General features: G+C 31.3%; 4 protein-coding genes across 7 annotated transcripts; 3 read left to right on the top strand and 1 right to left on the bottom strand.

Moving 5' to 3' along the window:
• The first annotated feature begins 16,138 nt into the window (after positions 1-16,138).
• On the top strand, positions 16,139-17,120 carry LOC144574429 (uncharacterized). 2 transcript variants are annotated; one of them, XR_013518210.1, is made up of 3 exons: positions 16,139-16,517; positions 16,613-16,937; positions 16,992-17,120. XR_013518210.1 is itself a non-coding variant. In XM_078324397.1 (2 exons), the coding sequence occupies exons 1-2, from the start codon at positions 16,238-16,240 to the stop codon at positions 16,846-16,848; spliced, it is 516 nt and encodes a 171-aa protein (XP_078180523.1). In that variant the 5' UTR covers positions 16,139-16,237; the 3' UTR covers positions 16,849-17,120. The 2 variants fall into 2 exon arrangements, 1 of the variants encoding a protein (XP_078180523.1); XM_078324397.1 differs by having other exon boundaries at positions 16,613-17,120.
• Positions 17,121-19,781: 2,661 nt separating this feature from the next.
• LOC144574218 (annexin D2-like) lies at positions 19,782-21,778 on the top strand. Its single transcript, XM_078324121.1, has 4 exons — positions 19,782-19,904; positions 20,311-20,459; positions 20,696-20,914; positions 21,221-21,778. Exons 1-4 carry the CDS (start codon positions 19,835-19,837, stop codon positions 21,749-21,751), a joined length of 969 nt encoding a protein of 322 aa, XP_078180247.1. The 5' UTR covers positions 19,782-19,834; the 3' UTR covers positions 21,752-21,778.
• A 2,395-nt stretch (positions 21,779-24,173) lies between these two features.
• On the top strand, positions 24,174-30,077 carry LOC144574271 (protein ALTERED PHOSPHATE STARVATION RESPONSE 1-like). 2 transcript variants are annotated; one of them, XM_078324195.1, is made up of 6 exons: positions 24,174-24,389; positions 24,657-25,539; positions 26,635-26,706; positions 27,587-27,801; positions 28,738-28,961; positions 29,035-30,077. In XM_078324195.1, exons 2-6 carry the CDS (start codon positions 24,804-24,806, stop codon positions 29,639-29,641), a joined length of 1,854 nt encoding a protein of 617 aa, XP_078180321.1. In that variant the 5' UTR covers positions 24,174-24,389; positions 24,657-24,803; the 3' UTR covers positions 29,642-30,077. The 2 variants fall into 2 exon arrangements, with proteins under 2 accessions (XP_078180321.1, XP_078180320.1); XM_078324194.1 differs by having other exon boundaries at positions 24,174-24,571.
• A 683-nt stretch (positions 30,078-30,760) lies between these two features.
• LOC144573844 (UMP-CMP kinase 4-like) lies at positions 30,761-37,256 on the bottom strand. Of its 2 annotated transcripts, XM_078323607.1 has the most exons (10): positions 36,985-37,256; positions 36,256-36,300; positions 35,914-35,968; positions 33,581-33,698; positions 33,118-33,274; positions 32,455-32,535; positions 32,161-32,268; positions 31,634-31,705; positions 31,441-31,481; positions 30,761-31,106 (listed from the first exon to the last, which is right to left on the bottom strand). In XM_078323607.1, the coding sequence occupies exons 2-9, from the start codon at positions 36,280-36,282 to the stop codon at positions 31,470-31,472; spliced, it is 630 nt and encodes a 209-aa protein (XP_078179733.1). In that variant the 5' UTR covers positions 36,283-36,300; positions 36,985-37,256; the 3' UTR covers positions 30,761-31,106; positions 31,441-31,469. The 2 variants fall into 2 exon arrangements, with proteins under 2 accessions (XP_078179733.1, XP_078179734.1); XM_078323608.1 differs by lacking the exon at positions 31,634-31,705 and having other exon boundaries at positions 36,985-37,123.
• Between the last annotated feature and the right edge of the window lie 34,833 nt (positions 37,257-72,089).

The raw sequence follows: 72,089 nt of genomic DNA, 5'->3' as shown, positions 1-72,089 counted from the left end.
TTGTTTTTTTGTTTTTTTTTTCTGTTTTGGTTTTAGAGTGATGGAATTTCGACGGTTTCTGTATTGAGTCCGAATCTGATGTTTTTTTTTTTGAAAAAGAACTTGGATTTTTTTTATCTAATTGTCAAATTTTTTTCATGTGGAAATCTTAACTAATATCAATAGTTCAATGAGGAACAAATTAAATATTGCCGGAACTATTTTAGCTTCACACAACAGATTTCATTCCTTCCATAGAACACAAGTTTTTTTATTTACTTGGAGCATTATAGTGTACTTTCCATGTTTAAAAAATTATATAATATTTCGTAGGTAAAAGTCGGGTAAAGATATTGATAGAACTATTTTAGCTTCTCACATCGCCTTGGTCATATATATTTTCATTTTCTCTATTGAATGTACGTTGTATGAAGCCAAAATTGTTCTGTCGATATCTTCACTAGTAAAGGACCAATGATTTATTTAATAGAGTGAACAACTCTTTAAATTTTTGGCATCAATGTTGACAGAGCAGTATTTATTTCATGCAGCATATAGACAAATAACGTTGTATTTGGCCGTGCACTGCATGAATAAAAAACTACTCTGTCAAATGTTTACCCCGAAATTTTTACATTTGAAATAAAATTATACTCGAATTTTAAGAAGGAAATCAAAAGATAACGATGTAATTCTTAACAATATTCCAACGAGAAAACTAAAGATCTAATTTGGCTTTATGACAAACATGGATATATTCGTTGTCATTATACATTGACATATAATTCCAATTTGAAATTTAGGCATCGATCATTGACACTCATTAAGTCAACTTACTTTATATTGAAATATGTATTATAAACAGGAAAGTTCTGTTTTTGGTTAAATTAAGCTCCTCAAATTAATCTCATAAATTATTATATATAATATTATATCTCTACAAGTGGGGATTGATTTGATCTCACAAATTAAAGGCCTATGAAATGATGCCTCTCATTGAAGTCAAATCTAGATAATTTAGATTATAGCAAGGAGTATCTGTCGTTTAACTTATATCTTTTAATGACTGAAGTTTAATGAAATTTTTTTTATTTGCTAATAAAATTCCCAGTATGTAAAATGCCTGATCTTCAAAAAAAAAAAAAAATGAATGAAATTTAAGCGAATGATCCTAAATTATTTCTGAACTTCTTCAAGTTTGTAGCATAGAATGTTAATTTTAATGGTACCAAATGATTAAAAATTAAATGCACTTAATTTATCAACAATTGTAAGTATTGAAGAGCATCTGGAATTACTAAATACAAAAGTTTAGTATAATTCTTTACACTCCCATATTCAATTGGATCATTAAGAAATTTGTGCAAAAATAATGGTATTCAGAGTAATATACGAGAATAATTAGAAAATACTCTTTATCTAAATAAGTGTTGTAAATAATGGTATGCGGTTGTTGTTGGGGTTTCGGGGTGCTAACCAAAACTCGTTTAGGCTTAAGTTGCGGAATGACCGTAGAACAAAAATTTCTACGGCCAACTTAAGCTCAGGATTAAACGGGGTATGTCAGGAAACTTTCCAAGGCGGTCCACCTTCAGTATTCCTTTGGTATCAAAACCCAATTTAATCATTTTTACAGATCTACTCCATGATTGATTTCTAAAACTTTAATCTACTTACCAATTAAATAGATTAATATAGCATATTTATACTTTGTTTCCAAATCACAGTTAGAATGCAGACCGAGCGAGTAGAGCCTCACCAGGGAAGGAATCGACTCGGAGTATCACACGTGTGATACCTCTATCGGTTATCCACCAGGACTAACCAGAGAGCGGTTTGTTTCTTCTGCCAGAAATACCGTAAACCGCGGAATTATGCAAAAACACTATTCACGGGAAAAAGACGAAAACCCGTAAACACGAATTTTCGATTATTCAGTTTCATCAATATGCAAAACTGACATACCGCTAAATTCGGTAAAACACTATTCATCGATCCCGTAAATATACTCCACAACAACCCGCAAGATTATACGTCAACTACGTATAACTTTCTTTTCTCAACCGAAACACTATTTGGGAGAGAAACCGAGAAAGAGAGAAAATACCGATCTGTTTCGACACGAAACCGGTACGAATGAATTAGTTATTTAATCCTTTCATGCACCCCTCTATTTATAGCCTCTAAAATGGTGTGAAAAGACCAAAATACCCCTATGACAAGGCATGCCACCTAGGGGGTGAGGTGTCATGTGGATAAGATCGATGACGTGTCATCTGGATAGGATTGATGACATGTCATGCGGATAAGCACGAATCTGAAAAGACCCGAATGCCCTCGGCCCGAATACAAATAATATTCGTATAATTATTCTGAACAATTATATATATATTTTTCTTGCGGTTTGTTGTTTCGGTAATTTATACAACGTGTCCTGCACATTTATAAATTAACCGGTTAACTTTTATACAACGTGTCACACACGTTTATAAATTAACCAATGTTTTTGCTTGTTATTTTTACATAACATTTATAATTTAATTATAACACGTATAATTAATTATAACCATCTTACTATTGATCATAACCAATTTATAATCAATTACAATAAGATTCTCCGATTAACTCCTATATGGTGTGACCCAATAGGATCTGTGTTATGTTGGTAAATAGAGTTAAAACTGTTTTAACTTCTATAATCATGGGTGGCATCTGGCAACACATCATGACCATCCAATTACACAGATGATGCTGTACTGTACAATATCACGATCCAGTAAACAATTTACTTGTGTCTGTTCTTTTGTCTCATAGCTATCAGATCAGTTTCAAGGTAGATGTGTGTCATCCTTGCTAACTGAATCTTTTCTTGATCTTGAGCAGATTATCAAATATAATTACTCTTGTAATTATACCGCTAGCAGATAATCTAACTCTACCAAGGGGCCCAGTGATGCTATAGCTCGTATAGAGATACGAGAGACAAATAGTATTCTTGGTAAACTATCACTTCCTCAGCTAAGCTATACATATGGAAAAGCTACCGTTATGACTGCTTTTTACGGACAGCGGTGGATAACAATCACACATACATATTTCTCAGTGGGAACGATAAATACCTCATACTGTAGAACGTGACACTGAATGAAAACATAAATGACACGAACACAATTCTATTTAATGTTTCATTCGGGGTCTGTCAAATACCATGTTTCTAGAACATGTATCTATGTGATTAAAATGACATCTCGTGTCAGGTGGTTTGTAAAACTTAACCATCTTTTAATCCACATACTAACCTTATCGCGGTAATTAGTGTTCCTGCTAATTACCTTGGTCAGTGACCTTTTAAGAGTATATATTATCTATATTATGGAGTTTCACAATTTCAGTCATGAACTCGAAATGATCCATAAATTCAATAATACTCAAGGCAACAAAATGATATTAATCATCCAATTCATGAACAAAGCTTTATGATAAATTATCGTATTATTGACTTCTAGATTATTACAAACTAACAGTTGTCGGACAGACAGGGTACCGCAAGTAACTATTCGGGAATAATTGGCCATAATCGAGAATAATTGGTCAATTAGTCGGAAAAATCCATGACGGTTTGGTGACCGCCACGACTAATCGACTGATTAATCGGCCTAACAGACGTTTTTTACAACACTGATCTGAATAGTGTATGAGATTGTTAAGTATTTGTTAATTAGAATAATACAAAATTTGTTTGAATCTATAAATTAATTTTAATAATGATAAAAAATGCTAATTCACTATGGATTAGAAAAATTGCCTAACAAATGCTACTCTATAAAAAAAAACATTAAGATTTTATCTAAATAAAAATAACATCATTAATTTTTTTTTTAAAATACTATCCTCAGTAATCCAAAACATTCTAGTTTAATTAACGCAATTAAACAACAACTAGAACAAGAGGAGATATAAGGTAAATTAGAGGTCACTAAACTTAATTTGTCCTTTATCACGAATAGGTCACTGAAGTTTGATTTATTCTTCTGTAATCACTGAACTTTTCATTTGTCATAATCAAGTCACTCTCTAACTTTCCATCAAAAAATTAATAAAATATGACTTTTTTTTGTTAGTATTTTAAACGGAATGAACATATTTCGTTAGTATTTTGGACGGAATGAATATATTCCATTAAATTTTTGGATTAAAAAGTTAGAGAATGACTTAATTGTGACAAATTAAAAATTTAATTGTTATAGAGAGACAAATTAAATTTGAATAAATAATTTGTAACAAAATACAAAATTTAGTGAACTCTAGCAAAATCTATTGGCAAATCTATAAATGAAAAAGAAATAGGAAGTCGGTTTGTTTTATAGTTATAAAATATGGATGGTGCTTGTGGCAGATGGATGAAGTATATAATATTAATGCGCCAAAACGGGGGACCAAATTAATAATATTATACGAGGCCATCTGTTAGGAAACAACTAATGAAGCATTATTTGTATCATTTGTTGCACAATGTGCTTCCAACATGCACAGCACAGTGCTAACAACATTGCAAATTAAATTTTAATTTTGTAGGTAATTTCTAAAAGGCCCTCGTGGTCTTTCCAAATTATGAAGTAATTATATCTCATTAATTAACATGGGTATGCCATGTAGACAGAATTTTTTTTTTTTTTGTGCAATTTGAAAGCTAGTTTATTTTTTTTTATAATAAATAAAATAATTAAAGCTTCAGCTTTATGCGCACATAATCAGAACAAAAAATATTTTAAATTTATATTAAATTTGATATATAACAAATCTAAATTACAAAATATATATGTATAATTTGATTCACAACGATTATTAGCAACTTTTAAGTTTTTTTTTTTTTGATAAATATAGATTCACTATGGATATATAAATACAATAGGGAGCTATGAAAATTATTGGTTTAATTAACTATCTACATTTCTATAAAAAAAACAATTCATTCTTTATCATTGTATTATGCAATTGCTGTATTCCTGAATGATGTATAGTATTAAAGATACAATAATATTGACATTATCTAAATTTATCATGCGCAGAAAACCATGCATGAACTATAAATGACAAATTTACCATACGTAGGAAAAAAACTTGAGCCATCTGATCAAAGAAGGGCAGAATGGAAATAGAAAGATATAGATAAATGTATAATCAGTAAAGTTAAAATGGCTCATTGATTTTGTACTCCATTAATGCCCATCATTCTTATCTTCATTTTCGAAGTCCAAACTGACAATCTGAACCACTCAGTATGGTTTCCATATTAAAATGTGTTTCGATACCAAATTTTATATTTTTTTGAGAAATCATTTAATACTTTTAGATAGGTAAAAAAATATTTTTTTAACCATAAAAAACAATGATTTTTTATCTATTTAAAAAAAATTCAAAAAATATAAAATTTGGCCTCTAATCACTTTTTAATTTGGAGATCACATTTAGCGGTTCAGATCACTTGTTTAAACTTTGAAAACAAAGATAATAATATAGAGTATGAATGAGGCACCAATTAAAACAACGAAACATTTTAATCTTACTCATGTAAGATACTGATTAAAGTATTAAACTCATATAAGGATGTTTCCTATCTTATGTTACTTTTGTTTGCTTTTAAATTTTAAATAATTTCCTCTTTTTTTTAACATCGTTGGTTTCATTTTCATCAAAAAAAAAAAAAAAAAATCTCATTCGCAAGCGGTTTCATATGGAGATACAAAATCAAGTGTATATAGTTCCACCAGAATCCAAAATCGATGGATATCAGATGTAATTCAGTTGTATGTCAATAAAACCGTCCGATTCGTATTAAAATTTATGTAAAAATTTAACTAAAATTTGTACAGATGAAGTACACATAAGCGGATTCTCCCGGAAAATGTGAAATAAAGCATGACTTTCCCATCCGAGCCTTTCGATCGGTATCGGAATTCGTGCAAAAACTTAATTAAGATTAGTACAAATTTGAATACGATTCAGATAACTTCGATCAGACATCGGATATATATTTTATAGTTCAGAGCTGCATATTTCATACAAAATGATTCTAATATTTCTCGCTCCGTTTACCGATAAATATATTTTATTTAAATTTGAACCTGTCTAATCAAATTATTTATGGGTAGTTGAGACACCCGACAAGAGCGAGCATCTCATTCACCGATGTTCTTAATCCAATAAATTAAGCTTTATTAGGTTAGGAGGTAAGTGAGCTCCAGAGAAAATGAAATGGGCTGTGCAAAAATTATGAAGTGGCTTTCACATTTAAAGTATATTTTAAACTAAATAAATATTTTTGTTTTATATGATTAAAATGCAAAGTCTAATGTATGTTCGACAACATACATTTAAATTTGCAACAAATTAAACAAAGAGGTACATCATTATATAGTAAAATATTACAGAATGCATCCTAGTTGTTTTTAGAATATCCAATCATTTAATGCGTGCCTACAACAATGGCTAAATAAGTCAATTAACTATAAAAACGAGGAGAACTAACTTTTGATTTAGTGGCAAAAAAGTCCTCTATGAAAACGAGGAGAGCTAACCTTTAATTTAGTGACAAAAAAGTCCTCTATGAGAGAAGTTGCAAATTTTAAATTTAGATAAAAAGTTATTTATAGTAACATAATCAATTAAAGATTGCATGCGTATAGTGATACAGACATAGAATATTAGAATTGGCTAATTGATCGACCAATTAAAAGGTAAAACCTAGAGATTTATTTAGAGGAATGGAAACAATTAGTGAAAAATTATAAATGCTTTACTCTTAGTAGTTATGAACTGATTGCATGCATTGGAGATAGTTCCGACATTTTTATTTTTATCCCATTAAAAAAATATTTTAATAATAATAACCAAAGTTTAGCAAAAGTTTTAAAAATATCCCACTCGTGGAAATTTTTCAGGGGCTGAAATTTTAATTCCTTTTTTTTTTTTATAAAACAGAAATTTGTTTTTATTTTTTATTTTTTGTATTGAAATATTAGAAATGTTGAATATATTTCTTTGAAAATAGATGGAAAACAATATAATTTGATTTATTAGAAAGACTGTAACAAATAACCCGGATCAATATTTTTCAGGTCGGATTTTTCGCGGCTGTAAGAAAAATTAATATATTTCTGTATGTGTTATTGGAAAAAAATAAAAATGCTTAGATTCTGAGTTATTGATCCCGGTTTAAAAGTCACTTCTATGTAATCTAGAAAATATTGTGATCATTCTAGGACATTTAATTTATAAAAAGTTGTATCTATTTTGAGAATTCTTTTTGAATAATAATTATTAAATAACTTAAAGTTTTTGTTTTTTTTTCAAAAATAGATACAACTTTCCATAAATTAAATGTCCTAAAATGATCACAATATTTTCTAGATTACATAGAAGTGACTTTTGAACCGGGATCAATAACTCAGAATCTAAGCATTTTTATTTTTTTCCAATAACACATACAGAAATATATTAATTTTTCTTACAGCCGCGAAAAATCCGACCTGAAAAATATTGATCCGGGTTATTTGTTATAGTATTTCTAATAAATAAAATTATATTGTATTCTATCTATTTTCAAAGAAATATATCCAACATTTCTAATATTTCAATACAAAAAATAAAAAATAAAAATAAATTTCTGTTTTATAAAAAAAAAATGGAATTAAAATTCCAGCCCGTGGAAAATTTCCACGGGTGGGGTATTTTTAAAACTTTTGCTAAACTTTGGTTATTATTATTAAAATAATTTTTGAATGGAGTAAAAATAAAAATGTCGGGAGATGGTTAATCAAGAGATATATTTACGGTATTCGTTGCACGAGTGGTTGAATTAGGTTGGTATCCCTAATAAAAATTTTCAGTCTTTATGGAAATCAAAACCATTTAATATTTTTTTTATGGCTTGTGAGACATTATAGGATATTAATTAACAAAGGATAATTTGCTTAATTAGGAATGTTAAGGCGACAATACATGCCCTTTTGTAGTCATGAGAAATCCGTAAATCATTTATTTGTAACTTGCAATTTTATTTCTCAAATATTGAATTAAATAGCTCAATTTAATGGATTTCATTTTGATTGTACATCAATTCAACACCTTTGATTGTTAGATGCTTGTAATCCTTTGAAAGATATGTCATTAATAGAATTAATTATGGGTGCAATTGTATGAGTAGTGTGGTTATAAAAAAATAGTTTATGTTTTAATAATGTGACTTGCAAATCAATAACTAGTATAGCTCCCAATATAGTTGCTTTGGTTTCTTATTGATATAAATGTAGGTGATAGTATGTCGGATCAGCGGGGGTGCCCGCATCAGTCTTTTATCTAATAAATGCATCACTTTTTGCACGTATTAGCTCTATAGTTACTATTGTTATCCGAGTAGCACATACCATTAAACAAACTATTACTAATTTAATGAGTCATTCACAGTTTCACAATCTGACTTAATTCATACTTACACATGTATGACTTAATTTTTAAGACAAGCATATGACTACTGGCAAGATCAACCAAGTAGTGATAGTATGTACTTTAAACTTACTTTAATTCTTCCATGTGATTTTAAGGAGATAATTCCAGTTATAGGTACGTTGAACCAGGGGCGGATCCACTGTAGCACAGGGGGGGGTCAGCTGCCCCCCGCTGGATTTTCAAAAATAGTGCTAAAAATATGCTTTTCGGACCTCTGCCCCTCCCTGGAATTCAAATTGCCCCCCCCATAGCCCATTCTGGAATTCTAATAGACGGAACGGAGCTCATATAAACTCTGAGCGAAACAAATTAGCATAGCCCAAATAGGCGCTGATCCCAAATAGCGAAAATTAGTTGAACCAAAATTCCCTATAAATGTTGAATTGTTGATTTTTTTCAAGTAATTTAGGATTTTTATTATATTGATTGGTATTTTTTTTGTTATGTTGAATTGTACCTGATAAGCTATTGGATTTGAACCCGATAAGCTATTTGCATCCGATTATTGCCCCGCCCTGACAAAAATCCTGCTTCCGCCCCTGCGTTGAACAAGGAAGCGGCTACAACTATATATGGCAACAGATAGAGTACAATCGGATGAAAATTTGCAAGACATGTAGCTGCAATCTTCTTGATGTTGTGTGGCTTTTGATCGAGACATTCTTCCTTACAAGAGAGATAGTTTTTTTTTTTTTTTTATCATAATAATCCTATCATTTATTTCTTCCCTTCTTGATACTTCTCAAGTATAATCGTTTGTCTTGTCAAAATATGTAGTCGTATTCTTTAGAGAACTCTGGTGATGATTACATTTATGGCTATGCTACAACTTTGGTCCCATTCTGCATCAAATTTCAATTATGTAATTAATTAATGTCAATCTTCCAATTGCAATTTCATTATTTGCATTTTGCACCAATTGACTTGAGTAGTTCTGTCGTCAGCTGTCAATCACTTTAAAGAATAAAGATACACAAAATAAAAAGAGTGAGTCTATGGTACTATGCATATTACGATTTATTACCGTGCTACGGCTCTATATTTGAGTTTTCAAATTCTAACGGTCGATCCGAACCGTTCATCTTGTTCTCCATATTAATATGTGTTTGGAGACCAAATTTTACATTTTTTGAAATTTTTTTACTATTTTTTGAAATTTATTGAAAATCACTGTTTTTGGATGGTCCAGAATTTTCAGATCAAGTGATTTTCTAAATATCTAAAAAAATAGTAAAAAATTTTCAAAAAATGTAAAATTTGGTCTCCAAACACATATTAATATGGAGAACAAGATGAACGGTTCGGATCGACCGTTAGGATTTGAAAACTCAAATATAGAGCTGTAGCACAGTAACAACTTGTGATATGCATAGTACCATAGACTCACTCAAATAAAAATATGCAAAGTTCATATTAATATATTGTTTCCTGATTTGATATCGACAATTGTATATTAAATATTATATATAGAAACAAATGGGTTTTCCTTTTATTTTTTTTATTTTTTTTGACAAATATGGGTACCCACTAATTTCTTATTGAAATCAAGAGTTATTGAACAAGATATCAAATCTCTGGTATCAAGTTCTCAAAATTACATCAATCACGTACATAATAATACTCATAAGTTCCTTGCTAAAAACAAAAAGAAATTAGTGGGTACCCATATTTGACAAAAAAAATAAATGAATAACCCATTTTTTCTATATTTAAATTTAATATACAACTGTCGATATCAAATCAGGAAACAATATATTAATATGAATTTTGCATATTTTTAAGAGTATGACTAATATAACATCAGTGTCATTTCAGTCTATATAACACCAACTCCAAAACCTATCAAATCGAGTTCAAATGGTGAATCCAAACCGTTCAAACCAATCTACTTCATTAGTTGTGCGTTTACATGTAAAATTTATAAGTTTTTGAGTTTATTTGATATCAAGTCAAGCGATCAAATGTTTGAGTTTTTAAGTAAATTTTAATACATTCATTTTTTAATTTTTTTACTGCTTGATTTGATACTAAAATAACTTGAAAATATAAAAAGTTTGCATGTAAACGCATCACTCATAAAGTAAATTGGTTTGAACGGTTTCGATTCACCATTTGAACTCGATTTGATAGATTTTAGAGTTGGTGTTATATAGACTAAAATGACACTGATGTTATATTAGCCATACTCTTTATTTTGTGTATCTTTAAAGTGATTGACAGCTGACGACAGAACTACTCTAAGTCAATTGGTGCAAAATGCAAATGATGAAATTGCAATTGCAAGATTGACATTAATTAATTACATAATTGAAATATGATGCAGAATGGGACCAAAGTTGTAGCATAGCCATAAATGTAATCATTAGGGCTGCTAATGATTAAGATTCGGCTCAAATTTGACTCGGTTCAATGAGAGAAGCAAAATGATTCGGCTCTAACTCAGCTCACTTTTAAAAGAAAAAAGCTCGGCTCGGCTACTTGACTCGACTCGGCTCGTGAGCTCGCGAGGCAACTTGTATTATATGTTGAAAAAATGATCATTTAACTATTTTAAAGAAATGATCGAAGTGGGATAGAGATAATCTTGTGAATTTAAATTACATGTTGACAAACTTTAATTATTTTTTTAAAAAATGATCTAAAGAAATTTGAAAAAAAGATCAGTTTTTTAAAATAATTTCAAAATGTCGGCTCATATTATATGTTGAAAAACTTTGAAATTTGAAAAAAAATTGAAATCTGGAAAATTTGAAATATAAAAAAAATTGAAATCTGAAAAAATTTGAAAAAAAATTGAAATTTGAAAAAAAATTTGAAATCTGAAAAAATTTGAAATTTAAAAAAAGTTCAAATTCCAAATTTCATTTTTTTTTAAATTTCAAATTTTTTTCAGATTTCAAATTTTTCAGATTTCAAATTTTTCCTTTTTCAAATTTCAAAGTTTTTCAACATGTAATATGAGCCGGCATTTTGAAATTATTTTAAAGAAATGATCTTTTTTTCAAATTTCTTTTGATCATTTCTTTAAAAAATAATCAAATTTTTTCAACATGGAATTTAAAGTCACAAGAATATCTCTATCCCACTTCAATCATTTTTTTAAAATAATTAAATGATCATTTTTTTAACATGTAATATGAGCTGGCTCACAAGCCGACTCGTGAGCTTGCGAGCCGAGCCGACCTTTTTTCTTTCAAAAGTGAGCCGAGTCAAGTTAGGGCATTTTTTAGTTTTGAGTCCAATTCGTGATAAAATATTGAGCTGCTCAACTCATTAATTTGTGAGCCGGTTCGACTCATTAGCAGCCCTAGTAATCATCACCAGAGATCTCTAAAGAATACGACTACATATTTTGACAAGACAAACGATTATACTTGAGAAGTATCAAGAAGGGAAGAAATAAAAAAAAAAAAAGCTTTCTTTTCTTGTAAGGAAGAATGTCTCGATAAAATTCTCAGACGTTTTGTCAAAAATGAGAATGGGTTAGGATCAGTGTTCTAAATAGCGTGCTATAGTAATGTCAATCGCGGCACTATAATATTTTTGTACCTTAAACGCTAACCTATGAGATAAATCTGCGTTATTTCAGCTACGACCGCTATAGCAGTAATAGCGGTCATCTATTTGCACTATATGCTACGCGCTATAGCGCACACTATGCTACATGGGCTTTTATTTAACTGTCCAAACAAAAACAAAAAAAAATTAAGGATGAATTTTTTTCAAGGTCCAAATTGCTTTTGCTTAAAATAGAAAAAATAGATAGTTTATGTCATGATGTTTAGGTTTTTTTTAACATAAAAAAAAAATATAGTATATGTCATGATACTTGTGTTATTTTGAATGGAAGAAGATAAATAACTTATGATATTATTAGGGATATTTTAAATAACAATTTAGATTTTGTATTGGTTCAATATGAATATTCTAATTCCTTAATCAATTTTGTGTTACTTATCGCTCTATGAGATTAGATAATGTTGACAATTAATAGAAATATAAAATATAATTTTTTAAATAAGAAATAAACACTATGTAAGATAGCTTTCGCTATAGCTACGCTATTCACGATAGCTTTTTTTTAGCCTTTCCGCGATGATGCAATAATCGCTATTTAGAACCTTGATTAGAATTATAAACTTATAATCTGATGATCAACTTGTACATAGGGACGTAGCAAGAAAAGATAGGAGAGAGATTTTTTTTCTTCTAATTTTGTTGATTTTTTTAAAATTTAAATTAGCATCTTCATTATAAGCAAGCAAAGTTTTTTTTTTTTTTTTTTTTCTTTTAAGCAAAATTTCAACAAAACTGTTGATGTAATGTGATTCTATATTTTGGGTTGAAAAATCTAATTCTTTAAACCCCACTGGTGCAGCTTTTTACGCAAGTAATTGAGTATATTATAAAAATCTCTAATTATATATTCAAAGAAAACCACCACAAATTAACGCACAAACTACAGCCCTAGTTACCATTATGCATGAAATTGATATATTCTCCCATGCATGCAAAATGCCAACTATAATTATCGAGATTATTTGTTCGCTTCGAGATTTGCGCTGCATTGATCTCAATTTAATTTTTGAAAACTCAGAAACATGAATCTTTGCAGGACGCGTCCAGCAAGCTTAAGGGACTAAAAATTTATATCATGGTATGATTTAAAGTTCAAAGGAAAAGAGTAACAAAAGGAGATCAAATCTATTATGTCCAATATTTTAAAATACAATTTGCAATATATACTGATCACTAATTATATATAGCACGTGCGCCATTATATGATGATTATATACACATTTGTGTTCTGAAAAAAAGAAAAGACTTGTGAACTAAATATGTTTTCTAGAAAACATTAGTTGAAAATAAATATAAAGTTACATTAAAATATTAAAAAAAATTAGTAAGAAAATATTAAATTATTCTTATATCTATTAATTACATAGCTTATATTTTCGTATGCCTATTTTAAATATGTGACTCATACTTTATACACGTAATTTTTCTGCCGCATAATTAAGTTTCCTACAAACATATATTTTGTCCCAGTTCGTTTTTAGATGATTTCAATTTTTCAATAAAAAAACGGTGATCTCTACTACACAACTGCAACATTTCTCAACGAAAATTAAACAACAACAAAGTAGGCACTTTTCGTGAGAGAAAAAACGCATTTATGACAGTACTTGCAAAAAGTACCGTTGCGAATAGAAAAAACACGTTTATGACGATACTCCATCGCAAAAAGTTACTTTTTGTTTGTTTGAATTCTATAGTATTTTTAATTAAGCAATGTATCATTTTCTATCATTCTTAATTAATATTGAATTTTAAGTGTGAAAATGATGAAGTGATGGAGATCGAGGAGGCTATCATTTTCTATCATTTTGTACTGGATCCAGTATTAATGCACTTTTTTGCGTCCTTTAGAAACCTGGTCGTAGCTACTAGCTAGAGTGGAAAACAAATGTATCGTAGCGTGCCGTGTTGTGATTAATACGTCGTGACTTTGGTATCGTGTTGTGATGTAATCAAATTAATTTTTCATGTGCTGTGCCGTGCAGTGATCAAAATATCAAGAAATAATCACGCCACGCGATGAGTCACACCGTGTCTAAACGTGTTGTGACCAAACGTGACTCGTGTGACTATATAATCATAATTTTTGTTAGTTTATTTAATATTCATCATTTAATCAAGATCTAACTATTCTAATTACACGTGATTCGCATGACCACGTGCCGTGGCTGATTTTTCACACACGTGACATAACATGCCAAGTTTTCAAAAGATGATCACAGTACGGAACACACGAATCACTGTACGTAACCGACATAAGTACCATTCCGTACCGTAACTGTGCCATTCCATGACGAAACCGACTCCGCCGTATCATTTTTTCCATTCTAGTTGTTGCCACTGAAGTTTCATGAATAATGGAAAATCCCTTCGTCCTCTAGCCACTGTAATCGGCCTTATAAGTCACACTTTTGTTACGTGACCTTTTCATTATATTTGATTTATTTCAATCCCCATCTAATATTTGGCAGGTGTACGAAAAGTCTCCTCGAACCATTAATACTGTCGCTCTCGGATTTGTACAGGAGCGAGACATACACCAATTCCTCCGTGTAGTCCCTTTCTTTTCCTTAATTTTTTCTTTTTTGTTTCTAGGTAATTTCTCTAGCTCTTCATTCTCCAACCAATAATATACAATTTGCTCATTAGTTATCAAACAGAGACTGATTGAAGACAGGAAGAGGAAAGTAATAATAGTGACAAAATGTCGCTTTGCCCATCTTGCTATCATTGGTGACCGTGAACTATCATCTCGCAAGAATCTTTTACCTTTTGGGTTGTCCAAAAGCTCCACCACTTATGGACTCCGAATTTCTCTGGCACAAGTTTCTGTGCCAAATTATATGTAACATTGCAGAATTCAGATCAACAGGGTACGTACCGGACTTTATATATAGGAGGAGATCTGAGTCGTATGTTTTATTCTGGTATGAATCTCAAAGATGATTTTCTATATATCAAATAGGTTTCGAAATGATATAGGAGGAAATGAATTCTCTGCTTAATTCTTTACTTGGAGACTTATATTAGTTAATATCTATTAGGTATTAATTTAAAACTCATAGCAATACGTTCAGACTTCTAGAAGGCAAATGGAACTTGCGAAAACAAATAACTCATTAATTATTATATTTAGATTACGTATTCATAAATAAGTTTGAATATTGTGATATTTTATTGCCAATGTTATGTAATTCTACATGATTTATTACATACAACTTAATAACACACGCATCATTATAAGATGAGTGCCACAGAAACTTGGTTCTTCCTAAAATAGGTATCCAAGTGGTCCTTCCAATGGAGTTGGCATCAATAGTTCAATACCGTCTCCATAACAAGCAATAAGTTGGTGTTTTGGTTGAAAAGTCAAAAAGGTAATTAGGTTTCTAGTCTTGCGTTTTTAACCCGTTTTATTAGTTATTTTGTGATTTTATTTCTTTTTTCAATCAATCAATACATGTCATAAGATAATAACTTGTTTATCCTATAATATATACATAAATCAATTATACAAACGTACAGCAGTTTTTTTTTTCTAGCAAATTCTGAACTGTTACAACAAAAACAGCATCAGAGACATTTTCTTTAGTAGGAAACATTAAACACAACCTTTTTTTAACAATTATTTTTATAATATGAAAAGATAATATATTATAAATGTCAAGAAAACATAAAATATGTATACATGACCAATCTAATGTAAAATAAAATGCATTTCAAAAATTTCAAAATTCAACTAACAACAACAACAATCAAGTTTTTAGTTCCAACTAAGCTTGGATAGACTAGAAATAAAATCCAATCATATATAGTCATATGGTTAGTTTCATTTCCATAAAAGAGGCTGTAGTTTTTATGTTGGCTCGCCGTGTCTTATCATTATCCTTTTTTTTTTTCTGATTTGGGACAAGTTGAATAAAAAACTACACATACGGAGTTTCAAAATTTCAAAATTCATAATAATATTTTTTGAAGGTTAGTGGCTTTAAATGTCTATTAACGATTTAATTGATAAAAAAGTATTACAACAAGTCAAATAACTCTCAATCTTATATCTAAACTCCTTTATTCTCATGAATTTGTCTAAATTATATAATAATTTAATCCTACTTATCTACACTCTTAAACAACTTATTACCTCATTCTACATCTCTCTCAACAACCAAATATGTTTTTGTCTGATAGCCGTCGCACTCCTACGGCCGGATCTACTCACTGTCGAGATGGAGACTCTATGCTCCGAGCTCCGATGATATCACACTCTCCCCTCTCCGCTCGAGGAGGTAGAGACGAGAGAGGGAAGAGTATCATTGTGTCGGATATACGGCTTAGAAGAGATGAGAAGAACAGAGGGGGAAGAGGTGCGGTGGCTAGGGTTTCTTGGAACTCCTTTTTTTCGCTCTTTACTTTTCACCGAAGCCCAATAACCAGCTGCAGACTCCAGACAGGTATGTACTACGTTAATTAAGTAAACTTGTTTACGAATTCCATAATATATTGAATAAATTCTGTTTATGAATTCCAAGTGACATATGAACCGCAGGCACATGCGCACCACGAACGGGTTATCCCGGTTATGATCAAACGTGGTATGCTAGTTATGAGGTGTCGCAGGAGTATGATCAGATGGGTTATCAGGATTATGATAACTCGTTTACTGATTATATGTATGAGCATGAACAGGAGCAGATTGAGGCGGCACAGCGGGAGTCACTCAAGACGGCCCAAGCCCGGAGGCGTGACCATCATCTTAAGATGTCATATAGGAGGAGACCTTAGGGCATTGTCTTCCTACCATCCACCTCTTGGGACCCAGACACAGCCCAAGATAGAGGACGATACTCCTACTCCTCGTTAGCAACCGCGAGGTGAGTATTATTTAAGCCTACGGGCGTTTTAGAAATAACAAAAAAAAAAAAAAGGTGAGTATTATTTCCCGAGCGGATTCATGTATTCAGACTATCCTTAGGACTCTTTTATTTTTATTTGGCATGTTTTGTTACATGTGACAGACATTACTATCTTTAGGGTTCATTTATTTTATTTTTGTATGTTTTGCTATATATATTTTGTAATGACTTTAAATAATCGAACAATTAATTTCAAACAATTGGGAGGTAAACAATATTAAGTATGAAATGTTAATAATTGATATGAATTAATAATAAACAAAAACAATTAAAAATAGAAATTGCAGGCATTAACCTCAAATCCGGAGAATAATTCTCCGAAAAGAGGCCTCGATCCGGAGAAAGTTTCTCCGGAATAGACATATTTGGAATTTTTTTTCAATTTTAGATGTAGAATGTTAAATTTTATTTAAAATTAATAAAAATTTTTGGAAAATAATATGATTTTACAATGTTGAAACAAATTAATTTAATTTCTTGAGATTGTTTTTTGGTGATACATTGTTAAAACATACTTAACGTATATTATATAATTTGTATTTCCTAGAAAATATTATAAAATCAGAGAAAAAAATCATAAAGCCTGCCAGTGGCGGTGAGAAGAAATAACAGGTCCTAATTGAGACACCAAGGAAAAATAGCTTTTAAGCTTGCCATAATTGTATATATATATATATATAGAGAGAGAGGCAATTAATTCTCCGAAATACTTCCTAATTTATGATGAGGTCTATTAAAACAATAAATGGGTTGTCCGTTGGTCTCAAGTCTCAACTCTATCTCAGAGGAGCATTCTGTGCCGCAAATACGCACATCGTGTTTTCTATCTATAACTGTGGTTGACAGGAGTCCTGGGTATGAATTTGCCCGTTCGATCAGAAGCTGAAGGCTTAGATCTAACCATCATATCTTCCAACGGAACTCATAGGAAACCACGGTAATTGCATATTAACATTAAGGGGCGGACTCAGAAATTTGTTTCAGGAGGCGGCAAAAATTAATGAGAAGAATACAAATTCCATACAATTTTTTAATTTTGCTACTTGTTCATTTTTTTAAACTCCACTCTTCAAAGAGAAAAGAAGCCAAACGTAGTTGACAACAAGAAAGAAAAGAAAAGCAAACCTAGGTTGCGTGGAAAAGAAACAAGTATAGGTCAGTGGTTTGGAATAGGAAGAAAATGAATTGAGCTTGAAAAAAATATCGGGTTTCAACCGAATTGTAGGTAGACTTGTTCACATAGCTCGAAAATTATGGGTTAATTTTGTTATATATTTTTTTTTAAATTCAGGAGTAGGCACTATCCGTTAGGGATATTTAAATGGTCGGTTTGATTGAAAATGAAGTAAAATAGTAAAACCAAACTTTATTTAGTTTTCATAATAGAACCGAATCGAGCCGATTTAAAACCGAACTGAACAAATCAATGTAAATTTCAGTTTGTTTGGTTCATCAAACCGAAGTAAACCTATAATACCATTATTAACTAAAAGTACACATTTTCAAACACAAGTTGTTCGATTCCATACAAAATACGTAGATGTTCTAAAATATTCAAATGAAAATGAAAGAAAGAAAGCGATGACTGAACCAAACAAATATAAAGTACACTTGAACCATTATAATTTATTCAGTTCAGTTTAATCGGTTTAAAAAAAAAAAAACTAACCGATTCATTAAAATCAAAAAATTTCGGTTTAATTAAAAACTAAACAAATCGAACCGTTGGAACACCCCTACTACCTGTGAGCCTATTTGGGGTTGCTCATGACTGAAACTAAATTACTTGAATGGATAAAGAAATTGCTCAAAGGTATACAATGGTGAAACTGAAAAATTTAAATAGAGGGTTGAAACATAAATTGTAAATAATGTATAATGTGGTAGATGAGATTCAAATCCGTCTTCCAAAACTATAATAAGGAACTTTAATCTCAATATTAAAAGTAAATACTTGACATTTTATAAGAAGTAAACTATATAGAAATTTAAAAAATAAAAAAAATTAAATTAAATTTCAATATACATAATTAAAAAAATCAAAACTATAAAAATGAATTAGTATTATTTGAACTACACTAAGATCTGCCACTAAGGCATGATTTTTTTTTTTTTTATTAAATCTAAGGCATGAATTATCCATACAACAGACCTACTAAAATTTATGAATAGATCATGTACATGAGGTCAATGTAGTTGAGCTCTGTGTGAATGACAATTCTAATATTTATTATCTTTCAGAAAGGGGTTGAAAAATTACAATAAAATATCATACCATTGATACTAGAAGCAGTAATCAATTCAATGAAAACAGGTGTGAACAAGGCAGTGGCCAGATGATATAATCCTACCACTACCACAACTTCAATCAGTGAATTTAGACACCCAAGTTTCAGTTTGTATTCCTCTTTGTTACTTGTCACAAATCACCTTTTCCTATTTAAGAGTTTGATTCCATTTTGCATACATATATAATGCTTCTTCAAATGAGAACCGTCAGGTTTTATTAGTTTATAATTTGTTGTGGACTCCGAGCATTAATTGTATCACCTTTCAAACATAAATATATAGCATTAATTGTATCACCTTTCAAACATAAATATATGGTAACATGCTTGAAACAAAAATAAAGTGAATGTCTGATGAAAAGACTGTGGACGATTTTGGAAGAAGGGACAAATTCTTAGCATTTATAGCCAAGCACATATTCTCTCCAGCCTTTTATCTTATTTATGCCTTTTTAACAAAGTAATATTCTAAAACATGATGATATGAGATGTATAAATTCAAAGGCCTCAAGCGAAAATTAGAGTCAATACCACTTGTTTTTAAATAAATTTCACCATTTTAAAACTATGTCTTCAAGTAACAATATTACTAAGAAGTATGGAGCCGATTGTCAGTGCCTTCACCGTTTCTTTATCGGTACAATATAGGACTCAGTTTTCTTTATCAGATGTGTAATTAATCATTTAACATTTTCAATTCTACAAAAGGCCTTACAGTTAACAGGCTTTAGCAAACAAGAAAAGAAGTTGGTTTGATTTAATTTAATGAAATTCTTCTCCAAGGAATAGTTGGGATACTTGGTTTTTTTTTTTTTTTTTAGTAAGACTTTGTACTCTTTTCTTATAACAGTAGAGAGAATATTGTTCATGTCAACTCATGTGTTTTTGTTGGCATTTGGCAAAGATACTTTTGGCACTGAACATGTTACAAGAGTTGTTTGGCCATTTTCAATATACCAAATACTAATTCTGGATCACTGAAATGCAATAAAAAAATAAATTATATTGGATTCCTATCTCCTGATACTTTGAATTAAAAACAGGAAATTCTACATCAAGGGATGCGAGTACAATTATAGAGATGTTTGCAAAGAGGAATTTACAAGAACTAAACCTCATTTGTAGAACCTATTATGGCATCTACAATCAAGATCTCCTTGGCTTTCTCTTGCAACAGAACACAACATTTTCCGTAAGTAAAACCGAAGACGTTAATATACCTGTTTTGGCTACTGATTTCATTATCATTCCATTCCTGTTATTTTCCCTTCCAAAGTCTAACTATGTAGTTTTTAGGATTAAATGATATTTAAACTTAATACTTGCCCCTTGGATTACATATGGTATATCCTAGATTTCAATACCTCCAATTTTCTCTTTTAGAAATCTTCTTCTTCTTCTATATATCTAATTACAAAATCAATGCAGAGGTTAGCTTATCTTAGAGCGATTGAACCATGCAATCGAGATGCTGATCTTATAAAAGAAGCTTTGTTTGCTCACACTCCGAACATCAACAAGATTACTGAAATTATATGCACTCGGACTTCGTCACAGATTGTTTCACTGAAACGAGCATATCAAGCGCAGTATAACACAAGCATTGACCATGATGTCTCCAATAAAACAAATGGCACTGTGAAAGAGGTAACATCGCACTATGAGATATTTTCAGTTAATTGGAACTCAATATAGTTGAAATTTGAGAACCGGCTTTTGGTCTAGTGGCAAAGGCATGCCCTCCATGTGGGAGGTTGCGGGTTCGAAACCTGGATGGGGGAACTCTTTTGAATATTAAATAGTTGGGTGGCTTGATCTTCAACCTTTATTAAAAAAAACTTTTGAAATCTTTTTTGAAGAATTTCATGATTTCTCATTTTCTAGTAGTGAATGGAAGTTTAAAGATTTTTTTATGAACAAATTTTGAGCCCTTTTTCCCACTCAATTATTTAGGTTCTACTAGCAATTCTGAGCTCAATCAACAATAATGGAGGTAGAATCAATTCAACTATGGGTATTTGTGATGCAAAAACGCTATATGAGGCGGTTGAAAGCGGCCAGCATATCGATCAGAGATGCATACTAAATCTAATTAAACAAAGAAGCATAGAACAATTCAAAGTTATCATGGGCTCTTACAAGCAACTATACGGCTACGAATTCATGAAATTTCTGAAAAAGGAGAAATGTGGTGCATTCGGGAAATCTCTTCATGCTGTTATCAAGTGCATTCAGTTCCCGGAAAAACACTTCTCGAAGCAAATTAGAATATCACTGAAAAATGGTAACGCTCAGGAAGTACTCATCCGAACAGTCGTTACAAGAACAGGAGTTGATATAAAAAATATAAATCAGGTTTTTTCAAAAAAGACCGGGTGGAGCCTTGAAAGCCTCATAAGGAACGAATTCAGTGGCAGCTATCATACTGACAAACATTTTGAACTTGTTGGTGATTTTCTTGTAGCACTCATTAAATTTTGGTAGCTGGAGGAACTTTTGATTTACACATTGTAGCAAATGAATATAACTTACGAAATAAGCTGATGGAGAGAAAGAACTGAAACTGAAATTCGCATTATTATTTCTTGTTTTTCTTTTTTTTTCAGAAAAAAAAAAAACATTTCATATAATGTGAAGTGTGAACAGAATTAACTGCACCAGCTTCTTAATATTGATGTGGCTATTTTTGACTTTATCGCAGTGCACAATCAATAAAGACAGTAAACAATATTATATGACTTGTTCATTGACCAAAGACAAAATATCTCTGCCTTTACATCTAACCATTCAACTGACAAGAAATTAACCCTTAAAAAACGTTCACATTGAAGACGAATCCAAAAAAAAAAAAAAAAAAGTTAGAAAAAAATAGCTATATGGGCCAGGGCCTGATAAGTGTCATCAGCGACAGTTGTCAAATCCAAAAATCACTAGAATCTAACTTAGCCCATCCAGAAATTGATATCAGGCCCAATCCTATATGATTTGATTGGACCTTAATAACTGTTCATTGTTTGTCAACAAAAAATAATATATATGCAACCCGTAGCCTTACCCAAATAAATAACTGTCGATTAGATTACAACTTTACAAGTGGCCCTGTGACTGTGTCCAATCGACCCCTTCGTTTGAAACTTAGATTCAGTTGCAGCTTTATTAGTACATTTAGCATACTATATCAATCATGGGTATGATTTGCTAACTTCACATGCTATCGCACTTTAAAAATAAATTAAAGTGAACCGATAGAGTGATCGCATAACTTTATTGGCATTGGAAAGAAATTAAATATATAGAATCATTTTTTTGTGTGCAAAATATTCAGAATTAACAAGGCCGCAGTGATTTGTTGCAGCTCATGAACCACAAGGATTCTCTGCAGCTCAAGAACTAGTACAATTGCTTGTGAGCATAGTAACAAGACTCGCGAATTATTCGTGTTTAATTCATTTTTTTTTACGTTTCCAAACTGAACTCCGAATAAAATGCAAAAAAAAAACATATAATACGTTTTATTCGCAAATAAACGCGAGAAAAATGCGAAAAAAGCACCAAATTTTTTTTTTAATATTTTTTTTGCTGGCGTTTCATTGGGGATTTTTTTTTACTTATTGTACCGAATCATTTTTTAATTATACTCAAATCACTAATTTTTGAACTCACTGAACTGAACCCGAACTTTTCGTTTGTCACTATGCTTGTGAGCGAAATGTCTAATTGATTCATTATGTGCGAGCCATTAGAATTAATTATGGAGTTTGATTAGTATGATATCAGTGTTGTTTTAACTTGTATAATACTAATTTTAAAGTCTATCGAATCAACTTCAAATGGTGAATTTAATTTTTTTAAACTGATCTATTTCATTAGTTTTGCGTTTACATGCAAAATTTATTATTTTTAAATTTATTTAGTATCAAGTCAAGCTGTCAAAATTGGTTTAATTGTTTAGCTCGGTTCGGTTTAGAAAATAATTGAAATTTTTAAACCCATCTCCCATTTGAACCACACTAGTAAAATAAATTCAAAAATTATGACGTAATATATATTATTATTTTTATGTTTAAAACCGGTCAGATCAAACCAAACAAAATTTTAAAATCTATCTTTAAAAAAATTAACAAAAAATATATTTATCTTTATGTTTAATTTTCTTATTTCGGTTCAAATCAAACAAATTGAAATTAGTTTAGTTTTTTTCGATCGGTTTTAATTTGGTTGATAAATTTATTCGATTGATTTGACTGTATTTTTTAAAACAAATAAAATTTCAATTCATCGATTTTAACGATCAACACCCTAGGTGTGAATCGTTTTCTCATTTCAAAAGCCGATAAACTAAAATTGCGTAGTCCAACGTGGAACGAACATCCTGTCCAGCTGGCTCACAATAACAATTACGTAAATGTACCAAATCACCCTCACCTTTTTCATCGAGTTCACCTTCCGAGGGAAAGGTATAAAAAAGTAATAATAACTTAGCCAGCCGTTGGAAAACCTAGGGGCAGTTCTGTCACGGGATATTCCATTAACAACAAATAAATGAACAGATTATTATAATCTCTATCCGTTAATCAGAATTAAGTCAGGTGTTTTAACAGGGCCCCACTCTAATACAGCGCCATTCTCGTTTCCCTATGTGATTTTTTGTTTGCTCCAAGCACACAAAACTCGCCTATTCAGTGCGGCGTGTCAGACCCAGTTCCATGATAATTCGACTTTTCAAGAGTAATGCACCGGGAGCAGCTCAAGCTTTCTCTATATCTGTCTTTAAATGCTCTCTTGTACAGTTGTACTAGAGGGAACAGAGCAGAGGAGAGAAGAATTTGACCACTAAACCCTTTTTTTCCTTTTCTTTTCTCTCTTCTTTAATTGTCATTTTCCTCTTTCCTTTTCTTCATCTAGAGAGACTCTCAGGTTTGTTCCTCTTTCCTTTACTGTTTACTCTCTCTGTGGCTTTGTTACAGTGGTTTCCATTTTTCTTTAATAGGTTTTGTCTTTTATACCAGTAGGTTTTCTCTTTTCTCACTGCTCTGACGGTTTCGCTGAGGGTTTAAGCTGGAAAAATAAGGCTGTTTGGTGGTGTATTCAATGCGATTTAATCTCTTCCGTATTTGGTTTGGTCGGTATTAAAAGCCAAAGTTAGAGAATTTATGTTTGAGCAACTGTTTCTAGAATTTTTTTTATTTTTTTACTGGGTTTTTACTTTATGAAATTTTGGTGTTGAATTTGGGTTCTGGGTGGAGTTGCCCTTTCTTCTCTAGAATAAAGCATTCGGACATTGATGAAACACCATGGGTCAAGGTTTGGTTAGAAAAAAATTTAGCTGATATTGTGTGGCTTTTGTATATGCACTCATTTTAATAAAGTTTCCGTTCTTTTGTTCTAGGTAGCTAATTCTCTTATAAAGCTTGAGACTTTCGAGGCTTTATGAAGATTCCCAAGGAGGCAACTTGTTCAATTTAAATGAAATTTAGCAAATTCGGAATTTTGATCATGGTCTGAAGTCACAAGCTGATGCAACAAAAGACTTCCAATGGGGATTTCAAACTCGAAACAAGATCACAACACAGCCCTTCTATTATGCAAAGATCGAGTTCGCTTTGTCAAGCGTGCAATTGACTCGAGGTACGCCTTGTCAGCAGCCCAACTGTCCTATTTACAGTCTCTCCGCAATTTAGGCCAGGCTCTTAGACAATTTGTCGAGGTTGAAACCTCAACTGAGCCGCCTCTGTCGCCGTCTCACTCTTCTAATGCATCCCCTTCCCCTTCATCTATTCCTGACCCTAGCTCACTGTTAGATGGTACACCAAGTCCATTCGAGAAAAATGGCAGTGTTAATTACATGAGAGCAGGCGGGGTTGTTTCTATGCAGGTTTCTATAAACCTAAATGAAAAACATTTTATGGAAGGAGAGAATTCGTCGTGGGATTTCTTTGATCCGACTGGTACTGACCCAAAACCGGACAGGTCGAATAAAAATAAAAGGGATTTTATCTCTCCAACAGATGAAGAAATAGAACTTGAATTTTCAACCCCGATTAGAAAGGCTGACACTTTTAACAATGGTAAACCTGACATTGAAAATGTGAATGATGAAATTGGAAAGGAGGAGGATGCATGTCAGTTTATAACACAGAGAGCTAAAGATATGGTGTCTAGTATGAGAGAAATTGAGCATCAATTTATTAAGGCAGCCGAGTCAGGTCACGAGGTATCCCGTATGCTTGAGACAAAAAAGATTCGACTTACTGTATCTTCTCAGACTACAGGTTTGGCATTTTACATAATTTTTTTTTTGGTTTTTCTTTTTTCCTGGGTTTCTTGTAAATAATACCTAGGCTGTGTATATGCAAAAAGAACACCCACATTTTCCATATTTTCATCCAGTCTATATGCTGTAATTGCAAATATAACCATAATATTTGGTCTTTTTCTATAAGACATGGGATTTTATAATAGTAGTTCTCTGACCAGCACTAATATCAACTTGGTATTACTGAAATAACACGATCCATTTTCAAGCAAAAAACTAGACCGATATCCCATTGTACTCGAAGTATTACATAAAACAAGAATAGGAACAACCCATTTTAGGTACTTCACAAAAATTTTGTTCCCCATCTTTATTCTCTAGTTTTAGTTCTTTCACATCTCCAAGAATTAACATTTATATGTCAAAATTCCCATGTCTGAGTTAGCACCAGAGGGTTAGTACGCCTATGTTTCGACGAGAATCACCACCCTTCAAAAGCTTATCTATTTTTTTCTCTCCACATGGCCCACAGGACAACACAAAACAGAAATTCTCTCTACATTTTTTTTTCTTTTGTCCTCTTTCTTGTCCATATAAAACTGCTCCCGTAAACTTCTCAGACCATATAGCTAAATAAAATAGAAATGAGGTTGTGGAAATGAAAGAAGGATGTTGAACTGTACATTACGTCTAAAATATATTAACAGTAAATACATGCCTAATCCAATTTAGGAAACCATGAATATATAGTCGTGCATTGAATTTTTTCATTGAATATTCACTAGATTAGTAGCACAGATAATATTTCCAATACAAGAGATTCTGCATTGCCTACCTCTATCAGAAAGCTAGTATTTTTCTCAAAAACAAATGTCAAATAATTAATTTAAATGTTTGTATGATGTTTTATTGCTTTAACTATAACAAGTGAAATCTTCGACAGTATTTTTGTCCTTTTAATTGATGAAACCCATTTCTTACGCAACGAGACAGTGTTTCCAAATAACTGTACAAAATATAAAGACTATGATGCAAAATACTGGAAATGTTAGGTGCTATATGCAAATACTTCGTTTTATTACTTCTCATGTACAATGTTATCTGTTTACAGGAAAAACACCACCATTTGTTGTGCTATTGCCTTGTCTAATCTGCTGCAAGGCAAATGGTAATTCAGGAAATGGTATGTTTTTTTATCATTTCTGTTCTTTATTTAGTTTAGAATTTTCATGGTACCCCACAAAATCTTACATTTTTAAATTTATCCCACAAAACAAAGTTTCTCATGCACCCCTCAAAGTTATAGGAATTCCATGAAACCACCCTATACATTGATGTAGAAAACAAGAAATAGTGAACCCTCTAGGAGACTGATTTTGGGCCCTAAAATGAATGAGTGGTACAGAGGAAATTATACATATTTTTTTGTTGTTTATTAGAGGCTAAATGCCTGTTATTAGATGCCTTACGATATTAGCAATAATATCATTCCTTGCTCCCTTACAATACATGAATGTAAGCACATACCCTTCATAAAAATGGTCAATAACCCCCTTCAAGTTTCTTCTTGAACACTTATAATTATCCTTATTATCAATTTAGAAAGGGAAAAAAAAAACATAACTACCTGAATTGTCTTCTTCAATTATTTAGAGATAGTTTACTAAAAAATAAATATATGTCTAGAGAAAGGGAGCGATCAGTGAGAGATTCCTCCCCTTTGTTCAAACTACGAAAACAGTCTGTACAAATTGTCCAAATTATGCTTTCTCATACCCGAATGGTTGATTCAAGCCGTCTAATGTCTTTTTACACATGCACATTGAAATCTTGTAGGATACTAAATTTTACTACTTCAGAATTTTTTTTGCTATTTTTCGGATTTAAAAAAGGACCTAATTTGATATGCATTATCTAGAGAGAAGAACAATGATGGTGTAATTTGTCAATATTGAGAAAAGATAAACTAGTTCTTAAGACTTAAGATGACATTTATGTGTTGGTTTCTCTTCTTAGTAGCATTTGCATGTTTTAAATTTCTTATGGTTAATATTTTTTTATAGAATCTGAAGAACACCTGGCTAAGGTTATAACTTGGAACCGCTCAGTTTCATCACAATCTTCGTCTTCTAGAAACCCTTTGATTTCGCAGTCTAAAGACGAAACAGCTGAAAGTGGCAGTGATTTCATCGAGGAGTTTTCTATGATATCAGGAAGCCATACGTCGACTCTAGACCGACTCTATGCTTGGGAGAGAAAGCTTTATGATGAGTTGAAGGTCAGTTCTCTGTTGTATTAATATTTTTTTTCATTTGGCTTTTAAAGAAGACAAGTACCCTGCAAGTATGCAATACTGAAGAAACTACATTTTTTTTTTATTGAACTGTAACTATCCTTTGCTTTTTAAATGAGCAGAGATTTCACTTTGGTGAAATTTGCATCTTACATAAACTTGCAGAAAGATAGTGATATTTTTTATGTAATTTTTTTAGGATATAGGGTTTTTATAAAATAGGACTGATAATCAAGGAAGAGAAACTATAAGGAGAGGAATTCAATTTGGGGAAAACACATCCCCAACATTATGTTAAATGAGCTAAAATGATGCAGGACGTGGGTATTTGTTAACTAAAGGCAAAGTAGTCATCTTTCCTTTATCTCCTTGAACTAGAAAGGAACACTTCCAGTTACCCTTGCAAAATGAGTGAAAAGGGATGGGAAATTTCACCTATGCTCCTCTCATGAAGCATTTTTCTATTGAAAAATGATAGTTCTTCTGATGTCACCTTTGATGTGAAGGCATCAAAGACGAGTTGTTTGCATATATTTGAAATAACTGTATTTATTTGCTATAGAAGAGGTGCAGAGAATGATTGTTTATTCTATTTTATAGTATATGTTAATTTTTCCATGTTGTGCATTAATGATTTTTTCCATCATTACAAGGGGTAGCTGGTAGGCATAACATAGAGACGTTGGTATGACACGGTGCAAATTACCATTATAGTCATGTTCAAAACCTAATGAATCAAGTGTGACCGCACCAGCTTTATAAATCATGTTGTTGTTTAATATATATAAGACTTGAGCAATGTCTGAAAGGAATGATCTATGTGCCACATAAAGACTTAAACATTTTGTTCCCTATCATCTCTGTGCTATTCCATTGAAGTCTGGTAACACTTGTAGTCATATTATTTTTTGTAATTTGTAGGCTAGTGAATCACTCAGGAAGGCATATGATCAAAAGCGAACACAACTGAGACACCAATTTGCACAGGATTTTGACAAGCGGACCATTGACAAAACTCGAGCTATGGTAAAAGATTTGCATTCACGGCTGATGGTGGCAATCCAGGCAGTCGATTCCATCTCTAGAAGGATTGAGAAGTTGCGGGATGAAGAATTACATCCTCAACTAGTGGAATTGATCCAAGGGTATTGCAATTTTTTTTCTCGATATCTTGTCTTAATTTTTATAGGAAGTATCTAATCTCTGGCATTTATGCAGCTTGACCAGAATGTGGAGAGCCATGCTAGAAACGTACCATGCACAACAGATCACCATCTCGCTTGCATACCACACAACAAAAGATAGCAGATCTCCTACAACAAAAGAACCACAAAATGAATTGCAAAAGCAAGCACTGATACATCTCCGTACAGAAATAGATTATCTCCAAACAACTTTGTTGAATTGGGTCAAACACCATCGATTATATGTTGGCTCTCTCAACTCGTGGCTTCAGAATTGCATTTTGCAACCCCAAGAGAGGTCTAGAGGGAGAAAATTGACCTTTTCGCCCCGACGGGCCCTCGCACCCCCAATTTTTGTCTTATTACGTGATTGGTCGAATGGTTCTGTGACAACCCTGTCAGAAGAGGCTGTTGATTCTATGAAGGTGCTCTCCTCTGAGCTAAATGTTGCTAGTAAGCATATTCCACAGAAGGAGGTTGAGAAAGGAGAGATTGAGTCAAAATTGGGGGTGGTGCAAATCTGCCTTGTCAGGATATTTGAACAAATGAGAAAATTTTCAGAAACTTTGATCAAGATGTATGAAAATGCTAAAGAGGAAAGTGACAGAGCGAAGAATGCTTATATTGATAGCAGTAGATGAATGCTTCCATGTTTTAGTTTAACTTGGTATTTTTTAATTTTAGATTTATAGGAAGAAGATTTTGTTAGCAAGGTGATCTTAGTTGATAACAGAAAGATGTACATCCTCTTTTGTATTAAAGAAGCTTAAGTTACATCCGAGCATGTTTGGTTAAATCAAATCCTTTGGCTTTTGTACAATCTTTGCCTCGTACTACTGGAGAAGTGGATATCAAGTCACTTAGGTTATTTTCTTTGATGGGTGAAACAAATAAGATTTCATTTTTCATTTGCATAATTGCATAAATACATTTCGTGGTTTAATTGCATTCGGACACAGGATTTCGTGTCCGATGCTATTTGCACTCGGATAATAGATCATTTGTATTTCTCTAATAGTTGTCAGATCATTTATGTTTTACTAATAGGAATTAATAGTGCATTCCAAGGAGAATATAATCTGGACTATTCTTGGGAAAGATAAAGGTATTATTCTTAAAAAATAAGGCCATCCTCAGAAAAATAAGATCATTCTGAGAATAAACATGCAATGCCATCTAAGCACGCAAATCATCTGAACAAAAAAAAAAGAGGTTCAAATGCCTCCATGTTTTTGTGTCTCCATCATGCCTCCATCTTTCTCCATCATTTTCAAAGTTCAAATAGTCGATCCGAACCGCTCAACCTAACCTCCATACTAAAATATGTTTAGAGACCAAATTTTATATTTTTAGAAATTTTTTTACTATTTTTTTAGATAGATACAAAATCAGTAAATCTGAACCTATCTAAAAACAGTATTTTTGTACCTATCTAAAAAAATAGTAAAATTTTTTTTCTAAAAATATAAAATTTGGTCTCCAAACATATTTTAGTATGGAGGTTTCGAATCGACTGTTTGAACTTTGAAAATGATGGAGAGAGATGGAGGCACAAAAACACGGAGGCATTTGAACCCTCAAAAAAAAAAAAAATCCTTGGTAGTCTCTATCAAGTTTTCAAAAAAAAAAAAAAAATCAAGTGGCGTGGTATTATTCTGTTCATACTAAAAACAGTTAGACAAGGATTTTATTCCCGTGTCATTTTACTCTCCACGGTGAAGAGAATTATATTTTTCTTCAAAAAACGGTATGTACGGTTATTGAAACTTGAATATGTCCATGAACTAAATAATATATAATTCGAACCATCAGCAGTAACTTGTACAGGTACCATAGAAAAGCCCAGTTGCTTAAATGTACCAAAATAGTTTAAGACGAGACAAAATAATCAAATGTTTTGAAAAATTGGCACAAAATATCACTTCTATGTTTATGTTTAGTAAATGCAAAACAATAAATTGACTTCGCATATGTAAAAGACAGCTCAATGGAGCTAACGTTCATCTACAATAATCTGTATACCGCAACACAGACTTCAACAGAAGCATGTATTCTGGAAAAATAAATTCTGCCACATAATACTACGCAATATTATCGAGCTTTAACCTGCAAAAACAATTATGAACGCTTGTTTAGGATCAATAGTGATTTCACTTCTCATTAAGTGCTTGTGCGGAATTTCCGCATGGGTACAACAAATAAGAGCTAACTTTTGTTAAGTTAAATGTTTTATCAACAATAAGATAATTTCACATATGACATCAAATCGATTTATCTTCACGTAAGTACAAGCTCCCAGAATTAGTTCATCTATGATATATGCAAAATTTTCACATATTTGAAATACTGTGTAGATACAAACTACTTCAGACTTGACAGCATTTTAATTCCTGATCAACCAAAAGCTTATTATAGGAAAAATGACATGTATTAGACTTACTTTAATTTTATATCGGTTGGTCCTCAAGTCTAAGCAGTCTCCTATAAAAAAAATTACAAAAGAAGGTTAATAACAATGATAGAGAATGATACATATGTAATACAATAATTTTCCATGAATCAATTAAGACAGTCTACTAGATTCAGTTTATACTTCTACTGATGGATTATGAAGAGAAAACCAGTTTCATTACCTCTGAAGCAAAGGAGGAGAAAATGACCTTTACATCCTCAAAAACTTCTGATATCGGTTTTGCCGCATCAATCTGATGTAAGTTAATAAATCAAATTTCAAATAATAAATTGTCCAAAAGTTCAGATATTTGATCCCATGGAACAATGGATATCAGTATTATACTGTTCATGACCATACAAACCGCATGTATTATGTGCGAGTAAAATAGTGCATGTCTTTATTTGATGACCAGATTAATTTTGCATTTGAGGATTTAGTCAAGATTGTGTAACAAACTAACAATGCCTATTATGGTCAAACTGGGTTAAATTCTTTTGACAGCATGTAGATGCTTAATTGAGAAAGAACTGGACTAAATTGAAACTTGATTGTCAATTTGGGGAAAATAATGCACAACAGTATATTAATAGTTTCTGTGCACTCTTGGACAGCAATATTGTACATTATCAAGCATTTCATTTCCTGTTTGATCCATGTAAAAGAAAAAGAACATTCTCTTACTTCAGAAAGTAGGCAAGTTTATACCTTCTTAACCTTCTCACGAGAGTCATAGTACTCGATAACAGGCAAGCTCGAGTCAACAAATACCTTGAAACGCTTCCTTATAGTTTCTATATTGTCATCAACACGTCCCTTTTCAATGCAAATTTAAAAAAAAAAAAAAAAAAATCTATCAGCTCTGTTATACAAAACAAGACTGGGAAAATGCTTTATACTTTTTTAATACATGTCCTGCACTGTCAAGAACGACCATAAGCACAACCACATTTTTGCATAAATGGATACAGGTACACTGTTTACAAAAGTTATGACGCAGACCTGATTACGTCCCAAGAGGCGTCTTTCCATTTCCTCCTCAGAGCAATCAAAGAATAACACAAATTCAGGTACTATCCCAGTCTGTAAAGAGGGCCAAAAAAACAAAATATAGTCATCACACATTATTCAAAGATAATATATATTAGAATAATGTAAAACAAGCTTAACACCCTTTTATGATGTAATTTTACACATTACGCCCAATAATCACCAAAACTATATTGGGAAATTGTTAATAAACAGCATACATGCTGCCAAAACTAAGTTAAACAAATGAATACTCAATTACCCTTATTTTATTAACCTGAACCTGACCCATTTAATTTTATATATTAAGGAAAAACAAAACCCCAGCCTTTAAATTCTGCTCAGGTCATAAACATGAGAAATACTGAGTGTATTATGCAAATAAGGTTTTCTATTGTAATATTTGATGAGCAGATCTCAAATCTGGGGTCTAGTAGATTGTCAAATACAAATACAAGAGCAGGTGCAGCATGGTTTTATTCATCCAACTGCTTGATCAAAGTCAATCAGCACAAGCTTTAAAATCAGGTATATTTTTGCACCCTTTCAATACTTTCTCTCATTTTGTTCTTGTAGTCTGTCAATGCCTTTATTTATTGAATTCCACATTAGTCTAATTTAAACTAGTAAACTTACAACTCTCTCAAAAGCAGCACGGTTTTCTTCATTCCTTGGAAAGCCATCAATCAAGAATTTGTCATTTCCACTTTCCAGCATTGCAGTTTGCAAGAGCTTTATTGTCACTTCAGATGGGACAATTTTTCCCTCCTTTATCATGTTCTGGATCATTGTCCTGAAGATAACCAACATAATTAGCAAATGAGAGGAAAATAATATTTTCCAAAAGGTGCAGAGGAGACTAAAAAACAGTTGAATAGATTATTCAGAAGGATGCATCAAAATCAAGGCTTTCTTTCATATATGTTAATCTATTCAGACCATCTAATCTAATTCAAAAACTTGCCCTCTACCCAAAGTTAAATTTGAACTCTAGGCATACATATTTTACAAGCTGAATATTCAACCAATTTACCAGGTAGCTGAATTTATTGGCCTCGATTCTAATTTATCATTCAAAGATCAGAGGAGAGATAGGTACCCGTTCTCAGAGCCAGACTTGATTTCTGCACGAAGGAGGTCACCAGCACTGAGATGAGAAAATCCATAATGCTCCACAATATTTGCACACTGGGTACCCTTCCCACTTCCAGGGCCACCTGTCAGAAATAACATTTATCACTTGGTAATATTTTACTCAGAATCAACCTCACTTTGCTCTTTTTTATGCAAAAAAGGACCAAACAAGCCAAGGAAAATCAAATTTGCAATATGTTCATTTTTGCTACGAACCTCTGGCCAAACAGCATCCACTGGCCTATGCAATAACTACTGGTACACACAGTACAATTCACTTAAACGACAGTTAAATCACTCAAACTACACAACTCGTTTCACTTCTGACAATCTCTAACACTCACATGGAGAGGGCTTATCAAAATTAACAATTACTCCACACTTGTGATGGTAAGCACCTATGGCTATCAAAACCAGTTACACAGGCCCCTTCTCCAACCTGCTCTTAAAGTATTCTAGATAACAATGAAAGTTGGTCCTTTCCTATGTCCACTGACATACATATGTACTTATAATAATGGCTATCCAAATGTTCACTATGACAAATTTTGTTGGCAAGGCAAAGGCCCGCCGGCTGACTTCTCCTCATAAAAGAGAACCTACGGGTGTCTAGGTACCATAATAAAAGGCATGTACTGATTAATACAGAACCAAACTTGAGTTAATGATGGCAACCAGGATGGATAAGTTGGATTATATTAAGCAATTCTCAGGTTCTGCTTGAGTTTAAGTCTCCAGTCACTCGGGGTCAAATTGCCTCGGTCATCTAAATTTGGGTCATTTCAGATCTGATCTTATTCGGGTCAGAATAATTTCACTTATGGAGCATTCCTGGATTGTGAATCAGGTGTATCAGCCAGATTTAGAAATCAGGTCATTTCAATTTATCACCCAAACAAAATTGGTTCTGATTGTTGATTGAGACTTTTTTAAGATCAAACAGGGTCATTCTCAGGTTCACAAGATTGAAGGATTGGGTTCTGGTTCAGATCTAACCAGATATGGGTCTAGTTAGGTTTGGGTCAGCTAGGGGGGTTCAAGTAAGCTCAGGTGGCACGCTGATCAAGTTTTGGTTGTGGACCGCACATTAGATTATCTTTATTTTATTTTATTTTTTTGACAAAGAAATATCAGATTGGATCAGGTCCAGGTTTCGTCAGGTTCTTTTTTATCAGGTCAGATTTTTCCAGCTTTATCCTGAGTCAACAAACTGAATTGAGAATTGCTTTCTGCAATTAAGCAATCAACAAGTTTGACAGTGGATCAATTTCCGTTTGAAATAAGGAAAGGATAGGTATATTGCACCCTTCAAATTTTGGTTACCCAAAACATTGATTGTCCTTAGTGGGCCAATACTTCCAACAGCAAGACCCACTTTGAAAACCCTTAGTGTTTGATTATTTTAGCTATGCCAACATAATAAAAATTCAAAAGATATTAATCCCACAAATGGACAACTACACCTATAAAAACATAACTTGATAATTATTAGGGAGTGAGGCTATGGTACTTTGCAATGCGCGGATCGCTTCGTGCATTGGATTCATATCTCCGTCTTCGAAGTCCAAATAGTTGATCCGAACCGCTCAACATTATTATCATATGAAAATATACTTGGAGAGACCAAATTTTATATTTTTTGGAACTTTTTTACTATGTAGAAAATCAGTACTTTCAGAACTATTTGGACTTGATCTAAAAGTTCAGGATCATCCGAAAGTACTGATTTTCTACCTACAAAAAAAAATAGTAAAAAAATTCCAAAAAATATAAAATTTGGTCTCCAAGTATATTTTCATATAATAATAATGTTGGGCTGTTCGGATCAACTATTTGGACTTTGCAGATGGAGATATGAACCCAATGCATGGAACGATCCACGCATTGCAAAGTACCATAGGCTCACTCATTATTAGGAATAAAGACTTGACTCTGACAAGATTTTATAAGATAGTAAGCATTGAGTACATGAGCTTTTCCCGGCAGAGCATAAAACACACTCTGGGTAGAAGTCCCATTCCTTTGTTCCTTTTGCCTTATGTCTGTCAATTCATTATATATTTTTTTTTCTGGTAAACTTACAGAGGATTTACTTATATATTTCGGAACTTGCTTGAGTGACAAAATATATATAGAACTTCTGAAATATACATTTTTTATGTATCTTATCCATACAACCACCCTGAGAGCCATTTCTAGCTCCCCAACCAAGTAAATCTAGCACACAACATCTTTACAATTCAAAATAATATACATCATAAGGTAGGAATGAAGGAAATAAAAACAATATTAACTAACCTAGGACGAACACAACAGCAACCTTCTTGCCACCCAAGAGGTTCTCTGATACATCCTGCGCATTACATAGCAGTACCTTAAGATTTATGCCACAAATTGTCTTTTACAGTAACTAAAGTTGGTAGCATATATACTTTTCTTCATAAGCTTATACTATTGTGTAAATCATACGGGATGATAAATTACAGGATTCCTGCTAATAAAAATCTATAACTAACTTTATTGTGTGCTGATGTTAATAATTTAAATTTACAAGTGGCTATAAATAAATATAAATGAACATGCTGAACAAGTTTGTCATTTAACTTAGTGTTGCTAATTGCAATGAGAAGAAAGATCTACCTTGATAGCTTCTGTTGCTGAGCCCATAGCTTACAGGTTCTATACCTGACACATGAAGACGATGTTTTCAGGAAAAAAAATAATGGTAGAGAAAGCTAATATATTATAACAAACACTGGACAGACATTGATCTTATACAGAAAATTGGGTGGGAGGGGGAAACCAAGAGAAACTCTGATCTTATATCTTCTATAAGAGGCAATGGATCTAAATGTTTGCCATTATGATAATTTAAGGTCAACAGCAAACATTCTCAGATTTAGATCTGTATTATTTGAAGTACAGATGGAGCCCTTTTTGCTGATAATATTGTAGGACAACTGATGGGATGTGCTATAGGCATCAGAAGTATTAGGATGATCATCACCTAATCTAAACATAACTTCAGAAATAAGACAGATTGACCAAAGTCAACTGTAAACCAATTACCAAAATAAGGATGTGTTAAATCAATTGCAACTGATACAAGTAAATGTAAATGAATTCCAGTCTTTGATTATAGCCAACATACAAAAAAAAAAAAACGAAAAATATGTTGAATAGAATAAGATCTACAGCAATTATGCAACAGGAGAGAATCGAAAGTGCTAATTTCCCCAGATTTAGCAAGACTAAAGCCACTAGAGTATAACAGATAACTGCGAGCAAGCTAGCGCATTTAATGGATGACCTTATAAACAACAAAAGCGAAATGCCTAGGATCTAGATCCAGAGAGGAGAGCTATGTACCTCAAGAAGAGCGAATGAGAGGATCTGGAGAATAGAGGAAGCGTTAGGTTTACGAGAGAGAGAGGTGGGGGGCACAATAAAAAGAGCGGGTGTCGAGATCCGAAGCAACTATTCAATTGGAAGGAACCGGGTGCGTGGCAGATCGGAGAATAAAAAACCGAAAGATTTTGAACAACCGAAAATGAAGGTGGGGCGTTCTTACGCGGGAGAGAGAATGCGGAATCGGTGGCGAAGTGTTGTGCGGTCTCACTGACAAGAGACCCCACATCGGGAAAGAAAGACGCGTCGAGATCTATTGTAATACCAAATTAACAAATGAGAAGTACGATATGATACGGTTAAAAAAGGATCAGGGAATGAGACCATACCCGAAAAAAAAAAAATCAAAGAATAGATCGAGAGGTGTTGCGGGCTTGCGGGCTTGCGGCTACCTTAGCTTCTCGGGTTTTAAACCCATGATTAATGGAGCCTCCAGTTTTATCCGATTTCATCCCATTTGTACACTTAGGGCGTGTTTGGTTGCTAAGCAGGAACGGGAATGGGTTTGGATTTGGATCCAATTTGAATGGCCAAAACACTATTTGCGTGGAAAAAAAAAAATTCACTCTGAGTGAATTTTATTTTCCCGTGGGCACAGTGGCACATCGAACACGCCCTAGATTTAGATTATCCTTAGCTAAGGTGTCAGGACCGTATTAATTCTCAACTTAAGAACTTAGAAGGGTAAATTTAGAAGGTATTGATTGTAGTCCTCATGGTATATATAAGGGGAATATTATGCATTTGCAAATGACTGAGCGGTGATTTTAGACAATAGTTTATTACGGAGTTTAGCTAGTATAACATCAGTGTCATTTCAGTCTATATAACACTAACTCCAAAATATATCGAATCGACTTTAAATGGTGAATCCAAACCATTCAAACCGATCTACTTCATTAGTTGTGTGTTTACATCAAAATTTATAATTTTTCGAATTTATTTAGTATCAAGTCAAGCGGTCAAATGTGTGAGTTTTTAACTTAATTTTAATACATTCATTTTTCAACATTTTTACCGCTTAATTTGGTACTAAAATAACTCAAAAATATAAAAAAAAAATTGCATTTAAACACATCACTCATAAAGTACATTGGTTTGAACAGTTTGAATTAGTCGTTTAAAGTCTATTCAATCAATTTTAAAGTTAGTGTCATATTAGCCGAACTCTTTAATAAGAGCACATGCGGGTGGTTCCAAGCAAGGGTTTATGCTTTATTTACCGTTTTAGCGTGAATTTTTTTTATCTATAGAAATTTTTTAATTCAGACTTACATAATAAAAATAGAAATAGTGTCTCATTTCCATCAAATATATGGACCGAACTCAAGGATTCAGATCCAAGTTTTTCATTTTATGTTTGAGTTTGGTTCCGGATCGTTCGATTATAGAAGAATCAAGTTCTAGTCCACACATAATTTCAAAAAAATATTTATTTAGATATGAATCATTTTAGTACGATCCATAATATTTATATTGGACTCAATAAATCCGATCTTTTTATATTTATTGAAAACGAAATATTCTTTCTATTTTCATACGTCTCAATTAAATGATTTCCATAGATAAAAAATTTCCACTACCAATTTATACAGTACAGTGGGACTGATATTTTATGGGCTGAGCGCAATGGTTCGTGTTGTGTTTGTCTGGATTTCTTAATTTGTAGGTATTATGGGTTTATTTGGTCTCTATCATCACTTTGGTCGTTGAATTGGGCTTTATTGAGGCCTGTATTAAACAGAACCTCGGGATAGTTATCCATAATATATGTTTTAATTGAAATAGACAAGTGTGCATCGTTTTATAAATACGTGTTAATCAGCGCAATAGACACGTATTTATCGACACATTAGATAATATGCATTTTTATGGTACGTGAAAGGTCACGAGAGATGTTACTGAGTGAGCATATGGAAAGTGATTCTTAAGTCTAAACAAAAAATAATTATTATGTTTAGAAACTGGAAATTTGTCAGTTCATTTTAATTACTATTTTAATTTTTCTTGTGAAACGCAAGATGTAGTTGTAGAAAAAAAAAAATCAAGAAGACATATGTATTAGCTTTGATGTCAGAGTCAGATCGACCACTTGAATTAGTTATTACTACAACTAATAAGATTTTTCAAAATTTTAAGATACTGTCTTATAAACTGGGCTACTGTGTGTATGCCGAGAAGGTGGGGCCGCGGTATGGGAGTGGCTGCTCTAGAGAAGAGAAACCAATCTCTTCTCTTACGCTGGTGGTGGTCCGGTGGAAGCCTTATAAGGAAGAGGATGCATTGTGGACGCTGGTTTCAATACGAATTAGAGGGAACCGAAGGCAAGCGCTTGGTCCAGTTTGTTGGACATCAGGGGACCATTTTTCTAGAAACATCTCATTAAAATAAGACCAATGTTTCACTGGTGCACAAGGTGGCGGATAGGAGATGGTACAAAAATCTCGTTCTGGTACGATAATTGGACTCGAACATCATTGAGAGCTCTGAGAGATAGACAACTGCGCCCCTTACATCAATTCTCATCACTCAGAGATGAACTGCCTTTATTGCCGCAACTTGCCCCTCAAGTTACACAACAAGTACAGCTGACAAATGTAGAAGATGGACTCCAAGTGGAATTTAATCTGCTGGTTCGGCTTACAAAATTCTGATGGCAGGTATGGAATTGTCGGGTTCCTTTGAAGGTAAGAATCTTTGTTTATCTGTCGTTGAGGCAAATGATTCTTACTCATGATCAGATGGTTAGCAGGGGTTTTAACTGTGACTTGAGATGTGCCATGTGCAATACATGTGCGTGTGAAACTGCTACACACTTGCTCTTTGAATGCTCTTATGTAAGGTCAGTCTGGTACCAATTAGCTGCCCGATTTGGGTACCAACTGATGGTGCTGGGAGACTCGGTGGAATGCACATGGGAGAAATCCATTCAAGCAGCTAGAGGGACGGGTAAGCACAGTTAGAGTAAGTGGATGGTTTGGTTTTGTGTCACTGTTTGGTTCTTACGGAAGCAAAGAAATGAGAAGATATTCAGAGACAAAGTCATGCCGCCTACAATTCTGATGGAGAAAATACAGGAGGAAGGTTTGCTTTGGATGAAATATTGCAAAGGGAGGTTGAAGTAGGGCTCAACGGCTTCAATAGAGGCTGTGATGTTTTTTTGGAGCTGCATACATTTAGTGTGTAGTTTTTTATATTTTCCATCTTCTGGTAGCTTCTACCAACATTTTAAAAAAAAAAAAATTTAAGATACTGTCTAATATTAAATATTGTCGCTGTATTTATTCGAATTATAAAAAAAAAAGTACAAGGCACTCAGATCATCACTTTCATCTCTAACGAAAAAAAAATATATTCCTAGATCTTAGGCACTAGGATTAATAAGAAAAAAAAAGAAATTAACACAGTATAGGATAAGAAAAAGAATGATAGTAACATAGATCTGACAGTACAAGACCGTATTAGTTCAGTGCTGACAATTAGCTTGATGACATAATTAGTCGATACTAAATATCAAGCAGTCGTGATCAAGGGCGGAGCTACAGTGCTTCAGGGATAGGCGGTCTACACCTGGATTTTGTTTTTTAGACTAGGTTCTTCAATAGACCTTGCCTACTTTTAGATTCAATTCGGAGTAGCGATTGTCAGTTTAGACTTCAGAAATGGAGTGAATGGGTCCTCTAATCTAATTAGGAAAGAAAGGTATTTTTAAATCTTTGTTCAATTCGGAATAGTGATTCCCCTCCGTCCAATTAATACCAATTGTTTTAGAAATTACTAGTTGTTTTAGTAATTTTGGTACCAATTAGTAATTTAAAAATGAGTGAGTCTATGGTACTATGCATATCACGGGTTGGACCGTAATACGGCTCAATATTTGACTTTTCAAAATCCTAACGGTCAATCCAAACCGTTCATCTTGTTCTCCATATTAATATGTGTTTAAAGACCAAATTTTACATTTTTTGAAATTTTTTTACTATTTTTTTTAGATATTTAGAAAATCACTTGATCTGAAAATTCTGGACCATCCAAAAACAGTGATTTTCAATAAATCTAAAAAAAATAGTAAAAAAATTTCAAAAAATGTAAAATTTGGTCTCCAAACACATATTAATATGGAGAACAAGATGAACGGTTCAGATCGACCTTTAGGATTTTGAAAAGTCGAATATTAAGCCGTATTACGGGCGAAATCGTAATATGCATAGTACCATAGACTCATTCTTTAAAAATTACAATTGATTTGATAGGCAGAGATGCAATTTGGTACACAGGCGGAGGCAGGTAGAGAATAATGGAGGCAATTCAAACCCAAATTTGATTTTTACCTACCTCTGACTCAAATTCTGACTACGCCACTGATCGTGATAACACCTTATAAATCTTTATATATTCATATGATGAATATTATAGTACACATTTTAATGTCATCAAGTTTATAGCTAGTTCACACCAGTGTTGTAAATAACGGTATGCGGTTGTCAGATGGACGGGGTACCGCCAAACGATTAATCGGTATACGGCCGATTAATCGGAATTATGCGGACAATTTAACATTTTTATTAAATTTATGTATATATATCATAATTTATTAAAAATAATTTATTTAACTCATTAAACTCATCAAATAAACTTAATTTAACTTAATTTCATTATTATAACATGACACTACACTTATTTTTTTTAACGTACAAGTATTTTACATGTGTCAATAACATATTTATTTAATGAAAAAATAAATTCAAGAGTTAAACTTTTTTCAAATGCTAATAACATATCATGTGAAAGAAATAAAACATTTCAACATAAAATCACTAAATTTAACAACTTAGTTTCATAAATGAATATGTCGTACTAATTGAAAAAATTACATCAGTAATTAGTAAGAAAAAAAATGATAAATAAATAGAAGATGAATTAATCAATTTTAAAGTAAGTAAGAAAAAACATATATAAAAAATATTGAATGTATGTCCAAATACAAATAAAACTACAATACATTATTTATAAAATTATTTCACACACTATCACATAAAAAAACATCAATGTGAAAAAAAAAGTCTGAAAAAAATTGGAAAAAACGGAAATAAACGGGAATAAACGGGAATAAACGGGAATAAATGGCCGATTAAATGGTAAAATGGCCGATTAATCGGAAAAATCTCAAAAAGTGCTCCGTTAAGTATATTTGTGACGGTTTTGCTGCCGTTTCTAATTAAATGGCTAATTAATCGGCCATTAAGGCTGTTTTTTACAACACTGGTTCACACACATGGGGTGGGGCGGGAGACAAACCGTATATTTGATCTGCAAGAAATTAATTCTGACGTAATATTAGATAGAATTTGATCCAAAGCCCATTGAACCGTCGCCTCTGATTCCATTTTAGAAACAATGTATCATAATTGGTTTAATGGAGATTGGGTGCGACGGATGGGATTTTGGATGAACCTCAAACAGTCAACTCCGCTCGGCTTCGGCCCAATTAGAATTGAAATTGAAATTTCGAGTTTAAATCGAGGTTTCGGTTTTATCCGGATTAGAATGTCCAGGCCTTTGGTCCAATGGTAGACCTTGCCCATTAGCATGCCTATTGCCTATATATGAAATTTATATGAGAGAGTTTCCACGGGGCGTGCATGGAAGAGAATGAGCCGAAAGTTATTTGTCTGTTGTGTAACTTGTGTTGAATTCAGATTCAGAGCAATACCTCATCGTGTAGAATGAAATCTGATGTCCATCGAACCACCTACCCACTTCGTTCTGTAAACTTTGTCTGATGTCCAACCAGAGCCGTTCGATTAACGTTATGGTGTCCGAGACCGCCCATGATTCATTACGGAACAGGGAAGATCCGCCGTCCGTCAACCATCATCACTTGAAAAAGGGTCTGAAGCTGATGAAAGAGATTTGTTCCTGTTTTCTTTTATTTAACAGGCTAATGGGACACAATCAGAACCTAGCAGCGTAAAAAGTATCAGCATGTTCTGATTGGGCTGATTTAGGCCTTGGCGCTGATAATAACATCTTTCTTAATATATTGCTCTTTCGGTATTGAGATTTTATAAAATATCTTGGGCTTACCAGCCTATATATTGGTAGTGACTAGCCAGATCTGGGCTTATCCCTAGGAAGGTATTGCATTTTTTTTTCATCGGATGTCCTATACAAAAAAATATCATTATTTTTTTAGAATGTTTTTTGTTGCTGGAAGCATCTCAGCTTTCGACTAGGACCCCAATCATAGCACATTATGTGTTAACTCTACTTTTTGTTAAAAAAAAAAAACAAATCAAGTGTCTACTTTTTGTTCAAAAAAAAATCAAGTGTCGACTTAACAATTTTTTATTATATGTGCATTATATTTTAATTCAAATTTGTACATAATTGATGTTTATGAATATCGTCTACTATAGACAGCATAATACGTACGTTTTGATTAGCGGATGACCTAGAAATAGTTCGAAATGATTGTTGTGAAATCATGTTGAAAAAATTGTAATTTTCTGTACCATTTGAAAACAGTGATTTTCTATCTATCTTACAAAATAATAATAAAATTCATTATACAAGTACATATTTATATGAAAATCATGTTGAACGATTTGGATCAACCATTAAAATTTAAAAAACAAAAATATTAATACATATTACATACCAATATGTGCTTTGCATAGTAGCATAGACTCACTCAACTTTGTTTTGGTTGTCATCTTGAGCTTGTAAAAATGTATATTAATGTGGATAATTTCTAGACGTTGATTTTTTAACTTGTTGATTTACATAAAAGCAAAATCAAAATGTGATATTTTTTATGGGCACATAGAGAAAATAATATATATCACATCTAACGGTTTAATTTTGACGTTTAAGTTTTAAACATTGAGTTATTTAAGTTTCTAAAAATGGAGGCATGATAGAGGCACAAAAAATGGAGGAACGCGCTTCCACTAGTATATCAACAATATGCTTCCGGCCTCTAAAATCTATCGAATCGGCTGCAAATAAAAAATTCGAACCATTCAAACTAATCTCCTCAATGAGAGCTTCGTTTCCATATAAAAAAAATTTAAGTTTCAAATTTATTTACTATCAAGTCAAGTAGTCAAAATATGAAGGATTTTGTGCCCATTTTAATGCACTATTTTGCTCATTTTTTTGACCACTTGACTTGATATTAAATAAATTCAAAACTTAAATTTTTTATATGGAAATGAAGCTCTCGTTAAGGAGAGTGGTTTCAACGGTTTGTCATTTGAAGTCGATTCGATATATTTTAGAGACCGGAAGTATATTATTGATATACTAGTGGAAGCGTGTTAGCCGTACTATATATATATATATATATATATATATATATGAGCTATTGTGAGTTGCAAAGTACAACGCGTTTCTACTTCACGCTGTGTTTTCATTTGAAAGTCCAAACGACCGATCCGAACCGTTAGATGTGATCTCCATATTGAAATCTGCTTGGAAACTAAATTTTACATTTTTTTGAATTTTTTTACTATTTGTTTAGCAATTTTGAAAACTATTGTTTTGCTGTGAACGGTAAAAAAACAGTAAAAATTTCTAGACCATCGGACAAGAATTTTCAAAATTGCTTAATAAATAGTAAAAAAATTCCAAAAAATGTAAAATTTAGTCTCCAAGCACATTTCAATATGGAGATCATGTTGAGCGGTTCGGATCGGTCGTTTGGATTTTCAAAATGAAAACACAGCGTGAAGTAGAAACGCGTTGTACTTCGCAACTCACAGTAGCTCATCTATATATATATATATAGTACGGCTAACACGCTTTCACTAGTATATCAATAATATACTTCCGGTGGTAGACCAGCATGTAAAGCATTCAAAAATACACATAATTGACATAGATTTCAATTTATTTGGATTTTTCTACAGTTAGTTATGAATTTTCAAAGTTTAGCTTTCGAAAAAACTTTAAACAACCATAACTTTGGCTAGGAAAGTTGAATTTGCACGTATGATCACTTTTCGAAAAGGGGGAGACAAGACGAATTCAAATATCGTCCGGGGGTTTCCCCTAAGCATCCAAAGCATCATAATTTTAAAAAATGTCATTTAGTGCCTCAAAAATTCAGTTTAAGTTTTCGTTCAACAGTAAACATACAACGATCGGTATTTTGTTTATAAACGTTGTTTGGGTTCTTTTATTATTTTTTTTATAAACTCATATTTTTATAATATATAATATATATAATATAGTATATGTATATATAATATTATATATGTATATACATATACATATATTATATTATATTATATATACATATACATATACATATATTATATTATATAGACATGTACATATATTATATGAGGAGGGATCAAGTTACAATAATTTTTGAGTTACAACAAGTTATCACAACCATTTTCTACATTTTCAAAGTCCAAATCGTCGATCCAAACCGTTCAACATGATCACCATAATAAAATGTGCTTCCAGTTCAAATTTCACATTTTTTGGAATTGTTTTACTATTTATTTAGATGGGTACAAAATTCAATGGTCTGAATTTGACTAGTTTTTGTACCCATCTTAATAAATATTAAAAAAATTCCAAAAAATATAAAATTTGGACTCTAAGCACATTTTATTGTAGAGATCACATCTTGCAGTTTGGATCGACGATTTGGACTTTGAAAATGTAAAAAATGGTTGTGGTAATTTGTTGTAACTCAAAAATTATTGTAATTTGATCCCTCCTCGTATTATCTCCATTCTTATATTATGCACGTAGTTGTCATGATCAGTCCACGGCTGAGATTGGAAGATGAATTTTTGAATTGAATATCAGCTCTCCGATTACATAATTTATCTTCTTTTGATCAAATACATCTATTCTATGTGTAAAAGTCTAAATTTAGTTAAAAACATACTCGCCACACAGACTGTTACATATTTTGTCACAATTAAAATTGAATGAATATCTAGCGATTTGTTTCCTTATTTATTTTTATAACTATCTCTGATTCCTGCAATTAAATTATTTTCTTATTTCTCTGTTTTCTTCGTTTCATTCTTCTCTTCCTTTATAGTTTCGACAATAAAAATAGAAACAATTATATATTTCTGATTTTAGGGCTTTTGTATCTTTGTGAAGGATGCTGATATTGACACTAAAATAATTGTTATCAGCATAGCACAATTCAAAGAATCTAATTAATAGACAACTTGACTCTCATCAATTTTCCTTATTTCAATTTATTCTACTTCTTTAATTAGCAAATTTTTCATAATCATTTGCAAAAAGGAAAAAGAAACAACTCAATGTATGTATAGTAAGAAAATTTAAACTTTGTCCCCATTTGTTTTTAGCATATAAGAGAAAAATTCATACTTATTTGTATTTCATTTTAGAATATTCTCTCATAAATTTAGTAATTATAAACTCAAAGTATCAGCTATAATAGAAATTAAAGATTATTTTTGTTGTTTTCTTTAATTTTCTTGAAATTAAATGAAAAGAAATTATAAACAAAATATTTTGTTATTTGATTAAGAAAAACTTCTGTTTTTCCGGATGGCTTAATTTGTTTCTTTTATCTATGTCAATTGTCTTGTTGTTGATTTTTTTAAATATATGCTTAATGCATTATTTTGATGTTTGTAATGACCATATATAATGAACTTGTAAATAAAAAAAAAATGTTTGTCATGATATATATATATATATATATATATATATATATATATATAGAGAGAGAGAGAGAGAGAGAGAGAGAGAGAGAGAGAGAGAGAGAGAGAGCGGGAGGGGGGGGCTATCATGCTTTGGAAAATAAAGATGATGTTTTACTTTCCATTCATATCTTTATATTTAAAGTTCAAATAGTCGATTCAAATTTCTCAGCATGATCATCATATTGATATGTGCTTGAAGACCAAATTCTATATTTTTTGGAAATATTTTATTATTTTAATTTTTTTTTAAATCACAGTTTTTCATTAAATAAAAAATAAAAATAAAAGCACTGATGGCTAATTACTTTAAATATTTCATTAATATGGATATAAAGCTTGATAACTTCAAATTTCCATTAAAATATCGAAAAAGAAAAAAAAATTACTATTGTTTCTCATTTGAACTTAGATAGATACTAGAATATATATTTATGTCTTCTTTATAAATAATTAACTGATCTACTAGGGACATTAATTGTACAAAATATTTGTTTCCTGCATGGGATTACCTATTAAGGAAATTAATATTGCAAAATCATTAAGGAAAGATGATCAAATGTTGAGGAGGCGGCAATTGAAGGGCAAATTTGTCTATCAAATTAAAAATTTAAATAATATTGTGTCATTAACAATTTATGTTGTGCTAAGAGCATCTCCAACAGTGATCGCTTATGAATTGCTTATGCTGATGTGTCAATTATTTTTGTAATTGCTGGGTTGTATGGCTATTGCTTATTTAGCAATTATTGGAAATAATTGCTTAATAAGAAATCATTTTCTAAAGATGAGTTGGCCAAATGTTTAATTCTTATTAGCCAAGTGTTTAATTATCAATTGTTTGGTTGATTGTACCAATGTAGGAGTGAATTGCTTAATTTCTAAAATTTTCATAATTGTTATTTAACAATTAATTTCAATTGCTGGATTGGAGATGCTCTAATGGCATTACCCCTTTGCGAATAGATGAATAGTTGATCTTGTGCTGATAAAAAATAATCATATATTTCCAATCTGGAGAGAAAATGAAAAATATTTAGAACTTTTATGTAAAGAAATGATATGTAGAGAAATTTTCATCAATAATATATTTGTAGAGAAAATCCTGATTTGAATTATTTCATCATATTTTTCCGAATTTTATTTCTTTACACATCATTTCTCCTCTAAATCGTTTAATGACATGTCTTGCTTGTTGAGAAAATTAGATATTAAATCGCAATGATAATTCAAGAATTTTTTTCATGTTATATTTGATCCAATTTTTTTCCATTTGTTATTTTTTCTTTTATTGTTATTTATTATTTGAATTTCTCTTTTTTCATTTGTGTTTTTTATATTTCTTTAAATATTTTTTTTCTTAATTTTGTGTAAATGTCAAACAAAAAAGTATTTTCATATGCTATTCAATTTTATAATATGTCTCCGTTGCAACGCACAGGCACGATACTAGTATATACATATACATACACATATATTATGGAATATGCTAGCATGCTATGCATAGCATAGAGCCCCTCCATGCAACGCCTTGGATTTCGACTTTTCAAAATCCTAACGGTCAATCCGAACCGATCATCTTGTTCTCCATATTAATATATGTTTGGGGACCAAATTTTATATTTTTTGAAATTTTTTTACTATTTCTTTAGATTTATTGAAAATCGCTGTTTTCAGCAAATCTGGACCATAAAAAAACAGCGATTTTCAATAAATCTAAAGAAATAGTAAAAAAATTCCAAAAAATGTAAAATTTGGTCTCCAAATACATTTTAATATGGAGAACAAGATGAACGGTTCGGATCGACCGTTAGTATTTTGAAAAGTCAAAATCCAAGACGTTGCATGGAGGGGCTCTATGCTATGCATAGCATGCTAGCATATTCCCATATATTATATATACATACATATACATATACATATACATATACATATACATATACATATACATAGAGTTAGGCTGGGGTGCTATGGATAGCATAGAGGCCTCTATGCTACGGCTCAATATTCGAGTTTTCAAAATTCAAACGGTCGATCCGAACCGTTCATCTTATTCTCCATATTAATATCTGCTTGGAGACCAAATTTTACATTTTTATGAATTTGTTTACTATTTATTAAGTATTTTACAAAATTGTTGATCCAACGGTGGCTGCACAAAACAGTAAAACCGTTGGATTAGCGATTTTCAAAGTGGCTTAATAAATAGTAAAAAAATTCAGAAAATTATAAAATTTGGTCTCCAAGCAGATATTAATATGGAGAATAAGATGAACGGTTCGGATCGACCGTTTGGATTTTGAAAACTTGAATATTGAGCCGTAGCACGGGAGGCCACTATGCTATCCATAGCACCCCAGCCTAACTCCATATACATATACATATACATAAACATATATTATATATTATATATACATATACATATATTATACATATATTATAAAAAAAAAACCCCACCCGTGAAATTTTTTCACGGTCCAGATTAAAAATTCCGGCCAAAGCGTATTTATTTTTAATAAAATATTTATAAATTTAGTTATTTTTACAAAACTCGGAACTTTTAGTATGGAAAAGTTTCCTTCTCCTTACTCAAAAATTGCACTGCAACTCCAAAGAATCTCCAGAGAGATGGGGTGGCACGGTTAAGTCCTGTAAGCAAACCGTTTGCTATTGGCTCTTTTTTATGGTTGTTTTATTTTTGACGAGACAGAAAGTTCAGGTACCAGATACTAATGGTACCCAATAAGTGGCTACTCAATTTTTGGAAAATTTGAGCACCAAACAACAAAAACAAATTATTGGTCTTCAATGAGCATAATGCTTACGGGTCCAAGATATGTATTATTTAATTTATTTCATACAATATAAAAAGACCACAAGAATGGATTTATTAAATATCTTGATATACTGTATATCTAATTTCCAAATTTGTAAATTCCCAACAACAAATCACTACTTTTAGCAGAAGAAGATCAAAACTTCAGATTTGTAATTAAAATAACGTAGAAGAAAATTTATGACAACTAGCATCACAAAGGAATAAAACCTATAAATTAAAAACTAAAAACAATAATAATGTTATCTGAAACCATCTCTACAATAAATAAAGAGCGAGACTATGGTACTTCGCAATGTGTGGATCTTTCTGTGCATTGGATTCATACCTCCATTTTAAAGTCTAAATAGTCGATCCAAACCGCTCAACATTATTGTTATATGAAAATATACTTGGAGGCTAAATTTTATATTTTTTTATATTTTTTTTTTACTATTTTTAAGACAATTAGAAAATCACTTGATCTAAAAGTTATGGACCATCCGAAAGTAGTGATTTTCGTGATTTTCTACCTATAAAAGAAAATAGTAAAAATATTTCAAAAAATAAAATTTAGTCTCAAAGTATATTTTCATATGATAGTAATATTGAGCGGTTTGAATCGACTATTTGAACTTTAAAGACGAAAATATAAATTCAATGCACAAAACGATCCCGATCCATGCATTGCCTCACTCATAAATAAAAATTGACAGTTGAACAAACAGAGAACATATGACGTGTACATATCCAGAGAGAACTAGGTTCTTACAATAACCAATAATAATAATCCGAAAAGGACAACAACTCTCTTTCATTCTTTCTGATCAATTATACTGGTACACGAACATGAACACACGCTGGCATGTGACCAGTTTCTCAACGAACGGTTCACAGTTCATATGCAAGCAATGGCGGACCCAAGAAGAAATTCGGTAGGCACTTGTCTATCTTTGAATTAAAATTTTTATTTTCGATCAAATACTAATTGTTCAGTGTGTCTATCTCCGATATGATGTACTCAATATTTCCATATTGTGTTAATCGATTTTAAACTTTTATTAAAATTTGCTAATTTGCTAAGAACAATCCCATTTTAAACTATGCCAAATGAATTTTTAATTAGTTTAGGAAAAATATTTCCATACTGTGTCAATCGATTTTATGATTATAACAATTCTTTTAATAAAATAACTGAGTTGTAATTGTGTACTCAATAAGTTAAGGGATTTTAATCCGATTAACTATTTAAACCTAATTAGTGTTCTATCCTGACAGAAATCTTGAATCCGCCCCTGTACGCAAGAATATCTGCTGACAAGAGGTACCAATTATTAATTCCTCCCCAGGCCAGTCAAAGAAACCAATGTGCTGTGCTGAATCATTAATTATTGATTTAAGTACCAAACCCAAGATGGTTCCTTTCGCATATCTATGTCAATGCTGAGTAATATAATAAGCGCATTTTTCATATTCTAGCAAAGGCTTGTTTACTAAGCAACCGAAAGTTTCAGCATCAGTTGCATGTTCTGGACTGGACCTCTGGTATCGCATTCTTTCAAAAGTATATATTACTGTTGATGTTATTCTACCAGATTCAAGGGAAGGGAATCAAAGGACCGGTTAGATTCCAAACTAACCATGAATTAAAGAATAGAATCTCCATTGTGTTTTCTTTTTACCCATATTTGCTACAGCACTATCAGCTCTGGCGCATGCTCTGAAACAACACGTGCACCGTCAAAACAGGGGCTCTACAGTCTTCTTTTCCCACTCAAAACGAGAGCAGGTTTTGAGCTTGAGCTACAAGAATGAGACACTTTTCGCGAGAATAAAAAAATAACTTTTTGCGACAGACTACTTTCATTGTTCAGCTTTTATTTTTTTGCGACGATATTTTTGGCGACGGACGACCGTCATAAAAGCGCTTTTTACCTCGCAAAAAGTGTCTACTTTGTTGTAGTATTAATTGATTTCTTGCTACTTGTCCTGATCCAATTTTCAAGCTCTATTCTTATTCCATTTTTTCTTTTTAAAGACATGTTTGGTTGTCAAGAAATTGTGGAATCCGAATTCTAGACTTCTAGTACAATATGCAAGTTTATACGAAGTTTATTTTGAGATTCGTGTCAAGTTAAAATTCATGATTCAGATATTGTTCTACTCAGTTAGGTATTGCACTGGATTAAAATTCGAAATTGTGCTAGATAAGATTTTTTGGATTCGAAAAATTATTATTTAATTTACGAAAATCCATATTATAGACAAATGAAATGAATGTTCGGTTATATCATGAAATCAGTTGTGGATATCCTTATTTATTTAAATATATTTATACTTATTCAATTTTTCTTATCTGTTAAAAAGAGCAACTTGCTGACTCTTCCTAAAATGTTTAACCAGTTACTTTCTAACTCTTAATCTTAAATAACATTATTAAGATTAAATCTAACAAAATAAAATAAAATGTAGCATTTAATGATATTCAAAAGTAATTCATTCCTAACATATTTTGTTCTTGTATAAATAGAGTAATATTATTATAAATTGGTAGGCAAATTTCCCGCTGAAATTTAAGCAAATTTTGTCCAGGGGAAGCATTATGTTAAAAATACCAGTTATTAACTAAATCAAAACAATGCATGTGCCTTCCATAAAAATGGTTAATCTATTCTACTTGGAAATCAAGTTAGTTAAATTCAAATTTTGTCAGTATTTTCATTTTATCCATGAATAATAAGCAGGGTCGCTGACTCGCTGTAGCGTTTGATTTTCAAAATTTTAGCGAGGTCCATACCCTAGAGAAATATATAAATGTTGCTCTGATATGTTGACGAGGGCCTTTGTATTAGGTTAATATATATATGGGGCAAAGGCTTCTATGGACATAAGAGCATCTACATCCCTAAAACTCAAAAGGATTTCTAAATAACTGTTAACTACTTTTTAGAAATTATGGTCTTTAAAGTTTCTAACTCTCACATCCCTGAAACTCATTTTAGAGTTTCTATTAAGTCACGTCAGCAACAAATTAAAAATGAGAAACAATTTGAGTCAATCATTTGGCCAACATAGAGTTTATAAACAGTTTCTTATTTAGAAACTTTCCTGCATAGTTTTTAAATAAGAAACTCTCCCACATCCCTGAAACTAGATTAGAAACTGCCACATCAGATTAGAAACTCTAATAGTTTCAGGGATATAGATGCTCTAAGGACCTATGTATGGTTGGCGTGATAAAAATTGGAATTTTTATGAACCCAGATCCTAGCTAGGTAGGTCCTCAAAGAAAAAACAAATACATGTTATAAATAAAAACACAAAAACAGTCTAAAGAAATTTGTGTGCGGCCGATGGTATTGCCTCAATTGGCTAGTGCAGCTATATGTGGCCATTTTCACTCTAGCTGACCGTCGCTACCCGCACGGGCGGTATGTTTTTTTAGAGAGATCTTAGAATTTTGATTTAAATAATTTTGTGAAGAAAATTTTTTCTTGTTTAGAGTGTATGTCAAAAAATAAGACATTTAATATATTTATAAAGTGATGTCATAACTCTTTATAATTTTGATTTTATTTGTCAGTTAGATATCACAAGTCTAAATGTAACACTAATTAAGGACTTGACCTTTATTCAAAAAATTTCAAGCTCTGACAGCTTGTTAATCTTCTTCTCTTTATTTATGGTACTAAAACAGTAGTTTAGAGCTACTAAAATATATTCAAACATCAAATTAGATCTCTGTCCATGCACAAAGCACCCTAGACTGACCTCTGGTATGGTACCAAGTCCAAACTCAGCAGCCAAGCAATAAGCAAAGGCCACTGGTATAGTGCAATGCACTAAAAATATTAAATTTGACCTCTGTTAGTAAATTAGCAAATCTGGACTGATACAGGGAGCAAACTGAAAAAGTGATTATACTAGCATGTAGAGCATTCAAAAATACACAGAATTGACACAAATTTCAATTTATTTGGATTTTTCTACAGTTAGTTATGAATTTCCAAAGTTCAACTTTTGAAAAAACTTTAAACATCCATAACTTTGGTACGGAAAGTCGGATTTGCGCGTATGACCACTTTTCGGAAAGGGAGAGACGAGACGAATCCGATTTTGCCTGAGAGGGACCCCCAAGCATCGTCATATTTGAAGCATCAGAATTTCAAAAAAACGTCGTTTAGTGCCTCAAAAATGCAGTTTAAGTTTTCGTTCAACAGTAGGCATTAAAAAACAGCGATTTTCAAACCATCTTAATAAATAGTAAAAAAATTCAAAAAAATATAAAATTTGGTCTCCAAGCACATTTTAATATAGATTAAACAGTATGGATTGGCTATTTGGACTTCGAAACTAGAGATATGAGTGCGAATTAAAACACCCCGTTTAATTCGCGAAGTAGCGTAGCCTTACTCTACATGTATATATATGTATATATAATATAATACATGTATATATAATATAATACATGTATATTATATATATAATATATAATATATGTATATATGTATATGTATATCTATATCTATATATGTAGAGGAGGGTTCAAATGACTCCATTTTTTGTGCCTCCACCATGTCTCTATTTTTTAAAACTTTAATAACTCAAAATTTAAAACTTAAAAGTCAAAATAAAATTGTTAGATGTGATCTATGTTATTTTCTCTATGTGCTCATAAAAAATTATCACATTTTAATTTTGTTTTTATGTGAATCAATAAGTTCAAAAATCAACGTCTAGAAATCATCCATATTAATGCATTTTTTACAAGCTCTTGATGACAATCAAAATAAAATTGAAATGTCATAATTTTTTACACGTGCATAAATAAAATGACGTAGATCATATCCAACGGTTTTATTTTGACTTTTAAGTTTTAAATTTTGAGTTATTAAAGTTTTAAAAAATGGAGGCATGGTGGAGGCACAAAAAATGAAGGCATTTGAACCCTTCTCATATATGTATATATGTATATATGTGTTATATTTAGACTTGTCATATCCAACTGACAAATAAAATCAAAATTCACCAAAAAAATAAAAATAAAATAAAATCAAAGTTATAAAGAGTTATGACATCACTTCATAAATATATCAAATGCCTTATTTTTTGGCATACACTCTAAACAAGAAAACTTTTTCTTCACAAAATTATTTAAATCAAAATACTAAGATTTCTCTAAAAAAAAAAAAAGCGGACCACCTGGGGGGGGGTTTGCTAGAGAAGTAACCTGCCCCTGCAGGGGGCGGTCTGCTTGGGGAGTGACCCGCCCCTGCAGGGGGCGGTCGGGTAGGGATGTGGCCTGCCTCTGTACCCAGTGGTCCGCTTGGTTTTTGGGCCGCCCGTAGGCCCAGCGGTCGGGACATTTTAAAAAAAAAATCAAATCGGAAGGTATTTTTAAAATTTTCTTTTTTTTAAGGGTATTAGAAAAAATGGCTGAGGTATATGAGGCGTAAGTTTTTTTTTTTTTTTTGTAAGGTAAGGGGTAAGGTATTTTGTTCAATATGCTCATTAGATTGGGTGCCCATATATATATTGGACAAAGATTTGTTTCAAATTCAAATTTCTAGTAGTTTTACTGAAATAATTATTTTCCCATATTTTTTTATAATTTTCAGTAATAATATTTCTAGTTTAAAAACTTAAGTCTATTCTTTGAACGTATGCGTTCCCAAAGAAAACGAAAAAAAAAAAAACATGTGGTCGGACAACTGAACAATATTGATTGTTTTGTGTTGGTCCTAAATAGTTCTATAATTTTTCTATATTATTTTGTTTTATTTTGAAAACTATATCAAAATATTATTAATATTGTCGAGTAAGGCTGGGGTGCTATGGATAGCATAGTGGCCTCTATGCTACGGCTCAATATTCGAGTTTTTAAAATCCAAACCGTCGATCCGAACCGTTCATCTTATTCTCCATATTAATATCTGCTTGGAGACCAAATTTTATATTTTTCTGAATTTTTTTACTATTTATTAAGTATTTTACAAAATTGTTGATCCAACGGTGGCTGCACAAAACAGTAAAACCGTTGGATTAGCGATTTTCAAAGTGGCTTAATAAATAGTAAAAAAATTCAGAAAAATGTAAAATTTGGTCTCCAAGCAGATATTAATATGGAGAATAAGATGAACGGTTCGGATCGACCGTTTGGATTTTGAAAACTCGAATATTGAGCCGTAGCATAGAGGCCACTATGCTATCCATAGCACCCCAGCCTAACTCAATATTGTCATCCAAAAAATATATCAAAATTTGAAACTAGACTTGTTTCGCTAGTAAAGATGGGATAAATATATTAAAAATAGATGAAAATTGATTTAGAATTTGAATCTACGTAAATATTCATCCAAAAAATTATGTTATACCGAGAATTTGTTGATTATTAGGTAAATTTTTTTACAAATGCTACGTACGTAGATCATATATAAATATATAATTAATTTGAAGATCTTTGTCTCTTTTTTTTATAACGAAATATACCATCTTGAGATTAATAGACACTAATCAGCTGTTAGCATAAGTATTGCATGATAATTAAAAATGAATTCCAAAGTTCATACTTTTTGAGGTCCAACTTGTGTACCCATATGCACCTCCACTAGCTGATTATGATATGACAATAACTAGTTAAATTGACCAACGAATTTTTAATAATATGACAATATAAAATTCATAAGTTTAAACTCAAAGTAAGAAAATTTTATTGTTAACAGCAAATTGCTATTTGCTTGTAGAAAATGCATATTTGTTAATTAAATATAACTATATATTAGTTCGAATGTTGCATTCATTACTACCATGAAAAATAGAATTTGATGCGTTTGATAGTGCAACACAATGTAATTGTCTTTTCGTCACTATTTCGTAGGATCCATGACATCAATCACTTTCTCAAATCTCAACAACTTCACCTCTAATAATTAGCTAGATGTTAATGGATCTTCATGAATGATTAGAGAGACTATCAAATTGTCAAAGAAATTGACATATTTGTCAAGAACATGCATGGGTGCAAACAAACTTTCAAACTATAGGAGCCAAATAAATTTGAAGGTCAATCATATAATTTTTTTTATAGAGAATAGGAGTCACTTTTATAATATCACAATATTTTAATCTAAATTATATATAAAATCATACAAAAATATATATAAAAAAAAGATGGGGTTAATTGACCCGATAAGTTCGATATACATCCGTCCCTGATAAGTGTATGTATTTTAAAAAAAAAAACTAAAATTTTCTTAATGGTAATGTTTTTGAAGTATTATTGAAAAATATATTCGCTCATTTAATAAGTATTTACCCATTCTTAATATTTAAATAAGAGTAATGTAAAATGATCTATTGTTTTTGTGCTTCAATCATACTTGACATACTTGACATTCTTCATTATTTCTGTTTTCAATGTCCAACTAATCGATTCAAATCGTCTAGCATAATTTTCATATTAAAATATGCTTGGAGATCAGATTTTATATTTGTTTATAAAAAAAAATTACTAACTTTTTAGATAGGTACGAGATCATTGTTTTTAATACTAAAATCTTTTGAAAAACAATGATGTTTTACCTATCTAAAAAATAGTAATAAAATTAAAAAAAGAGTGAGTCTATGGTACTATGCATATTACGGTTTGGTCCGTAATACGGATCAATATTTTTATTTTCAAAATCCTAACGGTCGATCCGAACCGTTCAACCTCCATATGAATATGTACTTGCAGACTAAATTTTATATTTTTTAGAATTTTTTTACTATTTTTTAAGATACGTAGAAAATCACTGTTTTTGGATGGTCCAGAATTTTCAGATCAAGTGATTTTCTAACTATCTTAAAAAATAGTAAAAAAATTCTAAAAAATATAAAATTTGGTCTGCAAGTACATATTCATATGGGGAATATGTTGAATGGTTCGGATCGACTGTTAGGATTTTGAAAATTAAAATATTGATCTGTATTACAGACCAACCCGTGATATGCATAGTACCATAGACTCACTCTTAAAAAAAAATATATAAAATTTGGTCTTCAATCATATGCATTTAATCGTTTAGATAGATTATTTGGACTTTAAAAATAAAAATAAAAATGCGAGTTATAATTGGAGTAAAAAACAATAAAACATTTTAAACCTATTTTTATTAAAATATTATGAAAATTTAACTAGCTATAATAGGAAATTAAACGTGTCCATGAGTGGGTATTAATGAGCGGGCTATTGACCTTTTTTCTCAAAATGAATGCAAATTATCTCGGTGTTAGCAAATGTGGTTCAAATTATTGGCTTCCTCGATATATTTCATTTTGTAAACTAGATTTACAAGTGAACTAGATACTAGCTAGATAGGCACTAAAGGTAACTGAAAAACAAAAGATAAGAATAAATATCCAGATCACTTACCCCACTTTGTCCCAACCAATTAATGCATGCAATCCACGAAGAGCTAGAATGCATGCTTTATGTCGAGGTTTCTATTATCTGATGCCCTTTTTTACTCGTTATCTGATTTTATCTTCTTTGTGATAAAAAGAGGCAATGCAGGTGTTATCTGATCACGTGGCGTGGAGACTATTGACTATACAAATATAGCTTTTCTTTTAATTTTATTTGAGACCCGTAGCCGTAGCCCGTAGGTATATAGCAGCTGCCAAAGCCTATGCATTCAACTACCACATTTACACGTGGAATCCCACTATGCTCTCTCACAAGTCGGCTCGCTCGGCTGTTCATCAACACTCAACACTTCAGAATTAATTTTTATTTAGATATTATTTTCAAATAACACAAAGGATTGGATTTGGATGAAATGCTGCTGAATTTTGATTCATAGAAGTTCTTTCTAAAGGCCATGCATGTTCGGCTGCTATATTTCCGCTGGGAATTTGTTCGCTTTGAATTGGATACGATTATTCCGTAGAGTTGATAGTCTTTTTTTTTTCAAATATTTTCATGGGAAATTCCCTATCAATTTCCATTTGTAGTGTAATTTGTTGGTTCAAAAATCCGGAGCCTGGAGTGCATTTTGGAATATATATATGAGGCCCGCTAAAATCACTTAAGAACCTATTTGGAATATATGAGGTCCGCTTTGAGATTCGTGTCAGAATAATATACAGCTCATATCTTATTTTACGAGGTCTGGTATCGCGTTGGATATGAATTCTCTTTAGCTACTCGGATATTTATGACAATGATTCATGTATTCATTTTGTACGCTAGTTGCTTTTATCATGCTTTTAAAAAAAAAACAAAAACAAAGACAATGATTAATGTATATATCTGAATGAAATTAATTAAAATGTTTAGGAGCTGAAATTGTTGTGTGATTTTCTTACAGTAGTGCGGCCTGGTGTGACAACTAAAGAAATCTCTAGAATTGAATAAAGAAATTGAATTAATGATTCGGTTCCTTCTACGGATCAAAATCTCCATGCAATCCATCTATTTTTCTACATTATTTTTAAACAATTTCTATATATAAAAATTCTGCAACAGTTTGTAGATAGTCCATACTTTTGGTCATATCTTGATAAACCGTTCAAATCCTCCAGCAAATTAAACGGTGAAGTAGTGCAATTGTTTATTTTTAATCACATATTATAGATGCATTTTGTTCGAATTAAACAAGGGAAAACTGGTAGAAAGCAAAATAAGGAATGCACTTAGGAAAAATGCAAATTTGGTTTAAAAAAAGTTATTAGAAACAATATGTAGTGGCTGTTTAAAAGGAGAAAATAATGTAATTAAAATTGTTGGCATTGAAACCTGTCCTTGTTACATTTATTTTGAAGTATAGCCAAGTAGAAAGTTAACACAATTAATTAAAGAGATTATGCACAAGCAAACCTAGAAAACAAAAGTAGCTTGTAAAGATTAAAGAGTTAGAAAGCAAACTTTGTTTTTTTTTTCTGAAGTTAGATTAGTGAATGACACGCAATTTTCATATTATATGAATTTGATGTTAATTTTCACTTCTTTTGGATCGTGCAAGGATTAGTGCAAAAATAGCGATTTTTGGGTTAGTGATTGAGAATAGTGCTAACCTAAGAGATTCAAGAATAACACTAACTTTGGCTATTCCGGATTAGTAGAAATGTTGTTTGGATTGTATGTTAGGAATAGCAAAGGCCAGCGGGTGCTAAATCGCTAACCCAACGTTTTCACAGAATAGCGGAATAGAGCTAATCCTACGCTATTCTTAATTTTAGTTTCACGTTTGGATGACCCTGCTCTGAGAATAGCTCTATTCTCTGAGCATCCAAACGCACCCATCTAGTAGTAATTAAATTCCTTTACAGTACTGTCAACTGTCAAGTCTATATTTATATTTTAACGACATTTTTCTTCATATTTAAAACATGGTCCTCGCAAATAAGATAATATTTGATAAAGCGCAATGTCAGCTGTCAGGCCACAATTAGAAGATATATACGGTGCACAGTGAAAAATCACAAATCTCTGATGCGATGCAGGGATATGATATGAGCTAGCTAGATAAAAAGAAAACCATAGTAGATGAAACCAGCTAGCTTATGTGGATCCAAGATTTTGGTGCTCCTCATTTATATATTTTATGTGCCACTTGGTTGAGTGAGAGAGAGAGAGAAGAAGAAGAAGAAGAAGAATTTGTAGCTGCTTGTGTTAGACTGTTCAAGGTATATAGATTTTTGGTGGGGACTGGGGACAGAGAAAAAAAATAACATTGAAAAGTGATTGGTTGGATTAGGTGGGACCCATGGAAGATGTGCATCTACATTGAACTATTGATCAATCAGACATTCCATTTCAGTTGCAGAGTGGATTGGCGTGGGGCCCTTAAAGCCGATAGATAAGCCCCTTTTCTATCAATTTATCTCTTATCATCACTTAATTTATTAACCCTACATTTTATTATTCAACCCATTATTGCCTTAAAGCATGAATGATTAATTCAACGAACAAAATCTAATTATTAAATGTTTAATTTTAGCAAAAGTATTCTTCCAGGGCCACAATGAGATTTAATTACTACTTTAATTAACTTATCATCGCTGTATCATTACAGATTTGATGTGGATTTTTTGTCATTATGCTTCGCTTTAATTACTTTTACATTTTGTAATATATATATATATATATATATATATATGAGTACGGCTAACGCGCTTCCTCTAGCATATGGGCCGAAATGCTTCCGGTGGAAAGTTGAAATTTCAAAATCCAAAAAGTCGATCTGAACCGTTCATCTTCTTCTCCATATTAATATCTGCTTGGAGACCAAATTTTACATTTTTCTGAATTTTTTTACTATTTATTAAGCAATTTTGAAAATCGCTGATCCAACGGTAGCTTCTGATTTTTACTGTTTGGTAAGCCACCGTTGGATCAGCAATTTTCAAAGTGGCTTAATAAATAGTAAAAAATTTCAGAAAAATGTAAAATTTGGTCTCCAAGCAGATATTAATATGGAGAAGAAGATGAACGGTTCAGATCGACTTTTTGGATTTTGAAATTTCAACTTTCCACCGGAAGCATTTCGGCCCATATGCTAGAGGAAGCGCGTTAGCCGTACTCATATATATATATATATATATATATATACCGGCCGGTAACTATCAATGCTTGGTACAATCATAACAGTAGTATATAAAAGGCAACTTGTATCTAGTTTAGTTCTCAAAGTTCGTTAATCGCACAATATAATGGAATCATATTTTGATCCAAACAAACTGAGATTCCAATAACATATCTCATTAATTATGAAAAGATTGATGCCAATTTAACCAACCCTATCAATTATTTAATTTGAAGTTGAAGAATTGGAATGAATTAAGATGCTCCTAGTAATTTAATTAATTGATTAATTGAATGATCTATCATCGTGCAACTTAAAAAATTAACAAAATCTACAAAAAGTGGCTCAAAAAGAGGAATGTACCGTATATCAACCTCCCAAATTAATTACCAGTTCTTATATATTATATTATATTATATTATTATGGAGGATCGGCATGCAATTGGCACATTGCAAGGTGATGAAGAGACGAGAAAGATAGGAACACAAATTAATACGGGACCCAGCGTACGTGGCGACAAGACATGAAGCGTATCTGTTTAGTGGGACCCAATGCAATGCACGCCTTAACCTTGCGATATATATAGTTTCTTTCTTTTTTAATGTGTCTAAGAAGAGAATTCTGTTGTAAGTTTTTTCTTAGTTTGATTCCTGATCATGACAGTGAGAGTGTGAGATAAATAACATTTTATTGACAAAGATCATGAAACGATTAGCTTTTTTAGTTTTATAAAAGTTTTATATGAATAAACAAAAACAACGTAAATGAATCGTGAAAAAGTACTTGAGCACTAAAAAAACAGATATGTTTGGAGAGAATATACATGCACATGCTCAAAGAAATGGCTATAAATGACAACCAAAGTTATTTTCCCTTTTTGTTGGTGTGAATAATTATGAAGAGAGTTAACAAGCACTATGGTTTTATGCTCCACTATGCTTTACATGTTTTACTTATATTTTCAAAGTCCGAATAATCTATATTACTTGAATACTTCATATTAACCTTCGTATTTGTATTGGACACATATCAGATACCGATACGCATAGAGACGGATTCATGATTTTCGTCAGGGGTCAAAAATATAGCGAATCGAATTTAAATAGTTAATCGGGATCAAATCCATCAACTAATTAGATACTATATAAAAAAATAATGTTTTAACTTAAATTTTTTGCTCTTACTTATAATTTATAATGCTCTAACTTATAATTTTAATTATCAATCATAATTTTTAAAAATATTTTAATTTTAACCCTAAATTTGACCTGAAATACAAATCGGAATTCCAAAGGGGGGCAAAAGAAATTCCAAGGAGGGGCAAAGTCAGTCGGAACTTGGAACCGATAGATAACCATTAAAATTCAAAATTTAGGGGGCGACTGCCCCCTAGTATACACTGGGTCAGACCCTGGATACGCGCTTGATACGGCACTGATACGTATCCAATATGCTAGCTGACGTATCCGCTTACGTGGCGTATCCTAACTCGGTTGATACGGTCACTGATACTCCGTTGAAATGGCTAGATAAGGCTAGATATGGTCTGATCAAACCCAATGGTGACTTAACAAAACAGTAAAACCAAACTTGACCATTAGATTAGTGATTTTCAAAGTGGCTTAATAAATAGTAAACAAAATTCAAAAAAATATAAAATTTGGTCTCCAAGCACATTTTAATATAGAGATCACATCTAACGGTTTGGATTAACTTTTGGAGTTTGAAAATTGAAAAACGACTTAGTTGCACGGGACCTCAGGAACAATCGATTTGATATTTGCCAACCTCCATATATTTATTATATATATAATAGACGTATTGTATCTTAGATTTTTGAAAATTGATGTATCTCCATATCCCTATCGTATCTGATACGATACCTGTACCTGTATCAATGCAACATAGCTAACAGTCGATATGAACCGCTCAACATAATCTTCATAATAAAATATTCTTAGAGTCCAAATTTTATATTTTTTTTAGAATTTTTTTACTAATTTTTACATAGGCACAGCACAATATCACTTTTTTCGAATGGTCCAGAATCTCCTTAAAAGTACCTAACTAAAAAAAGTAAAAAAAATTCTAAAAAATATAAAATTTGGTCTTCAAGCATATTTTATTATGAAGATCATATTAACCAGTTCAGATCAACTATTCGGACTTAAAAAATAGAAATACATGATGTGGAGCATATTGGAACACTCATAGTGTATTTGAACCCTCCTCCTAAATTATTTATATATAAAAATTGTCAATACATTCATTAAAAAAACTATAATTAATAGTCAATTAATGCTCTTTAGTTTGAATACTTTTAGGACTTTTCACCGGAAATAGAACTATCATTATGAGAAATTATTATTTTCTTAAAAATTGAGATAGAAGATATCAAGAGTGAAGATATAATGGATCGACACTTGCTATCGATACATATATCAATTTTTGAAGTTCAATGAGTTAATTTGAACTGATAAACAAGATCTGCATATCAAATATTATTTTTTTAAGTACGTAGAAAATTATTGTTTTGAATGGCCTAAAATATTCAAATAAAGTGATTTTTTTTTGTCTATCTACAAAAATAGTAAAAATATTAAAGAAGAATACAAAATAAATCTATAGCTATATTTTTATATGAAAGTTATGTTGAACAATACAGATTATTTGCACCTTTAAAAAAACAAGCATAGATACAAATTCATATTGCTGACCGTTGTTTAATATACATATTACCGTACGTAGCACCACTCATGTATCAACTATAATACACGACCGAACAGTACACAAATTTTTTTAGAACAAAAAAAAACAATAATTTAATGCATTGCATGGATTGAATAATTTATTTTCTTTGAAGAAATTTGTAGGTTCCCTGGTCACGCCTCCAGATACTATTAATAGACACAAGTATTGTCAAAAGCATGCATGGATTGAATATGATAAACAACAAGCATTCGAGATATATTGCCTGTATTTACAAATTTCACACCGAAGCCCATTCATAAAAAGCATAGTGTGCATGTGGGACCCAAATGTTGTGAATTGCTGAACAGCGGTCCCACGCGTAGCCATTAGTAGAAAAAGAGTCAACTATTGACATATATTTTAAAATGTTTTAAAATTCTCAATATCGCTGTCAAGACTTCACACTAGCTTATTTTTTTTCAATTAAAAAAAAAAAATCAACCTTTCTAATATATTGGGTTTTATCGATATGAAACCATTGGCGTAATTCTCTGCGTATAGAGAGATGTTTGAGAAGAGGGAAATTTTATATAATGCATTTTTTTTTTCAAATTTTAAAATAAAAAATATTTTTTAAAATTCTTAACAAATCCTTGTGGGCTCCACTTTTTCCACTCTTTCCCTTCCTTCCACTCCTATTTTACTCCTCTTTATATTTTATCAAAATCAAAATAATAAAATTATAGGAGTAAAACTAGCTAGGTTGTTTTTAAGTTCATCAAAATGTTTGATGAGCTTAACTCCAAAATCTATTAAATTGACTTTAAACAAAAAATTCAAACCGTTGAAACCAATTTAATTCACGAGTGATGAATTTACATGTAAAGTTTTTAGAATTTATGATAATTTTGTATAAAGTCAAGTGGTCAAAAAATGTTCAAAAATTGAATGCACTAAAATTAATTTATAAACCTTTTAATTTTGACCCCTTGACTTTATACTAAAAGAATTCAAAGACTTAAAATCTTTGCATGTAAATTCATCACTCGTGAAATAGATAGATTTCAACGGCTTGAATTTGTCGTTTGAAACCGATATAATATATTTTGGAGTTAAGCTCACCAAACACCTTGGTGAGCTTAAGAACAACCTTTTTTTTTTTTCTATAATTTAGATTTGGTAGATATAAGATTTGGTGTGACTTATATATTTTTATAATCAATCAATTACTTATAAAACTAGATTGCAAATTTTTCGAATTCCTTGTTGCATAAATAATTGATTGTTTAATTACACCAGATTTAATGCGCAAACATCTAAAACTATATTATGACATCTAGATAATTTTATTTTTATTTTGATAAATACTTTGTTAGTTGTTGTGAATTGTGATGTTAAATAAAGTTATTGTCAAATAATATAATTTATCCTATAACAAAATTTGCTACAAAGTTCAACAATTATGAATGAGTCATTAGAATATGTGTAGTCAGTTAACTTAGCGATGCTATTTATATCAAATTTATGATGAAAGGTCTTCTCTCTAATTATACAAGTTATACAAATTAAAATTTTTAATAATTTACTTCAATGAAATAATTTAGATCGAGTCTAACTGTATAATGACTTTTGTTCATTCTATCTAATTTTAATAATAAATTATTACACCATTCGAAATAGGGTGGGTAAATTGTACACGGTTCAAGAAATGTATATGTTTTTTCAAAAATTCCGCTGACTTTTTTTTTTTTTTTGTCAAAACACATCATACAAACTGTGTATGAAAACTCTTATCTTACATGGTTATTTTATTAAAAATCGTGTATAATTCATATTTAAAAAATTCCAATAAAATTATGAATATGAATTCAAATTAAACCCTAGATTAATATCAGAAATAAACAATTTATTATTAAAATTAGATAGTTCATTATTATGATTAGATAGAATGAACAAAAGTCGTTATACAGTTAGACTCGATCTAAATTATTTGATTGAAGTGAATGATCCAATTTTTTAATTAATATAATTTGTATAATTAGAGTGGAGACCTTTCATCATATATTAGATATAGATAGCAAGGCTGAGTTAACTATCCACACATATTATAATAAAAACTATTAATTGACAGCTACTTTATTTAATATCACAATAACTAACAAAATATTTATCAAAATAAAAAAAAAGTAAAATTATCTAGATGACATAATATGGTTTTAGATGTTTGTGCATTAAATCTAGTGTAGTTAAACAATCAATTATTTATGCAACAAGCAATCTAAAGAATTAGCAACCTAGTTATAAGTAATTGATCGATTATAAAAAATTATAAGTTCAGCCAAATCTTATATCCAATCTAAAGTATAAAAAATATATCTATAATTTTATTACTTTTAATTTTGACAAAAAAAAACATAGAGTAGTAAAATAGGAGTGAGAAAAAGGGTAAGGGAGGGAAAAAGTGGGGTTTACAGGGATATTTTGTTAAAAACTTTGAGAGGAGAATATTATGTTCAACATATTAAAAAAAATAAGAGCATTAGAGCATCTACATCTTTGGTATTATTAGAGTTTTTAGTATGATTTGACAGTTTCTAATCTAGTTTCAGAATGTGAGAAAGTTTCTTATTTAAAAACTATGTAGTAAAGATTTTTATTAAAAAAATGTTTATAAATTTTATGATGGTTAAATATTTGACTCAAATTATTTCTTTTTTTTTAATTTATTGCTGATGTGATTTAATAGAAACTCTAAAATTAATTTTAAAAATGTGAGAATTAGAAAAAGACCTTAATTTTTTAAAAGTGATTAACAGTTATTTAAAAAATAACTCATTTGAGTTAGTCAACATGCAGCTCTTAAGTAAAATTTTCCCCGAAAAGAAGCTTCTGACATGCTGGGCCCGTTTAACAGCCATCCAATGTGCTTCCGTAAAATACATATGAAAACCCAATTCAACCTATTATATATATTATTTCTGAGCAGCAGCTGTTGGATCAAATTAGAAATTGTAAATTAGGCCGGTACAGGAAATGGGCTTATTCGTCTCTTTTTTTTAAAATAAAAAATAAAAAATAGGCCGGTACAGAAGGGAACTTTCTTTTTTCTGGGACCAGATTGATTAATCAAATCGGAATAGAAGTAAAAATAAAATAAAATAAAGATCAAGGGAATTGCATTAACTTGTTGATATCACCGTACGTGTATTCCTCACTGTATTCTAATGCATTTGCTAAAATAATTGAATTTTCCTAAAAAAAATAAATCGAAATGAAAAAAAAAATGGATTTCATATAAGTTGCTCGTTGTATGATTTAGAGGTCGCATACAAAAAAAAAATTATTATAGTACTATAGCTTTTAAGATCCGTAAAAGCTAAAGCGCAACCATAACTAACTATTTAGAATAATTATAAAAGAAAAGTGACTAATAGCGTTATAGCTTTTGAGATCCGAAAAAGTTACAGCTAGCTATTTAAAATCCTGAGAAAACTAGTTATGGAAATAGGGTGTGCAATTTGGGTGAGGTGAAGTAAAGATGTTAAGAATAATTAAAGAAACAAACAAGGTATCAGTATTCAGTAGTGGTGAGACAGATAGCGGCAGTAGGGGTGGTGGGGTATCTTTAGAGAAACTGGAGGAGTCAGAAGTGGGACCCCGGAATGAGTAGGATGAAAGTGATCTTCGTCATACATGCCCGGCAGTTAAAATCGGTGGACTTGGACGCCCCACTTCCCGACCCCAGTGCTGGCCCCACTTAACGTCACATCGATCAAACCCACCCACCTCATCAACCAATTCGTATCCTCTGCATAAACTCAAAAATGAATCTTTTGAGTTAATGTATATGAACCATCTGATTAGATTTAAACTTCGTGCAGATTAGATCCGCACTAATATTGAAGATCCTCTACATTATAGGTGGAGCACGGATAAGCTCTATTTATAATCAGACGACTGAGATGCATTAACTCAAAAGAAGACGATGTGGACTCCTGATTAACCTGACCCGTCGGCAATGTCGACCTCAGCACTATATCTCGATTTGCATCTTTTTTGCCGGGTATACATCACAATGCACTTGTGGTAGTGCTGTTCTCTCTTACGTCTCAGATTGTTCTAACATGAAACATACAACGAAAGTAACTGTATAAGTTCTGTTCAGGTGGGTAATGGTTTGAATTCAATTATGAATTGTACGATTAATTTACATTTTCATTTTATTATGTGTCATTAACTATATATTTATATCTAGGCTCTTAATTGATCCTCTTAATCTTCTTTATGAAAATTATTGGATTCAGGTGATATTAAAGTTCAAAAGTGGTGATTATCTATCTATGTAAAAATATATTAAATTTTTATAAAATTATAAAATTTAGTTAGTAAGTACATTTTCGTATAAAAATCACATCGAATGATTCAAATAAGCTATATAAGTTTTGAAAATATTTATTCGTAGTACATACCATAACCTCACTTTTTTTATAATATAATCATGAAAATACTATCGAAATTAAAAATTTGAAAATGTAGATTTATTTAAATTATTAAATATGACGAATATTAAATTAGAACTAATTTAGAATTGAGTTGGTTATTTATTAAAAAGTTATTAAAATTGTACTGATAATTTATATTTATTTAATGACTTGTATCGTATATGTGCATTGCAACGAGAACATATTATAAAAGAATTAAAAAATAATTGTCAGACAAAATGATATATTTTCATAAAAAACTAGAATAATAAAAAAAATATTAAACAATATTCATGAATAATATTAAAAGAGACTAGTTCTAGTAAAATTGAAGATATCATAATAGTACCTATGTTATACACCTTATATCCATCATTATATCTATCAAAAAGAAAACAAATATTCAATCTCTACAATTGAAAACATATAATAAAAATAGAAATGTTAAATTTATATGGTTCACATCTTATTCCTCATTCAAGACTTCTCGGTAAACTATATTTTTGTATACACTTCTGTGGCATCAAGCTCTTTTTTTTCAGTTGATAGAATAGTAACTGACAAAAATACTCCTTTGAAGTTCAAATATATATCTTATTTATAAAATGTTAAGTTAAAACACAACACATAAATTTAAATATATAGGCACTTAATTTATTTGTAAAAAAATATATTGTAGGTTGTGCACCCCTCTCTCTTTTGAATTCTTCAAAACAGATTACAACTTGCCAATATCAATTATGAGCGTGTTTTAAGCTGATAAGATATACAACTTATATGGTGTATTATAAATAATAATTTGAAATGACACAAATCGTGAAAAAAAATATATTAATATTTACTTAACTGAGATCGTTAAATAACAAATTATGTTCCTTAAATAATATAAAAAATAAAAAATAAAGATATAATCAATAAATTATTAATCAATCTAAAAATTTCTTAAATGATATTTATAAAATAGAAAGAAATAAAGATCAATATGAAAAATCAAGTATCTGACAATCAAATAAGTGCGAGCACGTGTCTAAATAATTTAGACTTCTACACGTAAAAAAATATCAAAATATGTATAGATTAAAAAAGGTAGACTATTTAATTAGAGAACTAATATTTAATCCGAAATTTTATTTTTTAATTACAATCATTAACGGATCAAAACATCTACAAACTTAATAATAGAGAAGAGATAAGTCAAATGTATTTTACACTAATCCAAACTTAATATACATGCTATTTAAAAAAGATAAATCTACAATTTTAGTTTCATGATTTCAACAATACTTTTCAAAATATCAAATGCATGCAAATAAAAGTTGAATTCATGCTTAATATAAATGTTTGATGCCGTTTTAAAATTAGAGAAAAGGTTTCTGTCCACATCATTTTGTCCACCATTTGTCCACAACGTCTAATCGGATATAGTTAAACTGTCGTTAACTTCTTTTTACTGGTCCGCCTCTAATTTTCTTATTTAATAACCTTTCTCCCCCTCTACCTCATCATCGATCTTCCTCATTCCCCTCAGTCCTCTCTGACCCCATCTCCCCCTCTACCTCCCGCTCTTTTTCCGACGAACTCGTCTCCTCTATGACGTACCCGATGAACTCGTCTCCTCCATCCTGTATATCTCCTCTATTTCCGCATACGATGCAGACTTTGGTGAGGTTACCGCTACAGCTTCAACTCCTCCTTTGGCGCGTACCTCCTCCATACTAGAACGTTTGAAATCAATTAACCTATACTGCTTCAGATAGGGCGAAATTCAAACTGAAATAGGTAAGACAGCGTTGACTGCCACTACTAGAACTGGTATGCATTTGATTAACTCCTATATCTTGTGAAATTCAATTTGAAGTAGTCAATTAACCTATACCACTTCAGATCTGAAAGTCAGCGCGATTTGGAGAGGCAGAAATCGCAAGAAGAAATTGGTTGGAGCATTGTTTCAACCATGCTTGCCAGGTGTTCGACAAAATTCTTCTTAGAGAAATGGATTTTCTCACATGCTTGGGATCCTTCTTAGGTGATTTTTTCCAGTCCGTTGAAGTTTTCCATCTGATCTCCGTGAGTATTTAATATAAATCGTACAAATACTGTATTGATATGCATTGATATGCATACCTGGTACTGCATGTGTCCTGTACTAAACATTTTTTTTTTTTATTTCCGTTGCTTCTTCTCACAGTTTTCATTTTATTCTATCTTATGCATCTAAATAAATCATAGCAAACCTACATAAGTTTATTTATAACAAACCTACATAAGTTTATTAAGATTATTAATGCTTTGTCAATTAGGTTATATTATCAATTTTTAAAATACTTCTTCAAGTAACAAGGCCGAAAACTCTCCTACTTGGCAACCTCCGACTAATTGAGATTACTGACTCGATCTCATTTTTTATACATGATCGCAATGGAACCTTCAATCATGGAGCGCGATCGAATAGAAGTTGTTTTTGTTGAAGAGCACGACAAAATTCAAATCTAGTAAGTTTTCTGTTGAATTTGTTGTTTTCGTTGTATGCAGTAACAGATCTAGCATTTCAAATGAAATCTGGATGAAAGAGATGATAAAGAGGCGATATGGAGTATTGATCTGTTAATTTTACTGTATTGCCCCGTTAATTTTACAGTATTCATCTTGTCATTTTACAGTATTCATCTTATGGAAATTTGGAGGAAATAGATGATAGAGAGGCGATATGGAGTATTAATATGTTAATTTTACAGTATTGCCTTGTTAATTTTACAGTATTCATCTTGTCATTTTATAGCATTCATCTTGTGGAAATATGAAAGAAAGAGATGATTTGTTAATTTGACAGTATTTATCTTGTAATTTTACAGTATTCATCTTGTAATTTTACAGTATTCATCTTGTGAAAATCTGGAGGAAATAGAAGATAGAGACGCCTTTTACTCATCCGAATAATGAACACAAGAGGTTTCTAATGTAAAAGTTATTTGTCCATAGTTTTTTTGTTGCTATTACGCTATTATGAATGTTGCGGTAAATATGTTTATCTTGTGTTGAACAGATGTTGTTTGTGGTAAACATATGTTGTTTTGTGGTGAACATATTTTTTGTGTGGTGATGGATGTATGTATAGATTTAGCAATTTTAGAGTATACATGGTATTATTTTATGGTTTATATTTTGCAATTTTACAGTATACATGATTCTTTGTAGGTTGTAGTTTAAACTGAAATGTAGCATTTGTTACATTTTATCTTACAGTATAGATGGTATTATTTTATGGTTTAGTTTTAGAAATTTTACAGTATACAAGATTTAATTGAAAATTTACAGTATTATGTGAAAATTTTACAGTATACAAGATTCAATTGAAAATTTACAGTATTATTTGAAAATTTTACAGTATATATTTTACAGTATGCAAGATTCAATTGAAAATTCTACTGTATACAAGTTTTAATTTTTACAGTATACAAGATTCAATTGAAAATTCTACTGTATACAAGATTCAATTTTACAGTTCTGTTGATTTAATTTTACAGTATACAAGATTCAATTGTAAATTTTACTGTGTAGAAGATTCAATTTTACAGTATACAAGATTCAATTGAAAATTTTACTGTATACAAGATTCAATTTTACAGTATACAAGATTCAATTTTACAGTATACAATATTTAATTTTATAGTATACAAGATTCAACCCAGTGTGGACGCTAATAACTGCTAATAACTAACTCTAACTGTCAATAACTTCTTATAACTGTAATTTCCGAAAGTACAGTTTGAAAGTACATTTATTTTGTCATGTTGTGCAAGT

Source organism: Carex rostrata, chromosome 22 (assembly GCF_964058835.1).
Source record: "Carex rostrata chromosome 22, lpCarRost1.2, whole genome shotgun sequence".
Classification (NCBI taxonomy): Eukaryota; Viridiplantae; Streptophyta; class Magnoliopsida; order Poales; family Cyperaceae; genus Carex; species Carex rostrata.
The sequence above is the reverse complement of the archived record's forward strand: the minus strand, read 5'-3'. Positions and strand labels throughout refer to the sequence as shown.

What these genes read in the sequence shown, in the direction of transcription:
- LOC144573844 (XM_078323607.1), bottom strand. Translation starts at nt 36,282, where the DNA reads ATGGGCTCAGCAACAGAAGCTATCAAG. An exon ending in CAGCAACAGAAGCTATCAAG is followed by an intron (nt 35,969 to 36,255) that starts GTAGATCTTTCT and finishes TGTAATGCGCAG; the next exon opens with GATGTATCAGAGAACCTCTT. An exon ending in AAGTCTGGCTCTGAGAACGG is followed by an intron (nt 33,275 to 33,580) that starts GTACCTATCTCT and finishes GGTTATCTTCAG; the next exon opens with GACAATGATCCAGAACATGA.
- LOC144574218 (XM_078324121.1), top strand. Translation starts at nt 19,835, where the DNA reads ATGTCTTCAAGTAACAATATTACTAAGAAGTATGGAGCCGATTGTCAG. An exon ending in AACAGAACACAACATTTTCC is followed by an intron (nt 20,460 to 20,695) that starts GTAAGTAAAACC and finishes AAATCAATGCAG; the next exon opens with AGGTTAGCTTATCTTAGAGC. An exon ending in CAAATGGCACTGTGAAAGAG is followed by an intron (nt 20,915 to 21,220) that starts GTAACATCGCAC and finishes TCAATTATTTAG; the next exon opens with GTTCTACTAGCAATTCTGAG.
- LOC144574429 (XM_078324397.1), top strand. Translation starts at nt 16,238, where the DNA reads ATGTTTTTGTCTGATAGCCGTCGCACTCCTACGGCCGGATCTACTCAC. An exon ending in CAGCTGCAGACTCCAGACAG is followed by an intron (nt 16,518 to 16,612) that starts GTATGTACTACG and finishes TATGAACCGCAG; the next exon opens with GCACATGCGCACCACGAACG.
- LOC144574271 (XM_078324195.1), top strand. Translation starts at nt 24,804, where the DNA reads ATGGGGATTTCAAACTCGAAACAAGATCACAACACAGCCCTTCTATTA. An exon ending in TGTATCTTCTCAGACTACAG is followed by an intron (nt 25,540 to 26,634) that starts GTTTGGCATTTT and finishes ATCTGTTTACAG; the next exon opens with GAAAAACACCACCATTTGTT. An exon ending in CTAGTGGAATTGATCCAAGG is followed by an intron (nt 28,962 to 29,034) that starts GTATTGCAATTT and finishes GCATTTATGCAG; the next exon opens with CTTGACCAGAATGTGGAGAG.